General features: G+C 46.1%; 1 protein-coding gene and 1 pseudogene across 1 annotated transcript; both read left to right on the forward strand.

Moving 5' to 3' along the window:
• Window positions 1–29,173: 29,173 nt before the first annotated feature.
• Window positions 29,174–37,974, forward strand: LOC132251915 (olfactory receptor 10A4-like). Its single transcript, XM_059731842.1, has 3 exons — window positions 29,174–30,082; window positions 35,864–35,958; window positions 37,932–37,974. The coding sequence occupies exons 1-3, from the start codon at window positions 29,174–29,176 to the stop codon at window positions 37,972–37,974; spliced, it is 1,047 nt and encodes a 348-aa protein (XP_059587825.1).
• Window positions 37,975–49,099: 11,125 nt separating this feature from the next.
• LOC102576414 (olfactory receptor 10A7-like) lies at window positions 49,100–50,073 on the forward strand (annotated as a pseudogene).
• Window positions 50,074–72,089: the final 22,016 nt, after the last annotated feature.

Below are 72,089 nucleotides of genomic sequence, written 5' to 3' on the forward strand. Positions count from 1 at the left end.
ATACCGACCCATCCACTACGACGCTCTGGGTACGACCCTCTAGCCAATTCGCCACCCACCAGACTGTGTAGTCATCCAAGTCACAGCCTCTTAACTTGTTCACCACTATGGGGTGGGATACCGTATCGAAGGCCTTCCTGAAATCTAAGTAAACGACGTCAACCCCTACTCCTGCATCCAGGTGTTTTGTAACCTGGTCATAAAAAGAGACTAGATTAGTCAGGCATGATCTACCTGCTATGAACCTGTGCTGGTTTCCCCTCAGCGTAATTTTTCCTGCTGGCTCTCGCAAATGTGAGCCTTGATAATTTTTTCAAAGACTTTGCCTAGGATGGAGGTGAGACTAACTGAACTACAGTTGCCTGGGTCCTCCTTCCTCCCCTTCTTGGAAATGGGGACCACATTGGCCCTTTTCCAGTCCTCTGGGACCTGGTCTGTGTGCCACGAGTGTTCAAATATTCCCGCCAGTGGCTGCGCAATGACGCCAGCCAGTGCCTTCAGTACCCTCTGATAGATCTCATCCGGGCCTGCCGACTTAAAAGCATCAAGTTTCTCCGAGTACTTCTGCACCGTCTCAGGGTCTATGCCTGGTAGTCTGGCATCCTGCTGCTGCCTTTCTACAATTCCAGTGAGAGCCTTGCCTTGCCCCTTGCTTAGGAACACTGAAGCAAAGAACTCACTGAGGAGTTCAGCCTTGTCCCCCCTGTCCATCACCAATTGCTTCTATGTAATCTAGATATCTGTGTATGGAAATCTGCTCCCTCAGCCTACGTGACTGGAATCACAAACCTGGGTGAGGGGCTTGGGCTCACAGATGAGCTACAGACTGCCAGTCTGACCAGCAACTAGTGATGCATTTCAAATTGGTTGGCTGACAGCCAACAGGTGCTGGCCTCCATTGGACCAGGTAAATGAGGTCCTAAGGGCTATATAAATTAAGGGCTGCCCAGGAGGAGGGGGTAGCATCCATGAGGAAAACTCAGAGAGAGAGAGGAGCTGGACCATCTGAAACTTGCTCTCTCTCTCAAAACTCATGACCAAGGAACTGCCTGCCTTCAGAGGGAATCTCCACCTGCCTCTGGATGATACTTTTGAGTAAGCTACCTGAGATCTAACTAGATATATAGCTTGCAGTAACTCAGATGCGTGATCAAAGGCTCCTCCAACCACCCTGTTTGCTCTATGGGATTTCTCTGATACTACTCAACTCTGTACCCTATTCCAAATCTACCCCTTGTAACCAATAAAGTTCTTCTTTGTACCTGGCATAGAAGACATGGCGGGAATGATCCAGGCCATGATTCCGCCCACCAGTTACTACCCCATGGTCCTAGTCCATGTGGGTACTAATGTTGCGGCCAGGAGAAGCCCCGATCACCTAATGACGGACTACCATGCTCTGGGCTGCGTGCTGATGGAAAGAGGTGCACAGGTGGTATTATTTTCTGTCCTACCAGTGAGTGGACGTGGAAGACTGTGGAACTGCATTGGAGAGACCAACAGGCGGCTTTGGCAATGGTGTCTTGAGGCAGGCTTCGGCTTGCTTGACAATGACCCGCACATCACAATGAGAGACATGCTCAGTTGGGGTGGGCTTTACCTGTCCCCCAAAGGTAAACATGTGTTCTCTTCTAGGTTGGTGGATCTCCTCCAGCGGGCTTTAAACTAGGCTCATCGGAGGTAGGGGATGATGAGGGTGGGGGAAGCCATGGACCACCAAACCATGTGCCACCCACAAGGACAGCCCAGCCTGAAGAAGGAGAACATCGGGAACCTGCAATCCATGGGGTAGCCAGCAGTACACCACAGCAATAAGCAGGTAAGCAATAAGGGGCTTTTTGGGCATCAGAGCCGGGGAGCAGCAAAGGCGCCAGTCACAGGGTTCAAGTGCCTATACACTAACACTAGGAGCATGGGGAGCAAGCAGGATGAACTAGCACTCCTGCTTGCAGAAAACACCTACGACTTAGTAGGGCTAACAGAAACCTGGTGGGATTCTTCCCACGACTGGGCGGTACACATTGAGGGTTATAAGCTGTACAGAAAGGATAGAGTGGGAAAGAGGGGGAGGGCTGGCGCTCTATGTCAATGAGCAATATACATAGACCCTTATCAAAATGGAATCGGAGGAGGAGAAAGTAGAAGGATTGTGGGTTAGGTTACATAGAGGTCAAGGAGAAAGGGATTTGGTGGTAGGGGTCTGCTACAGACCCCCACACCAAGGGGAAGAACTAGATTTGGGGCTCCTGAGGCAGCTCACGGAGACCATAAAAACCAGGGAGGTGGTAGTCATAGGGGACCTAAACTACCCAGACATGTGCTGGGAGACGCAGACAGCAAAGTCCCACTGTTCATGCAGGTTCCTATCCTGTGTACAGGACCTCCATCTGACACAGGAGGTACATGGTCCCACTAGGGGGAATGGCATACTGAACCTGGTATTGGCAACGGGGGATAACATGGTAGGAGACCTACAGATCGGTGGTCACCTGGGGGACAGTGATCACCAAATAATAGAATTCATCATAAGACGTTGAGTGGGTAAGGTAACTAGTAGGGTGAAAGTGCTAGACTTTAGGAAAGCTGATTTCAATGAACTCAGGCTTTTAGTCAAGGATGCACTGCAGAGTAGGAGTTTTAAAGAGTTGGGAGCCCAGGAAGTGTGGCTGTGCCTTAAGGAAATGATCCTTCAGGCACAGAGGGAGATGATCCCGATGCGGGGAAAAAGGGGGAAAGGGGCCAAGAGGCTTCCTTGGCTGACCAGAGAAATCCAGAGCAGTCTACAGGCTAAAAGGGGGGCATATAAAAAGTGGAAACGGGGAGAGATTACTAAAGAAGAGTATACCTCCTCTGCTCACGCTTGTAGGGAGGCAGTTAGACAGGCCAAAGCTACCATGGAGCTGAGGATGGCATCCCAAGTTAAGGATAACAAGAAATTGTTTTTTAGATATATAGGGAGTAAAAGGAAGGCCCAGGGAGGAATAGGACCCCTACTAAATGGGCATAAGCAATTGGTGATGGACAAGGGGGACAAGGCTGAACTCCTCAATGAGTTCTTTGCCTCAGTGTTCCTAAGTGAGGGGCAAGACAAGTCTCTCAATGGGATTGTAGAGAGGCAGTAGCAGGGTGCCAGGCTACCAAGTGTAGACCCTGAGATGGTGAAGAGGCACTTGGAGAAACTGGATGCCTTTAAGTCAGCAGGCCCGGATGAACTCCATCCGAGGGTACTGAAGGCACTGGCTGAAGTCATTGCGCAGCCACTGGCAGGAATATTTGAACACTCGTGGCACACGGGCCAGGTCCCAGAGGACTGGAAAAGGGCCAATGTGGTCTCCATTTTCAAGAAGGGGAGGAAGGAGGACCCAGGCAACTATAGTTCAGACAGTCTCACCTCCATCCTAGGAAAAGTCTTTGAAAAAATTATGAAGGCTCACATGTGTGACAGCCTGGCTGGAAAAATTATGCTGAGGGGAAACCAACACAGGTTCGTAGCAGGCAGACGTCATTTACTTAGACTTCAGGACGGCCTTCGATACAGTATCCCACCCCATACTGGTGAACAATTTAAGAGGCTGTGACTTGGATGACTACACAGTCTGGTGGGTGGTGAATTGGCTAGAGGGTCATACCCAGAGAATCATAGTGGATGGGTTGGTATTGACCTGGAAGGGTGTGGGGTCCTGCAGGGCTTGGTCCTTGGACCAATACTCTTCAATGTCTTCATCAGCGACTTGGACGAGGGAGTGAAGTGTACTCTGTCCAAGTTTGTGGATGACACAAAACTGTGGGGAGAAGTGGACACACCAGAGGGCAGGGAACAACTACAAGCAGACATGGACAGGTTGGACATATGGGCGAAAACCAACAGAATGCAATTCAACAACGAGAAATGCAAAGTGCTGCACCTAGGGAGGAAAAATGTCCAGCATACCTACTGCCTAGGAAATGACCTGCTTGGTGGCACGGAAGCGGAAATAGATCTTGAAGTCCTAGTGGTCTCCCAGATGAACATGAGTCGGCAGTGTGACGAAGTCATCAGAAAAGCTAATGGCACTTTATCGTGCATCAGCAGATGCATGACGAACAGAACCAAGGAGGTGATAATTCCCCTCTATCGGGCACTGGTCAGACCGCAGTTGGAATACTGCATGCAATTTTGGGTGCTGCACTTCAAGAGGGATGTGGATAACCTGGAGACGGTCCAGAGAAAGGCCACACGTATCGTTAAGACTGATATGAGGAGAGACTAGGGCACCTGGACCTCTTCAGCCTCTGCAAGAGAAGGTTGAGATGCGACATTGTGGCTGCCTATAAGTTCGTCATGGGGGCACAGAAGGGAATTGGTGAGGCTTTACTCACCAAGGCGCCCCCGGGGGTTACACGAAATAATGGCCATAAACTAGCAGAGAGCAGATTTAGACTGGACATTAGGAAGAACTTCTTCACAGTTAGAGTAGCCAAAGTCTGGAATGGGCTCCCAAGGGAGGTGGTGCTCTCCCCTACCCTGGGGGTCTTCAAGAGGAGGTTAGATATGCATCTAGCTGGTGTCATCTAGACCCAGCACTCTTTCCTGCCATGCAGGGGTCGGACTCGATGCTCTATTGAGGTCCCTTCCGGCCCTAACATCTATGAATCTATGAATCTATGAAAGACTTATTGGGAGCAGGGCCAGAGTATGCCTTGTGGTCCCCTGGGTTTGATTGACTAACGGAAACTACTACTTGTGCTTCCGACTGAGGGAAGCATCCCAAATTCTTGAAGTAAGTCAAGTACCCTTGAAGGCTACTAGGCCTGTGTTTCCCAGGGGGTGCAGTGCCAGAATCAAGCCCATCCCTGGGTGGTGGCAGTTCTACCCCCAGTTCTACCCCCAGCCCCCTAGGCTGCAGGGAGAGGTTCGGCCAGTCGTGTCAGTCTTAAGAGTAAGGGTTTACTGAAGGGGAAAAGGGAAGTATACACAAGCTTTAGGGGAAAAAATAGTAGTTAATTATTATATCAATCCAACTAACTATTAGCAGTTTGTCCATATAAACACTATCAGGGTTCTATCCAGTTCCACATAAGATGACTCAGTGAGACTAATATAGCTCCTAGCCCTGACATCTTACCTGTTCTCTTTGGATTGCACAGCTAACCTCTTAGGATAGGGACAGAAATTCATAAAGCCAAAGTCTGACTATATTCTATCCTTGCAGGTTAGTCTAACCTTCAGAGAGTAAATGAATTTGCAAGTGGATAGTAATTCTCTTTTCATTCCAGAAATGCAGACAAATGCCTGCAGTGCCTCAGGCTAGAAGTCCGGGGGTGCTAGTGTTGTCCCCAAAGGACAGTGAGTTCGTGCCCGGTGCGCTTGTGCCAATAAACACACAGGGGTGAAGGATCCAACTTAATCTTTATTTCTGCACAGAAAGTGGTGCTTGGCAATCGTTCGCAAAGCAAGCACACCCACCCCAGTGGGCGTCTGCCTTATATAGCTACGTAACAGGTTAAACTTGCTGATGTGATGAAATGTATAGCAAGCCCAGCAAGTAACCCCCCTTCCAGCTCCGGAACTTTGTTGATACAGCTTTTCCTTCTAGCGAGGCCAGCAATCAGCAACTACGCAACAAGCAATCTCTCCCAGCCTAAACAACCTACTCTATGCCCTTGGTTAGATAAAATACTTTTTCAAAACATACAAAGCTGTTCCCCGGTTAAAATGCAGTGAAAGTTCAGGGGTGCTTCATCAAATCCCCCCTTCGAGGCTATGGCCTTTATGGAAAAAGCCCATAGTCCTCGACTATCTTTCTCATCTCCAGAAATCTCTTCGCTTCCTCCTGATTATTTTGGATCGGGTTTGTAACTGATGATTTTACAAACATCACGCGGTGAGTGGGGGAAGAAATTGATTTCTTGAGTACCTCACAACACATTGGCGCACACTGTATCTCACAACAGATTATCAAGAAAATACATATACTTGCCACAATGAATAGGAAAATTTGCTTAAGCCATGAAAAATTAGGAAGCCAAGAAGTAAGCCATGAGAAGTCGAACCTTTCCCCTTGCTTAATGTGGGACAGAAACTATTTTAACTTCTGCACTTTTGACTCTATCAACTCGGAGTTAACTGTCAAATTAAAACAACACATTCCCTCGAACTCTTCACATCCGTGGTTATGCCTCAGCAACAGGTAATCTATGGCTGCTCTGTTTTGCAGAGTAGCTCCTCTTAGTTCTTTCATTTCAATATTGAGGGCAGCTAGGGCCTGTGAAGTTGTATTTAGGCCCTTTGCCAGGGCACAGGCCACCTTGCTAAGCTGCCTCTCAGCATCCACTACTAGGCCTGGCACCCCTACTAGGAAAACTGCTAAGGACACTACCTCGGCCTCACTCAGGAGGTTTATGTCACTATCACAGGATTCATCTAGCACCTTCGAACCTCTCCGGTGACGCTTACTAAAGGTCTTAGGCATACCTGGTAGCCAGACAGTCAACCGGCCTAGAGCACAAGGGCCTCCTGTGGCATTGGCTGGGATATATGAATAGGCAGTCTTCCCACAAAGGAGGAACCACCCCCGGGGTAATATAACATGAACGTAGTTGCATGATACATTAGTCATGTCTGAGAAATTGAAAATTTTCGTTTCTTTGGTTAGGCTTTTGCAAGCTTAGGTATAGTTCACAAAATTGGTACAGCTGGTGTTACCAGGGGAGGTGACTGTCAACAAATCTATTTCAAAGGTACTAGCGTTTCTTTCTGTGGTAATGGTTCCCCACATGGAGTTGTTAGTGTAATTGATTGGACCTCCTATTCCCCCAGATGTGAACCAAGTCTGATTCCGGAGTGCTTCCATTGGAGTGGGCACCCCTATAAGGCATGACGTGAAAATATCATCAACCGATATTCCACCTGCCAAACAAAAATGAGTGACATTTAATACGTCCTTTGCCAAATGAACCCACACATTTTGACTCTTATCGAACCTTTGATGCACCAACCCCTTAGACTCTAGAAACATTACACCTATGTAAAGAACTACTTTCCACATGGTTGACGTTTAAACAGAAATTTAAGTCCTTCTACTGGCTCTGCTGTCCAATGGTGTCCGTTTGTGTTGGCTTCCGGTGCGACACTCTCAGCCACTTCTCCTGCCAGTGGTACTTCTGGTGCGGCCTTCACCCGGGTGTAGTGTATCCACGGCTTTACCCCCTGAACTTTTACTGCAGCGTGAGTGGTGAGAATCACAGGATACGATCCCTTCCACCTGGGCTGAAGCGGCTCGTCTTTCCACGTCCGGACCAGCACTTCGTCTCCGATCTGGAACTTGTGGACTGGTGTATCTAGAGGGAGTGGAAGTTGTTCCTGGACATACCTGTGGAGAGAAGACAATACAGCAGACAAAGAATACAAATAATCTTTTACCCAACCTTCCCCTTTTACATGCATTTGACTCCCATGCGTCACCACTGGATTCTTAGGATATGACTTGCCATACATTAATTCAAATGGACTAACTCCCAATTTAGCTCTAGGAGCTATGTGCACTCTAAGCAAGGCAAGAGGCAGTGCTTCGGGCCATTTCAGCTGAGTCTCTTGGCAGAGTTTAGCCAGCTGTCTTTTTTAGAGTCTGATTAATTTGTTCCACCTGTCCACTTGACTGCGGTCTCCATGCTGTGTGAAGGTCCCATTGTATCCCCAGAGCCCGGGAAACTGCCTGGGTCACTTCTGACACAGTGTGGCCCTTGGTCCGAGGCTAATCCCTCTGGGATTCTGAATCATGGAATCATTTCTTTTAGCATCACCCGGACCACTTCTCTTGCTTGGTTGGTTCGCCACGGGAAGGCCTCAGTCCATCCAGTCAGAGTGTCCACGAGCACTAACAGGTATTTGTAGTGTCCCTTCCTGGGAACTTCAGAGAAATCTATCTGCCAACATTCTCCTGCTAATAGTCCTTGCCTTCCTGCTCCTGGCGGAGGTTTGGGGGAAATCTTGGGATTGTTGGTACAACAGACAGGGCATCTACGCACTATTTGTTCTGCTGTTTTTCTCATCTTAGGCCCCACTACAATTCTTTGGAGACCTTGGGTCATGGTGTCAGCTCCCATATGGGTGCTCTGGTGGTACTCCTGGAGCACTTTGCTAAGAATCAGTTTTGGCATCAGGACTTGTCCTTCAGGCAAAACCCACCATCCATCTTGTTGTTCTTTGCTTCCCAATTTCTCTGCGAGTTGGTTCTCTTTTTCAGTATATTTGGGAGGTTCCTCAGGTAACACTGAGGCATCAATGCCAACATTTGAGTCTCCTGAACTTGTCCTCTAGCTGCCTTTTTCGCCGCAGCATCTGCTCGTCGATTTCCTTTAATAACGTCAGCATCTCCCTTTTGATGGGCCTTACAGTGCACCACAGCTACCTCTAGTGGTTCCATCAAGGCTTCAAGTAATTTCAGGATCTCTGTTCCATGCTTTACTGGGCTTTTACTTGCCGTTAAGAGTCCTCTCTCTTTCCATATAGCTCCGTGGGCGTGTAAGACTCCAAAGGCGTACTTTGAATCCGTGTATATAGTGGCTATCTTTCCTTTTGCCAAATGGAGAGCTCGGGTCAGCGCAATTAGCTCAGCTCTCTGTGCAGAGATATTTGGAGGCAAGGCGTTTGCTTCCACGGTATCCCATGATGTAACCACGGCGTATCCCTCCTTTCAGGTTCCATTGTCCATGAAGCTGCTTCCATCTGTGTAGAATTCAAGGTCTGCATTAGGTAGAGGGGCATCTTTAAGATCCGGCCAGCTAGCATACACACTCTCAATAGTTTCAATGCAATCATGCTGTAATCCTTCGTCCTGTTCCAATGGCATCAACGTAGCTGGGTTCAGGGTATTAGAGGTTTGCAACTGGATGTCTCCTTGATCCAGGAGAGTTGCCTGGTACTTAGCCATTCATCCAGGGGAAAGCCAGGTTCCCCCCTTCGCATTCATCACCGTCAGCACTGAATGTGGGGTATATACAGTCATTGGTTGTCCTAAAGTAAGTTTCTTAGATTCCTTTACCAGCATAGCGGTAGCTGCCACTGCTCGCAGGCAGGCCAGCCATCCCAAACTAGTGGGATCCAATTGTTTGGAGAAGTAGGCCACTGCTCTTTTCCAGCTACCTAAGTACTGGGTCAGCACTCCTGATGCTACTCCTTGGCGTTCATGTACATAAAGTTGAAATGGTTTACTCAGATCGGGTAGGCCCAGGGCCGGCGCTGTCATAAGGGCCTGTTTGATAGTGTCAAAGCTCTTTCGGCATTCTGCCGTCCATTGCAAATCTCCCTCACTACCAGTAGTGGCCTCATAAAGAGCCTTGGCTATTAGTCCAAAATTGGGTATCCAGATCCGGCAGAATCCTGCCATACCTAAAAAGCCTCGCAACTGTCTCTTGGTCTTTGGGACTGCCATCCGACAGATGGCCTCTTTTCTTTCAGGGCCCAACATCTTCTGGCCTTGTGAGATGTCAAATCCCAAATATCGTACCCTTTTTTCTATTATCTGGGCTTTCTTTCGAGATACTCAGTATCCAACTTGTCCCAGGAAGTTTAGTAAACTTACGGTCAGCAGGTGGCACTCTTCCCTCGTTTTTGATGCAATTAACAAATCGTCCACATACTGTAACAGGGTTCCTGATGTCCCTTTGTCCCACTTCTGAAGGTCAGTACTTAAGGCAGTGCTGAAAATAGTGGGACTGTTCTTAAAACCCTGAGGCAAAACTGTCCAGCACAATTGGGTTTTTCTCCTAGTATTCGGGTCTTCCCACTCGAATGCAAAAATCTCTTGTCTGTCTCTTTCAAGTGGGATGCAAAACAAGGCATCTTTTAGGTCCAGGACTGTAAACCACTGTTCCTCTGCAGACAAAGTAGTCAGCAAAGTATAAGGGTCCTTTACCACCGGATGAAGGGTCACCGTGACCTTGTTCACGGCTCTGAGGTCTTGCACAAAACGATACTCATTACTGTGGGGTTTTTTTACAGGCAAAATGGGGGAATTGAAAGATGATTGACACTCCCGAAGTAAACCATATTTAAGGAATCTCTTTATCAATGGTTCTAGGCCTTTCCAAGCTTCTATTTTCAATCGATACTGTGGCACCCTGGGCGAGGTAATTCTCAGCTTTAAATCAATGCTTACAGGGGTGGCCAGTTTGGCTCTTCCTGGCTTCTCTCCCGCCCATACCCATGGTACTACAGCGTCTTCTACTTCTGGGGGAATTCTCCCTTCCTCCCCCTCCTGCAATAGGAGACACACCTGAGCCTTCCAGGCTTCCTCAGTTGGTATCTTCATAGTAATTTTTCCCCTCCAAAAAGATCAATTGGGCCTGCAATTTGCACAGCAAATCCCTCCCAAACAAAGGTATGGGGCATTCAGGCATATACAGGAACTGATGAGACACTTTCTTTCCTCCCAATTTGCATTCCATGGGTGGCACAAAAGGACGATATGTCCACTGGCCAGTGGCTCCAATTGTGGGGATCTTGGTTTTTGATAAGGGTCCTTTAAAATTGGTTACAACTGAATGCGTGGCTCCACTATCTACTAGAAAGTCAATAAGTTCTCCCCCACTTGCATTTTAACCAGGGGCTCATCGGGGGAGACAGAGATTACTTCAGTGTTAGCCCCCGGTCCCCGTCACTCCTGGTCAGAACCATCCAACATCAACAATCTTTCTTCCTCCTCTCGTCTCTTCTTCTCCCTCTTGGGGCACTCATTTTTCCAATGCCCTTCCTGCTTGCAAATAGCACACTGATTAGGTCCCAGCCTGGGACCCTGGCCGTAGCCTCCCGGAGCATAGCCCATGCCTCCTCTATGCCCTCTACTTCCCCTGCCTCGTCCCCGACTCCTCTGATCTACAATTGACGCTGCCAACAACGATGCTTGTAATGACGCCTATGCCTTTATTCTCTTATCTTCCTTTTTCTCCTTAACCTGATCTCTGCTGGAGTATACTTTATAAGCAATCTCACTCATTTGGCTGATGCTCATTCCAGCTGCTCCTTCAGTCTTCTGTAGTTTTTTTTTTTTCTACTATCTGGGGCTGACTGTTCTATAAACAGTGTGTTAAACATCTTGGCATTTTCTGGCAGCTCTGGATCTAAATCCCTCCACTGACTGGCTACCTCGCATAACCTCCCATAAAAACTGGATGGATCCTCCTTCGGACCCTGCTGCACTTCATACAATTTAGACAATTTTTTCTGCTTGGGGATAGCCTCCCGGAGAGCAGCCAGCACAAACTCCCGATACAGCTCTAACTCCTTCCAGCCCCCTCGGGTGTTGGGATCCCAGTCTTGATTTTTCTTAGGGCAAAGTTCATCTACATCACCGGCTGGGTGACGCTGCTGTGCTATCGTGCGTGGTTTCTCTAAGACCAACCTCTTTTCTTCTGGAGTCAGAAGAGCGGCCAGTAAGGCCTGAATATCTATCCAGTTTGGTTGGTGGGTGAGGAAAATAGTAGAGAACAACTGGGTCATTGCCTCTGGATTCTGGCAATATTGGCCCACGGACTGTTTCCAATTTATCAAGTCTGCCATGCTGAATGGCACATGGACAAAAACTGGTTCACCCTCAGGACCCACCGCTTGTCGTAAAGGGGCCTGAACTACTGGTTGGGCCCCTGATCGTAAGCGACTCGCCACAGGGCTAAACGCCCCATCTCCTACAGTCCCTTCTACCACCAGATTGCTACCACCCGCATCCGCTGGACCCAGGGACGGCAACCCAAGGCTGTCAGGGGAGGTGGGGGACGACGGACTGGATGAGCCAGCCGGGAGTCCCTGACAAGCCGTTACAGATGCAGTGAAAGTCCCCTGTGGTGACGCCTGGCTCACAGGATGAGACGGGGGAGCCATGGGAGCAATTAGCAACTGCACGTCTTCCTCCTCCGGCTCCTTTGGACATACTGTGGTGACCCCCCGTAAAGCCATTACCCCATTTCCCCTAAATATCCCACACAACTTCTGTGTAACCTCATCCCTATACAAAGTCATATATGCCTCTACATAAAGCATCTCATCCCACTTCCCTTGGTGCCTACAAAACAACTGTAACTGCAAGATTGTGTTATAATCCAAAGACCCATTCTCTGGCCAGGCTGCACCATCCGCAAGTTGGTACTGTGGCCAACATGTATTGCAATACCGAATCATCTGTTGTTTTGTCATAGGGTCACTTCCAAACTTTGGCCAATTTCTCAAAATGCATCCTAAGGGACTGCAGGGTGGAATCTTAGACTGGTTACTTCCCATTATCCAACTACCGGACGGTGACCGCCGCTCAGCCTCAGAACCAAACTGATTAAAGGGAGTTCACGGGGCTGCCACCCGATCTCACTCGCCTAGGGCATCTACACAGTAGGAACTTTCAAAGCCATCTCTTTCCCAACCTGCCCAAAATATGGAAAGAAGTACTCACCAGTCCGTTGAAACCTCCCTCGCCCCACCTGATTAAGTTGGTCCTTCGAGCGTTGTGCCGTTGTGCCCCTCCCCGACTCCGTCAGGCAACCAGGAGACGGTCAGACCTCTGAGGAATAAGGTGGGTGGCGCCTGGCCCTCGTGCCGTCCACAGTTGTTGCCGGAGCCGAAGAGGCGGACCTGAAAAGGCAGTCAGCTACAGTCCCATCTGGGTCGCCAGAAATTGTTGTCCCCAAAGGACAGTGAGTTCGTGCCCGGTGCGCTTGTGCCAATAAACACACAGGGGTGAAGGATCCAACTTAATCTTTATTTCTGCGCAGAAAGTGATGCTTGGCAATCGTTCGCAAAGCAAGCACACCCACCCCAGTGGGCGTCTGCCTTATATAGCTACGTAACAGGTTAAACTTGCTGATGTGATGAAATGTGTAGCAAGCCCAGCAAGTAATCCCCGCTCCAGCTCCCCCCCCAAGTAACCCCCCTTCCAGCTCCGGAACTTTGTTGATACAGCTTTTCCTTCTAGCGAGGCCAGCAATCAGCAACTACGCAACAAGCAATCTCCCCCAGCCTAAACAACCTACTCTATGCCCTTGGTTAGATAAAATACTTTTTCAAAACATACAAAGCCCAGCCTGAAGAAGGAGAACATTGGAAACCTGAAAGCCATGGGGAGACCAGCACTATAGAACAGGTAAGAAACAAGAAGGTAAGAAACAATGGGCCCCTTGGGACTTGGAGCGGGGGGGGGGGGCAGCAAAGGCACCAGTTGCAGGGCTCAAGTGCCTATATACTAATGCTAGGAGCATGGGGAACAAGCAGGATGAACTAGCGCTCCTGCTTGCACTAAACACCTATGACTTAGTGGGGCTAACAGAGACCTGGTGGGATTCATCCCATGACTGGGCGGTACATATTGAGGGCTATAGATTGTATAGAAAGGACAGGTCGGGGAAGAAAGGGGGGGGGGGCTGCACTTTATGTCAGTGAGCAATATACATCAACCCTCATCAAGACAGAATCCAAGGTTGAGGAAGTAGAAGGATTGTGGGTTAGGCTACATGGGGGGCAAGGAGAAAGGGATTTGGTGGTAGGGGTCTGCTACAGACCCCCACACCAAGGGGAAGAAATAGATGCGGGGCTCCTGAGGCAACTCTCGGAGACCATAAAAGCTAAAGAGGCGGTAGTCATGGGGGACCTAAACTACCCGGACATCTGCTGGGAGACGCAGACAGCAAGGTCCCATTGCTCACTCAGGTTTCTAACCTGTGTACAGGACCTCCACCTGACACAGGAGGTGCATGGTCCCACTAGGGGGAATGCTATACTGGATATGATATTGGAAACAGGGGATGACATGATAGGGGACCTCCAGATCGGTAGCCATTTGGGAGACAGTGATCACCTAATAATAGAATTCAACATAAGACGTCGAGTGGGTAAGGTAACTAGTAGGGTGAAAGTGCTAGACTTTAGGAAAGCTGATCTCAATGCACTCAGGCGATTAGTCAAGAACACACTGCAGAGTAGGAGTTTTGAAGGGATGGGAGCCCAAGAAGGGTGGCTGTGCCTTAAGGAAACGATCCTTCGGGCACAAAGCAAGACGATCCCCGAGCGAGGCAAAAAAGGGAAAGGGGCCAGGAGGCTTCCATGCCTGACCAGAGAAATCCAGGGCAGCCTAAGGGCCAAAAGGGGAGCACATAAAAAGTGGAAACAGGGTGAGATCACTAAAGATAAATATACCTCCTCTGCTCGTGCTTGAAGGGAGGCAGTTAGGCGGGCCAAAGCTACCATGGAGCTGAGAATGGCAACCCAAGTAAAAGACAACAAGAAATTGTTTTTTAGATATATTGGGAGTAAAAGGAAGGCCCAGGGAGGAATAGGACCCCTGCTAAATGGGCAGAAACAATTGGTGACAGACAGGGGGGACAAGGCTGAACTCCTCAACGAGTTCTTTGCCTCAGTGTTCCTAAGTGAGGGGCACGACAAGTCTCTCACTGGGGTTGTAGAGAGGCAGCAGCAAGACGCCAGACTTCCATTCGTAGATCCAGAGGTGGTGCAGAGTCACTTGGAAGAACTGGATGCCTTTAAGTCGGCAGGCCCGGATGAGCTCCATCCGAAGGTGCTGAAGGCACTGGCCAACATCATTGCAGAGCCACTGGTGGGAATATTCGAACGCTCGTGGCGCACGGGCCAAGTCCCAGAGGATTGGAAAAGGGCTAACGTAGTCCCCATTTTCAAGAAGGGGAGGAAGGAGGACCCGGGCAACTATAGGCCAGTCAGTCTCACCTCCATCCTTGGTAAATTCTTTGAAAAAATTATCAAGGCTCACATTTGTGAGAGCCCAGCAGGGCAAATTATGCTGAGGGGAAACCAGCACGGGTTTGTGGCAGGCAGATCGTGCCTGACCAATCAGGTCTCCTTCTATGACCAGGTTACGAAACGCCTGGACACAGGAGGAGGGGTGGATGTCGTATACTTAGACTTCAGGAAGGCCTTCGATATGGTATCCCACCCCATACTGGTGAACAAGTTAAGAGGCTGTGATGTGGATGACTACACAGTCTGGTGGGTGGCGAATTGGCTGAAGGGTCGCACCCAAAGAGTCGTGGTGGATGGGTCGGTCTCGACCTGGAAGGGTGTGGGCAGTGGGGTCCCGCAGGGCTCGGTCCTTGGACCGATACTCTTTAATGTCTTCATCAGTGACTTGGACAAGGGAGTCAAATGAACTCTGTCCAAGTTTGCAGATGACACAAAGCTATGGGGAGAAGTGGACACGCCGGAGGGCAGGGAACAGCTGCAGGCAGACCTGGATAGGTTGGACAAGTGGGCAGAAAACAACAGGATGCAGTTCAACAAGGAGAAATGCAAAGTGCTGCACCTAGGGAGGAAAAATGTCCAGCACACCTACAGCCTAGGGAATGACCTGCTGGGTGGCACAGAGGTGGAAAGGGATCTCGGAGTCCTAGTGGACTCCAAGATGAACATGAGCCGGCAGTGTGACGAAGCCATCAGAAAAGCCAATGGCACTTTATCGTGCATCAGCAGATGCATGACGAATAGGTCCAGGGAGGTGATACTTCCCCTCTATAGGGCGCTGGTCAGACCGCAATTGGAGTACTGCGTGCAATTCTGGGCGCCACACTTCAAGAAGGATTTGGATAACCTGGAGAGGGACCAGAGAAGGGCAACTCGTATGGTCAAGGGCCTGCAGATCAAGCCCTATGAGGAGAGACTAGAGAAACTGGACCTTTTCAGCCTCTGCAAGAGAAGGTTGAGAGGCGACCTTGTGGCTGCCTTTAAGTTCGTCACGGGGGCACAGAAGGGAATTAGTGAGTATTTATTCACCAAGGCGCCCCCGGGGGTCACAAGAAACAATGGCCACAAGGTAGCAGAGAGCAGATTTAGATTGGACATTAGGAAGAACTTCTTCACAGTTCGAGTGGCCAAGGTCTGGAACGGGCTCCCAAGGGAGGTGGTGCTCTCCCCTACCCTGGGGGTCTTCAAGAGTAGGTAGATGAGTATCTAGCTGGGATCATCTAGACCCAGCACTCTTTCCTGCTTATGCAGGGGGTCGGACTCAATGATCTATTGAGGTCCCTTCTGACCCTAACATCTATGAATCTATGAAAGCTGTTCCCTGGTTAAAATGCAGTGAAAGTCCAGGGGTGTTTCATCACTAGAGCAGCCCTCCCGTTCCCCAGGGAATGTAACAGTGCGGCATGGCCAAGTCTGTACATGCCTAAGTAAGATTGAAGAGTGGTTTAAACCCTAACCTTGGCCTGAAGGGTTCAGAGGGTGGAGGAAGAGGGAGCATGCCCAGGCTGTTGTGGCAGAGGAGCAGGAGGAGGGGAGAGCTCTGCCTGCCCCAGCACCTCCCTGAAAGCCAGAAGCAATCCTGGCACACAGCACTGCCCAGCTCCTCTTCCCCTTTTTCCAACTCCCCGACCACCACAGGGAAGGGAGGGGGACTCTGTTTGGTGCTGGGTGAGCTCTACCTCCTCTTCCCTGCCCCCCACCACTGTGGGGTTGGTAGGGGGGCTCTGCAGGGCTGCCCAGCCCTGGAGGGGGTCTCTTCCCCCTGCTCCTTCTGCCCTGCCACAGGCTGAGGAAGGGGGCTCTTTGTGAGGCTGCCACAGCTTGTGGGGGAGGTTCTGTTCAGTTCTGAGGGAGGACTCTTCCCCTTCCTCCTTTTCCCCCCACCCTTGACCGCTATGGGGTAGGGAGGGGGACTCTGTGCGGCAGTGCTCAGCACAGGCTGGGGCACAGGGTGTGGTTGTAACAGAACCACAGCTCTTGGGGGTGGCTCCACCCCTGCAGCCAAGGCCAGCCTTACTCAGCCCTGACTGAGGCAGCTGCATGGTGGGGCTGGGCTGCGAAGGCAGGGCCACCCCCAGCAGGTGCAGCTCAGTGGCAGCGACGCTGAGCAAGCACATCCCGGGCAAGCCTGGTGTGTGTGACCGGCAGCTGGCCAGCAAGAGGGCTACCTGGGTTTGCTCAGAGGTTCCAGACCCTGATAGCCACCCACCACAGGGGCTGGATGTGGACCCATCAGTCCCCATGGCTTGGAGGTGCTGGCTAGCCCTCTCCCCAGCCTGCTGGCAGCCACATACACCAGGCCAGGCTGTGCTGCTGATAGGGTTCAGCATCCCTCTCACTGAGCTGCAGCTGTGGGAGCTGGCCCTACCCCCATGACCCAGCCCCACTATGTGGCTACTGAGCAAGGCCAGTCCAGGCTGTAGGGGTGGGGCCACCCCGGCAGCTGCAGCTCTGTTACAGCTTCCTCCTGTGTCCTTGTGAGGCTTGGCAGTGCTGCATAGAGGCTACCCCCCTCCCTGCCCCACAACAGCAGCGGGTGGGGAGGAAAAGTACTCCCCCAGCACTTCACAAAGTCCCTCCCCTACTAGTTTCACGAGAGGAAGAGGAAGGGGAAGAGTCCCCCAGCATGGAACAAAGTCCCTCCATGGAGGTGAAAGTGTCAGGGAGAAGGGTTACTTCCTGCCTACACCGCTTCTTCCCTGCAGGACGGGGTCTGCCATCCACAGGGGGCACTCCCACATCCCGCTCCCCTCTGCTCTCCAACAGAAAGGCCAAGCCTGGCTGCAGTGGAGAAGGAGGAAAGAATTAACCCTCTCCCAGCCCACTTTACCTTAACGGGGCCATGCTGGCTGGTGTCTCACCACTTCCTGTCCCTGCTTGGGCTGGAGAGCAGAAGGGTGGGGCGAACCCTGCTCTAGGGCAGACAATGGAGCCCCAGACAGAGTGCATGCTGGGATAGTGGAGGACTCTGATTTAACTTAAACCAGGAAGGAGACTGGGACAGGCATTGTATAAATCGGTTTGACCCAAATCAGTTCAGTCTGATACTACATTCAACCAGGCTTATCTCAAACCAGTTTTGGCCATTTTGAAACTGGTCAGTGTGTACTGAATGTCTGTTCTGTTACAGGTTTAGATCAGTTTCTGATCACTTAAACTGATTTATGTGTAATGTTTGTCCCTATCCCTAGAGAAAGGAGTTAGTGCTACAGCAGGGGAATCTTTTGGTCTATAACAAAGCAAATTCTGGGGAGCCCAGCTGCTGGGAAGGCAGATGCATCAGGGCCTGTCATCTCAGGGCTCTACTACCTATGCTAGGCAACATCTCAGGTGGTGGTGTGGAGGGAAGGCACATTGCTCCTTATTACTGGGGTTCTTCACCGCCACCCCTCCTTGTTGTCTCTCCTCGACTCCACTGGGAGTTGCTGCTGCTGCTCCTCACCACCATCATCACTTGCTGCTGCCAGGTCACCATTACTGTCTCTGCTCCTCACCCCCACTTGGAATTCAGTGTTGCTCCTGCTTACACATTACCATGGGTGACTGGTGCTGCCTTAGTCAGGTGGGGTACGTACCCCCTCTGTGACCAGAACCATGGCTGATCTCATTGCTGGGGTGGGGGGAGGGCAGGCATGACTGGTCTCACTGCCTGGGGGCCAAGGGACCCCTGTGGTTGATCCCACAATGGGCAATTGCTGCAGCCTATTGCTGCAGGTGCTTCTGGGAGTGGCTGCAGCAATCAGCCGGGACTTGCAGGAGTGGCACCGGCACTCCTGCCTGCCCACCCTGTCCATCACTGACACGGCGAGCGCGGCCAGTCAGGGGGTGCACTGGTGCTCTCAGGGGATGCACCTGCACCCCTGTGCACCCTCTATACATTGCCAGTGCACATTACTTTCACTCTGGATCCTAGGGCCACTCTGATACAGAACTCCCCAAGTTCACAGTGATTGCTCTCCTTTCAGCTACCTTGTGCAACTTTTGCCTGTAACACCTGTGCTGTTATATAGATTAAAAAATTGAAAGGCAGGGCCTGTGGACACAAAGGGCATCTTTACATGTGCTCCTGGGGCTGAGGGGAGGACACTTTAATTAGAGGAGCTCTTGGAGCCACTCTAATTAAAATGCCCACAGAATCTTTGGTATTCAGTATCCCGTTTCAAAATAGCAGCAGGGATACTTTAACTAAATCTTCTTGAATGAGTTTTAGTTAAAGCACCCTCACCACCATTTGGAAGCACAGGGACACTGAATACATGAGACACAGAGGCTGCTGGAGCTCACTAATTATAACAATCCAGATGACTGGATTAATCCAGTTTGTTCTAATGCACTGTAATTACAGTAAATTGGAACAACATCCACACACATCTACAAGCACCCAAAAGTCTACTTCATTTGGTTAATTTTAAAGACTAATATTAAAAAAAAATGCCTAGAAGAGTCATAAAACCCCCCAACTTGCCAAACATGCATGAGAGTGAGTATGTGCAGATAAAGGATATATAAAATTTGTCACAAGAGAACAGACAGAGTAGATGCAGCGTTACATATACAAATATTTACACTGTTGAACAGAGGACACAGGAACTTTTTGAGGCCAAGAACTTAACCAGATGAAAAAAGGAATGAGGTGTCTAAAAGGAAATGAAGAAAAAGAGTAGTAACAATACGCATAAAGGGTTTTGGCAGAGAAGGTTCTCAGGCTTAGGTTTCAAGACTATAAGTAATTATTACAGATGAAAGGAAAACTTAATTTGCATAAATATTCTAGATCTACCTCCTGTGAGGTTTTTACACTTTGCTCTCAAATTACTGATGCTGGCCATCATTCATGAAATGACTTGAATCTAATAAAGACCCAGCTAGTCCACAGTCCTTTCATCAATGATGAAATCGATGCCAATGACTAGTAAATCTAGTCAAGGCATTCTCTGAATGTCTATAGTTATGCTCCTGTGTCCCTGTCTTCCTCTTTGGAGAAATTTGACAACATATATTGGAAAAGAAGCATGTTGGGTACATCAGTTATATAAACAACACTTAAATAAGAATGCAGGCACCAAAATCCTGAAGAAAGATTCAGACAGGCTTGATAAGCATTTGACATTTAGAACTCATTTAGAAATACCTGCATTTAGGCTTCTAGAAACCATCAGAAGTTATCTAATTTAATCACATAAGTGCCTAATTTTTGCCTAAATTCAGTTGAATTCCACCTTGTTCCTGGAAAGTCATGTAAACTCTCGCTAAATCCTTGGATTGCCCATATCCATTGACTGCCCTTGGAATATCCCAGACTTACTGTGCATGACAGCACTGACTCCATCTGTACACCATGATTCCTGGTTATGGTGGTGAAGGTTAACTTTGCCTAATAGCCTCATGGTCAAAGTATTCATCCCGGAAATGGGAAATGTAACCTCTTTGCCCTGAAAGTATTACAGACACCACCACCTCCGCCCCAAAAGAATGCTCTAGCCACAAGGCAAGAGAACAGCTTGTGAAGATAATTCGTTAGGCAGCCATGAGTGAAAATATTATAGAGTCACTAGAGGAAGAACCTGTCTTCACTTGGTATTCCTAAATAGCAGTTATGCAGCTGAACAACTACTTTGTTGGCACTTATGAACAGTTTGCAATTCAGACATCAGTGCCCAGGCCAACTAAGCATGATTACAAAAGCTGTGCAGTGACCAGGTAAGTGATGCCATACTGTAAAATTTCCCTTACATGGATTTTAATATGCATGGACAGGATGAGTCTGTTCTCTTGTAGGATGCCCAAACTACTTTTAGGTGCCAGAAACACAGCTGTATAACTGCCATTTGGGAGCATAAAAATTCTGTGCTAGGATAACAAACAAGAGAAAATATGCCTCTATATCCCAGGAAGAAAGGCATTTCCCTGGGTGAAAGTAGTCCTAGTTTCCAGTACTTGCTAGCAGAATTTTTGATGTTTTTAACATTCCTACTCAGCAGATATGTCATGGTAACTGAAAGCCCTCCTGAGAATGAGGTCCTGTGACTCAGAAGCTTCAATTAGCTCTTTAAGGAAAGCCTCATTCACCTTTCCTTCCTGGTTTGATCATCTATAGCAGACATCCACCCTTGGTGTTCTCCTTTCTGAGCTTGACCCGGAGACTTCCAATAGGCCTATCTCCCACTTTGTGCTGAACCTGAAAACAACAGTACATTTATTTTATATATAAAATTACATGCTCTCCTCTTTCCCCCATCTATCCTTTTTTAACAATTTATACCTGTTCATGATGGTACTCCTCCAGCCATGTGAAATATCCCACCAAGTCTCAATTTCACCAAACGAATCATAATCCCTTGATTGTACTTCCATTTTTTTCTTGCTTGCTCCCCATGCTTCAGGAAATGTTCTATAAATATTTCAAGTAACTAATTGCCCTAATTCACATCGCCATAGTTTCCGGACATGTAAGCAGGATGTTCATGGCATATTGCATCCTGCACCATGCAGCCATTAGACATGGAGTGTCTCTGCCTGAGCAGATGACAATGACCAAAGTGCTTCAGAGGAGGTTCTTATATGAGGAGCTAAAAATGGAGGGTGGCTTAAAGGTTGGGGCTTCTGGAGATAAGAATCTAGGGAACATGCATGGAGGAGACAGATGTTGAGGCAAAGGGTGCTGTCCCACTGGGGTCTTCTTGCCAGACCTGGTGTAGGAGTTCACAGTCACAGCACAGGGAGAAGCAGTGAGAAAGGAGATTCCTAGTGTGTCTGATCTAGGAACTCTTCCAGTAGATATGAGGGTGGCTAGTGTAGAGTCCATATAGGGTCCTGGAATGACTCGTGCATCCTGAGGCTGGAGGAAATGGCGACTGCCCTCAGGCATGGGCGTTGGCGAGGACATGGCAGCCGTGAGCAGGGACTGTCCTCAGGTGGCTGCAGTGGTGTTGGCAGCGAGGGCGGGCCAGGTGGGGACCACCCGCAGGCAGCCACACGGTGTCACTGATGAGGGTGGGGTGGTGAGCAGCAACCACATGCAGACACCAGCAGTAGCATCGGCAGCAGCCAATCTCATGTGGGGCACCTGCCCCCCTACCCCCGTACCCTGCCTATGCATCACCTACGTTCCTGGTTATTCAGGTGTGCTGAACAGGAACACACAGAGAGTCTTACAGATGATCTCTATTGTGGAAGCAACAGCTTGCTCCGTAGATATTTGGCCAGAAGCCAGGTGATATTCTATGCATGGTGCATTGGTCCTACATGCTGGGATGAATGGAAGAGTCTTCCCACTAAATGGGCACTGTACAGGAATTTCCTCTGTCCTGTGTGGTAGTTCTCAGGAGTGAGGGTAGTAGAGAGCAAGCCCCTCAGTGCTCTTGGTGCTTTTTAGCAGGTATATTGTTACCAGCTTCTCTTCATGGACACTCATGCCACAGCCATTCTAAAGTGCAGGAAGAGCACTGAAAGCCACCTGGCTGGGGATTCAGTAGGGGCACAGGTAGGGACTTCTGCTCATGATGACACTGGCTGAAGGAGTGTTCCAGGGTTGGTAGGTTGGAGTGGCATAAGGATTTTTACTGTCCTAGGAAAACAACATTTTGCTACCCTCCTTTGAAACAGACCTGGGGCCTAATGAGAGTGGGCAGAGCTCTGGAGCAGTGGTTCAGCAGTGCTGGAACTGCCCTGCTCATTTCTGCTTGTGCCCAGACTCCTAGGGTGGCTCTCAGCGAGCATGTGCAAGGTGCATGTGTGCTGTTTTTGCTATCCCTTCCAATTTGCCACCCTTGGTGGCTGCCTGTGCTTCCTGGCCAGTTATGCTGGCCCAGAGGGCAGGCACCAGAGATTCACTTTTGTAAGAAGCCAATGGACTTGGCTCTGGTGGACAGCGATTACCAGCTGTCAGCATTCCCCATGCCAGGGCATGCCTGGGCTCCTTCCATAGACTGCAGGTAAGTTGCAGCCATGAATGATAGTACCCTTGCTATATCATGGAGTGAGGCTGACTTCTCAGTGATGGCCTGGTTTAACCTCTACTACTTGGCTTCTCTGGACCACATAACCTCAAACAATTTTGAGATAATGCTGCCTCCACTCTGACCTCCATCACAGGGCTGTCACCTTCTGTGCTCTGTCCATATTGTGTATAATCTGATGTTTGATCTCCTCCTCCTTTACCTACTGCGCATATGCAACATTGTTCAAGGTGTGGGATGATGCAGAAGAAGCTTGGGCAGCTACCCTAAGGGAAAGATTACTATGTGACCCTTAGAGGGCCAAGGCTGTGGACTGAAGCACTAAGGAGGCATAGACAACTCTGAGGGCACATGGCAAAGCTAGCTGCTCTGCTTGAAGCACTCCCTTGCAGACTATGTTGCAGGGTAAAGGCCCCAGATTCTTATGTTCCCTGAAGCCAGTGGTGCAGTCTGGGGTACAATGTCCCTCAGGGTTTCAACTGCTTCTATTATAAATATAACTTGGGCCCCTGCTGTGCCAGGGACACCCCTGTAATCAGAGTCATCATTTGCAGAGGTCCTCTCCAACTCTCACCAGTCATCATATCTCGGATAAGGGGACACACAAGGCAGTGGGGTCCTATCTTCAGGGGCGATCCTGAGGGCACAGTGGGCTCTGGAGTCTTTACATTGCCCCCAGATAAGAAGACTGGACCCTAGAGTCTTCTTTCAGATGAACCCTAGAGGACATGGTCTTCCAAGCTGGGCTGAGTAGCTGTGAATAAAAATATCTTTTTTTATTTTCTTTCTGGGCTCCTGAGGGATATTTCAGCAGATTTGGATGGAACTTAATAGGGGTGTGCAAAATGGGCCCTATTTGATTTGGATTTGCATTCAACCTGAATTGGGGACAGTGATTCAATTAGGGATTTGGATCATTGTCCCCGATTCGATTTGGCCAAATCCAAATCTGAAGATTTGATGCTGATTCGGAGAATCAGTGATTCGGACATAGACAGAGCTTTAAATGTTTTTTTTTCTACAGACCTTGAGGTAGTAGGCAAGGCTCAGGATTGCTGCAATGCTGGGACGGATGAAGCATCCCACAGGAGCACAGGGCGGAGGGGGCGGACAGCAGCACATGCTTGGTGGCAAATCTGGAATTGGGCTGGAAGTGCTTCTGGTCTACTTCCAGTTTTGCGGCCAAGTGCACTGGGGAGCCCCCCATGCTTCTGTGGGACACTCCATGCACCCCAGCACTGCAGCATTCATAAACCCCTGTTACCTAGTGTGTGTAGAAAAAACATTCAAAGCTGTGTCTATGTTTGAATCGCCAAATCTTTCCAAATCCCTCAATTTGGAAGGTTCCAATTTGATTCAAAGAGATTAAAGGGTCCTCTGATTTGATTCAGATTCGGAGATTTCACCACTGAATCTGGCTGAATCTCCACCGAATCAAATTAGGGACTGAAACTTCACACAGTCCTATTAATTAACCAATTTTCTGGTGAGTTAAATAAAAATATGCTTCAAAGAGTTGGTCATTTTAAAGGCATTTTAATCTGTCCAAAATGGGCTAAGTAGTTAAATGTGTCACATAGTAACACATTAGAAGCCTGAAATGTATTCTTATGATGAAAAACAGAATAACCAGTTATTCACTGCTATTAAGAGAGCCTCACTCTCACTTCAAGAGAGATTCAGACCTCTCACTCACAATTTTTCTCTTTCATTTTGGACTGTAAAACGCTTGTGACGTTGTATCCCAAGGGTTCATCTATTATTATATATTTCCCCATACATGTTGGGGCTGTGTGTACACCATGAAGATATCGATCTATGTTCCAAGAACAGGTAAGAGATTTTGCATTTTAGGGATGCCAAATCAAGTGTTAGTCATAAGTGACCTTTCCAAAATTAACTGAGTTAAGCACCCAACTCCATTGATTATTAACAGATACAAAATATTCTATGTATTTCAATGATTTATTTATTTACTGTCATGCTTTGTGCATTTTGTTTTAGTCACTGTATTGCTGACAATCTATTGCTTTTTTTGAATGTCATTCATTGTTTTAGTGTACATTTGCCCTGTAGTCACAGAAATGACCACAATGTAGTTTAGAGATATGCAAGCTAACTTTAAGTAAATCAGTGTGGATATTGGTAGTAAACTAACAAATAGAGGTCATCAGGTCTGAAAAGCAATCTTAGGTATCTCTACAATGCAGTCACAAAATGTAGGTTTACAATTCTTTTTTCCTCGCTTTGCTTTCTGTCATCTACTTTTGAAATGAAAAGGGAAAGAGAAGGATAATGTAATCAAACTGAGTAATTAAGTGAAAGAATATTTCAAAGCTGTAATATCTCTATTCTATTCTACGTTAATTATTATGAGAATCTGTGTTAGAAATCTGAATATTTCTCTAATCTTGGAAACATTCTCGCAAAGGCTAGTGATTAGAATTGCAAAGGTTGCAAGAAGGCATTTCCATTTCCATCAAGAAACATCATGATGGAGGTATTTTCCTTATGTATTTCCTTGTGTGTCTCCACATAAAAATTCGAAAAATATTTTACACCAGAAAACTGCCAAAAAGCAAGGAATTTTAAGGTAAATTCTGCAGAATATGGAAGGTGATTTCAGTTTGTCCAGTAAATGGTTAGTTGTTAGCTTTTCTGATGAAAAAAAGGCAGGAGGAGATGTGGAAATCACAGTCCGTATATTCAGCTTTTTATGTATTGGAAAACCAAGTTTGGCCTCAAAATGCACCAGCAGAATTTCTGTGAGCAGCACATAATCATCACTATCAACAACAGGAACAACACAGGTCTGTGTTTGTTTTAATAAACATTTGTTTGAGAATTTACCTGTCTGTCTATCTAACCAACTTTTACAATGTCTATCACTTCAGGGTCTGGTGTGAAAAATGTCTTCTACAGCTAGCCGATGAATTTCCTTTCCACACACCGGAGTCAAGCAGGAGAACGTATTTCATTCTGCAGACATTTGACCTTGTACAAGGTAAAGTAATGAGTAGAGAGCTCACAGTGCATTTACTCCATTGCAAGATGAGATTTCCACCCGTCCTGCCCATTTATCATGGGGAAAACAAAGCCTCATTTTAGAATTGAGTATGATACTGTTCCAGCTAAGAGCTTTGGGAGTGGCTTTGCTGGAAGCCACACATGGCCAGGGACAGCATAAGTGGCACACAGGTTCCTGTTCTCTTCTCTGTCTGGTTTGCCATCCCGTATCTCCCTTGCTAGCAGGGAGCCAGGCACAGAAGGAAGAACTAAGTGTGTTCCTGTCCCCAGCAGTGTGAACCAGTTGTGGATCTCAGGCTTTTCCTATTCCAGGCTCAGCTGGGAAAAGCAATGGAAGGTGGAGACAGGCAGTGGGAGGAAAGGCGAGGAGGCAAGTGGTTTGGGAAGAGGCACCAGGGCAGCAAGGGGTGGGTGTTAGGATACCTGCTTTCCCATGTTGCCTGTCTGCCCACTCTTGGTTTTGCCACCTCTTGCCCCACTGCCTCTGCTTTCTCCTTGACTGCTTCCTTATACTTCTACTTTCCCCAGACTTCCCCCCACAACATGGGTTCCCCACTGCCTGCCCCTGTTTTCCCCACCTTCTGCCCCCTGTCTTTGCTTTCCTGCCACAGTGGTAGGGGAAACAATTTTAAGAAATATATTCTAGAGATGGAAAATCATAACACATGTATCATTTTCTAAATCTAGGGTCTATTCTTGGGCATGGGGAGTATATCTTAAATTTGAAATCATCTTAGATTGGGGTAAATATAGTAATATATAAAACACCTTTAGCCTTGCTTACTCCTTTAGAAATATCATTGAGTAGACCATAACATTGAGTAGACTGAGACAAATTGGAGGATTGGGCCAAAAGAAATCTCATGAGGTTCAACAAGGACAAGTAGAAAGTCCTGCACTTAGGTACAGAATAATCCCATGCACTAGGACAGGCCGGGGGATGACTGGTTGGGCAGCAGCTCTGCAGAAAAGGACCTGAGGGTTACAGTGGACAATGAGCTGAATATGAACCAGCAGTGTGCCCTTGTTGCAAAGAAGGCTAACAGCATACTGGGCTGCATCCGTAGGACTGTAGCCGACAGGCCAAAGGAAGTAATTATTCCTTTCTATTCAGCACTGGTTCAGTTGTGGGGTCCTGTGTTCAGTTTAGGGCCCCCCACTAGAGAAAGGATGTAAACAAATTGGAGAGGGTCCACCAGAGGACAACAAAATGGTGAAGGGGCTTGGGGATTTGACTTACACAGAGAGGTTGAGGGAACTGGGATTTTTTAGTCTAGAGAAGAGGAGACTGAGAGGGGATTAACAAGCAGCCTTCAAATACTGAAAAGGGATTCGTAAGAGGATGGAGCTAGGCTATTCTCAGTGATGGCAGACAACAGAACAAGGAACAATGGTCTCCAGTTACAGGAAGAGAAGCTTAGGTTAGATATTAGGAAGAATTTTCTTAGTAGGAGGGTAGCAAAACACTGGAACAGGTTACCCAGAGAGGTGGTGGAAGCTCTCTCCTTGGAGGTTTTCAAGACCCAGCTAGACAAAGCTTTGGCTGGAATGATCTGGTTGGGGCTGGTCCTGCTTTGAGCAGGGGGTTGAGCTACATGTGACCTCCTGAGATGTGACCCTTCCAATACACATTTCTATGATTCTCCTTTGTCTGGGGGCCCAATTCCCTTCTCTGTTTGGGGAGTATTTGTACTCACATTTTTAATCTACTGGGGAAAATGATTTATCCTAAAATACTGTTAATAGGTTGTTCTCAATCAGTCTTATTGAAAGCTGTTTCACTTTGTCTAACATAATTAAATATTCATGGTACTAAGATAATATGAATAACTCTAGAGCTGGTAGGTAGGCTACTCATCTGGGTCATCTATTTTTTTCAGATCCAGCTTCAAGGATGTCTAAATTTTGCATACAAAATGGGCATCTCTTAGGAATTCTATCAAAGGTCATCAGTTGCCAGCTACTGCATAGAACGGTGGTTCGGGTACTTCTCCTGCGGGTAGAAGATACGATTTCCAACTCTATCAGATGGAGAAGAGAAGTGAATCTGGGTCGCAGACAGGCTAACTGAATTGTCTAATGTCTGAGATTCTGGTAAACAGATGTCCTGTACGTCTCCCTGTTTTTCTTCTTTTTTGTTTCTTGTTTACTTCCTTTTTTAGTATTTGCACCTAGGACAAACAACATTTGTCTACAGCTTCCTGAAGGAATTTGAATCTGAACTGACACCCCCCCCCATGACTTTTTTTGTTTCTTTGTTTCAGTTTAGCCTGTCCCACTTGGGGAAAATGCTATTCTATCATGATCTATCCATTTTATTTAATGAGTAAAAATTCAAGGTACCAAAAAACGTTGGAGAGCAGGGACTATCTAACCCCTTCTTACGCCCCACTCCTTCAGTGTAGGACAGTGTTCATTCTATCTGGCTCACTCTTTTAGCTCTAAATATTGTTAATATTTGGCTACTTTGCTTTGTCTCAAGAAGATCTCTGCACAATGTTCTACAAAATGTTTAGCCCAGGACCCAGTGATTTGGGTCCTGATGATAGGTTAGGCACAAACTTCCTCTGGATAAGGTGTGGGAAGAGCCAATATCCCTTACTTCCTAGACATGGTGGAAGTGCTGTCCGCATTCTTCAGCATCAAACTGTCACAAGCTATTTCTTTCCTTCTGTGAACATGCTGTCTGGATTTACACCCAGTTACACACCTCCCCAGGTAGAAGAAGATCACTTCTCACCAGAATCCTTCTCAGGTTTAGCAGAAATGTACAGGCAACAAAAAGCTATAGAGTATGCAAATGTGCCAAAAAGGCTCTGTATACAGTTGCATTTGGGAATCTATATTAAGTTTAGGGTCTAAAGATGAATAAGAACCTGGCCTTCAGAGTCAGATTATATTGCTTTGATTATCACAATGGAATTAATTGTTTAAGTGGGACTCTAGTCCACCCTAATTCCTAAAAATCACTTAAGATATCTATTTTTTATAATAAACTATCACCTGATCCTTAAGAGTAAGTTACCTAAAAAAAACATCAGAAAAGTGCAGGACCCACAGAACTCTGTTAATATATGTCATCTTACCTTCCTGACAGGGGGAAAGAATCTAGCCCTATTGATTTCCAAGCTGGTTGTTGCATGTAATTGTGAATTTTACTGCCTCTGATTTCAATCTACTCATTCAAAATATTGATTATTTTTAACTCATACTTCAGTATGATTTCATATATATATGATTAATATATGCCCATCCCTGGAAAGGAAGGGGACAGGAGGGGGCATAGGGATTAGGAAGGAAATGGAAAAAATGGCATCTTTTGAAAATCTGGGTGCTTAAAAAAGGTCAGTCTGAGCAGCTTTGTCTCATAATTGCTACCTAATATCAGAAAATTTATGTTGCTCTGGTTTACCCCTTTTCTTAGGAATAAACTTTGTCGTGAGAAGAAGAAAACCACATGGAAAGAAACAATCAGACTGTTATCACAGAATTTGTTCTCCTGGCAGTGTCTGGCCTTCCAGAACTACAGGCCTTACTGTTCCTTGTATTCCTAATGATCTACATTACTGCACTGACAGGAAACCTTCTCATCTTTACCTTGACATTGGCAGACACTGCTCTCCACACACCCATGTATTTTTTCCTCAGGAATTTGTCCTTCCTGGAGATCTCTTACACCTCGGTAACCCTCCCAAAGATGCTGGCCAACCTCATCTTGGAGGATAAAACCATCTCATTCACTGGCTGTGCCACACAGATGTATTTCCTTCTATTTCTTGGGGGCACAGAATGCTTCCTCTTGGGCGTCATGGCATATGACCGCTACGCTGCGATATGCCATCCCTTACACTACACATGTATCATGAATAACACAAGGTGCACAGTAATGGCTGCTGTGTCATGGCTCAGTGGTATATTCATGTCCTTTGTCCACATCTCAGTCATTTTTATCTTGGGTTTTTGTGGCTCCCATGAAATCAATCATTTTTTCTGTGACATCCCCCCAGTCCTGAAGCTGGCCTGTGGAGACACTTTCTTGAATGAAATTGTGGTCTTTATGTCTGCCCTGATATTCATAACATTTCCCTTTGTCTTGATTCTGGTGTCATACCTTCTTATCATCATTGCTATCATGAACATGCCCTCAGCTGAGGGTAGGCAAAAGGCCTTCTCCACCTGCTCCTCACACTTGGTGGTGATGACATTGTTTTTTGGGACTGGCACTGTTATGTATCTGTGCCCTAATTCTGCATATGCCCCAGATATGGACAAACTGCTCTCTCTCTTCTACACAATCATAACCCCCATGTTAAATCCTATCATATACAGCCTGAGGAACAAGGAAGTGAAGGGGGCTTTGAGAAGGGTGATAGCCAGAAACTGCTTTCTGAAAACAAGGTCATAAAAATACAGGTGACCCTTGCCATTCGTGGGGGATATGTTCTTGTATCCCCTGTGAATGGGGAAATCTGTGAATAAGGCACTGCATTCCTGATTGCAGTCTGCGTTCATGAACGCAGTGCCCCTGGCAGCTGGGGGGGGCATGGCTCCGGCTGCGACAGTGGGAGCACGGCGGCAGGAGCCCAGTGGCAGCAAGTGCAGAGCTCCTGAGGAGCTCCTGTAAGTGTATAAAGTGTATTTAAAATGTGGGTTCAGCATTCACAAATATTTCAAACCGCGAATGCCAAACCCTTGAATAGCGAGGGTTTCCTGTAGTACAATGAGGCAATGATGGAACCATGTAAAACGTTTGAGATATGGGTTTATCTGGAGTGAGGTTGTAGTTGAGTTAGATACAGAAATGTTGGTTAATCTATAGGATCATTCCTTTTCTGCTCTGTCCAAGCAAATTTGCAGTTTAAGAGGCATCTGAGAAGATCACATCTAGGAAGTTATATGTTTGTGTTTCTATTGCTTGGTTTTCTTTTCAATGGAAAAATATACTTAAAGTGGTTTCATTTTCTCTAGAAACTTAAGTGGGAAATTCATCTAAATGCTTAAGGTGTTATCAAGAAATCTAAAATTTGAAGATGTTTCTTTATTCATTACACAAGTCACCCCATTTACCTAACAGACATATATAGTTGACTAAAACCTTCCAAAATGTGTCTTTAGGTTTACAGTTTTTCACTTACCCTACCACCTCTCAAATTAAAAGGACATCTTCCATGAGAATGAAATAAAAGTTTTTGCCCCTGATGTTTTAATTGTATAATTAAAACAAAAATTCTTGACTACGTCTTTAGATCTGATGGGTGGGTTAAATCTAAGAAGCAGGGAGACATATCCTGCCTAACAGGATACTAATGTGCATGGGGCATTCAGGATTATCTTTCTATTCTGTATACACAAGGTCTATCTTTCTACCTTTGTGAGTAGTAGAGTGGTTAGAATAAGATTTGGGAAAACTAGGGGATGCATGACATGGAATCATTTTGTAACAGGTCATGGCTATTATATGTACATCTTTCTGTGACTGATTTTGTTATGTTTGTTTAATAAGTATGTAAAGAAAGATCAATTGGGAAATTTTAGACATGAGCTTTCCTTTGATACCTGGAAATACGTTGGAAACATTAAAGAAGGATGTGTAAGTACCCTGAAGATAATAAAAGGATAGCTTTGTTCATCATATCAAACCAATCTCATCTTTCTTGATAGAGCAGGTTGCCTAGAGGGTGAGGGGGAAACAGTAGATATGAGGTAGGCACTACTGATGTATAACACATCCATGGGTATGTGTGGTGTCTGACACTAACACGTGGGCATCCTGAATGGGTTTCTTGAGCATACCAGATATCCTGCCCATGATGCCCAGTGTTTGGCTCAGGCTTGGTTACGGAACTGCTGCTGCAGCTGGGCCTGGCTGCATGGCCTGTGCTGGTATCAGGGCTTGGGTACCTCTTGGGCCAGGGCTGGATCCTAGGGCTCCCCCTGGTTAGTGAACTGCTAAAACCTGAGATGCAGGCACATGTCCTTGACTGCTCTCTGGCCTTTAGTCAGTTCTCCCTTTAGACTCACACCACACGTAGACCAGGCCCAGTCACCCACTGTCCCTCTTGGTGGTCTCTCCAGGCATCCCATCTCTGTCTCATTTTCATACCCTGTTCTCCAAATCTGAATACCTTCCGTTTTTGTTCTTAGCCTGTCCCTGTCCCCTTGATATGGACTCCTTTAATTCCTAGTCAGCTTTCTTGCACTCCCTACAGCTATTCTACCTGTTCTGTACCTCTCTCTCTGCTCTCCCTGGGTCCCCTTCAGTTACTTCTTTCATATTTCAGGGATCACAGTCTCTCTCCTTGTTGCTGATACGATGGATCTGACACACCTTTGGGCCTCAGTCCAGCTTCAGATTGGCTGAACAGCAGTAAAGAATCAGTGTTTCCTACATCTAAGGGACAAATGTAAATGCAAACACTGAAACAGTCCCAAGTGTCACCAGTTTGGAAACATATTTAAAAAGTAGCAGTTCCAGGGCAAACAGAAGTATTTGGTCTGAGCATTCTAGGCTGAGTGGCAACCTGTAGTGCTATTTCTCCACCACCTGGATGAGAGGGGAGGAAGGGAGAGGGGGAAGAGAGAGACAAGGAGAGAGATCATCTCAACATGTCCTGTGATGGCCCAGTCTCTGAAGGCCCTGAGGACTGCTGAGCACAGAGGAAGATTCTGAGCACCTCTTCCCAGCTCCAGTTACTGGTGTCTTTGTGGATGCACTGGATAATGGTGGAACAGACAGAGTTGTGGGTTCAAATGGGTGTTCCTTGAGCCAGTATTGTCTTCCAAGTTGTTGCTGGGTAATGTGGCCTTCATGGACATGTGCCTTCATGTTCAGCAGTTGCTACAAAACATGGCCTGAAATAGATGGCATGCCTTTGTGATCAACTGTAAGTAGTGGGGATAAGGCCACATGTGACCTGTGACAGTAAAGTTCAGCCTGCATTACAGAATGTGTTTTCAGTTGTTTGTGTATGTGCCTCTGTGCCTCTGTGCGTGTGTGTGTGTGTGTGTGTGTGGTTGGGTTCAGGGAGGGACTGTGGCTGGCTCCCTGGAGGGCTGACCAAATGCTTGTTGTGTAACATTTAGCATGCACACATAACACAGAACATTAGAAAATCCAACAGAATAAAACTGTATCTCAATCATATAGGTACATTTTCAAACTGTTGTAGCCAGTTGTATTACAATGTAATGTGCATGTATGTCTGTTTAAACTGCATTTGGAAGTCTGATCTTTACATGTATCCACACCCAAAGTCCTCCTAGGTGGGCTTTTTGCATGACTACTTTTGTGCCTCCTAAATGCAACTTTTCATTTTCACATTTTACTTAACTAGTAGTTCCTTGGTCAGGGATTATACTTTATATTTTATTTTTACAGCACTTTAAACAAAGGTGTTCTGTAGTGAATGTTTTCATAATTTTAATTGGTGAAGGTGATATTTTTCCAATAGAAGAAGGATAAAATAAATAAATAACTTCATAAAATTCTCTTTTAACTTCTTATGTCTTTCCTTTTAAAAAAAATGTTCCATCCGCCAGTGGAGCCAAAATTATCCAATTGCCATTTATTCATTTTACATCATACATATTAGATTCCTGGACATAGTTTCTGTATATGTTCAAAAGTGCTAGAGACAGGATGTTGGTGTCCAGACCTGAAAATAAGTTGGGGGTGGAATGGAGTCAAAGGCAGACCTGGAGAGGACAAGCAGGATCCAGAGGCAAGCTGTGTTAAGAAACCAAGAGGGCTACAGGAGAGTGGAGTCCACAGCTAAGTCAGAGAACCAGGAAATCAAGAGTTAAGTAGAGAGAGTCCTCAGGGTACAGCTTAGGATCAGGAAAAGCCCTGTTACCCAGGTATTCCCTGTTCTTCTTCATGATCTTAAATAAGAGATGTGGGAAGTCAGCTGGTAGGTGCCAAGCCACTTGGGTACAACAGAGTTGGCATAGTCTTGGGCACTGACCGTGGTCTTACAGAAGCCCTATATGGACTCTGGAAACAGCAGCAAAAGTAGGCTACTGTGTTGGTCAGGCCAAGGCCCTGGGTTCAGTGTCGCAGACCTGACATTTCAGCCACCTCCCCACTTAAGATAAGCCCCTAGATGGTGGTTCTGATTTATTGAGGTGGTTCTTATGGAATGCTTTCAATTAAAGGGAATGGGCCTTTTCTTCAGGTTAAGATGTGTGATCTTCAGGTCCATCCCTCCCAACCACTGAGGTACCAGAGCTTCCCCTGTCTCCACTTTGGGGCCAAGACTTTCACAAGAGGTTGGGGAGACTGGGTCTGATGCAGCAAAACATTTTCTATATATCATCTAAGATGGGATACATGGAATACTTGATGGGCCTTTAGGGTTAAAGGTTAGTTTGGGTCATGGGGTTGATCTGCTGGCTAACACAGTAGGCTCCTAGGACACAATGGTCCATTTTTTTACAAAGGTCAGTCTGTATGGAGCTGTTCAGCAGAGAGTTACACTTTCTGGTCAATGGGGTGGGAAAGCCCTGGACATCAGTTTAGGCCAACCTGTGTTTTATAATCTTCCTAGGCCTTTTCAAAATGCTGTGTCAGTTGTTCTTGGATGTGGTGCATGTGCTGTACCCAGTATGCAGATGTGGGGTTGGTGGATCTGTTAGTGCCAGGTGACACTGGGATGTAGGGGCAAGGGCAGAGAGACTAGAACTATAATTTGCAAAGAACAAACTTTGCCTTGTGAAGTAACAAAAGGGAGGACCAGTTATCTTGTCAGAAGTTAAGGTAGCAATGGAAGTACCTGCAATGGAAGGATCTGATTAGTCCTTTCAGTTTGGCCATTAGTTTGACGATAAGAGGGAGATGAGTGTTGGGTATAGACTTCCAACAGCTGTAAGGCTTCCTGCCAGAAATGAGGGATGAATTGGCAGCTTGGTCAGATGGGTTGTATCTTGGGAGTCTGTTGATCCAAATCACGTGGTCTACCCACAGCCAGGCTTTGTCTTTAGCAGAGGAACAGCCAGCACATGGGAAGAAAGTGGGACAGGTTTGTCATGGGAAGTTCATGAAAAAAGCTTGAGATATGAATCTCTATAGTAAAATCTAAGTCAATAGCTGCCCATGGCTGAGGAGAGGTAGGAAGGCATTTGAGGAGTCTGCTAAGTTCCTGATGAGGCCTGTTGGTACGCTCGCATACACCACAGGAGTACACAAAAGCCTGTACTGTCTTCTGCCTCTGTGGCCAGCAAAAGTAGTGAGAGGTGAGTTGGTACATTGGTGCCATCTTAGGGTGTCGCAACAGTGGAGAATCATGGCTGAGATAAAGGACAGTCAACCTGACAGGGCCAGGGGCACACTGAACTTTCTCCTCATAATGATAATTCCCTTTTTATGTGATGTGGGTCTTTCATGATGGCTTACTTGTCCTCTGGAGGTACTTTTAAATATCTTTCCATAGGTTGTAGGTAGGCTGTAGCCATTCAGTAATGGCCTGAATTAGTGCTTGCTGATGGGTCTGTCTGGACCACGTGAACTTTAACAATTCTGAGAGTACGCTACCTCAACCTACTACCTGCATCACAGGGATATCACTTTCTCCACTCTGCCCACATCTGGGTAGTCGCTGTAATTCACTGAGTACTCAATGGGCACATCTATATGTCTCCATGTGGTGATGTTGCTATGCTACTGTGCTTTAGTACTTCCTTTTGGAAGTATTAGAACATGTCACAGTAACAACCCATACTGCTCCATACAGGCAACGCACCCTTAGATTTCCCAGCTATGCTGCCATAGTGACATGCTGTAAGCGGGGAGAGCATCATTATGAGAATGTAGCTAATGGTCCCGTGTAGACCCATGTGATTGTTACATTGCCCTAGCATGCCATACAGAAGTATAACACATTGCTACATCACCATAGGGTGATGTGTAACTATGCCTTCTCTGCCCGTATCTGGGTTGAGATGGATACCTTGAGGAAAGAAGTGCCATTCAAGCCCTGGAGGACCATGGCTATGGACTGGAGCACTTGGAAGGCATGAAGGACTCTGAAGTCACATGGCCAGGCCAACTGCCTTGCCTGGAGCGCTACCTTGAGGACTATGTACTAAGGTGAGGGCCCCAGATTGTGAAGTAAAAGGAGAACTTTTTTTGTTCTCCAAGAATCTGAGGTAGACCCTTGAGAAGACTGTACCATCATCGTACAAGAATTTGTACCCATCTTCAGACCATGGGATATTTAATATTGTTGCTGATCTGGAGATTCAGGGGTGGGAGACAGTTTGGTTACAATTTTAGGATTCATGCTCACTCGGGTACATTCATATGGGCTCACATACTTGTTCGGCCCAAAGGAATTACACCTTAATAAGCTTATTTAATTGTCACATGGACATTTATGTATCCACACTGGACGTAAGTAGCAATGTCACCTGTCCATAAGTACAAAAATTAACATGAATATACTTGGATAACTGCCATTGGGGATATAAAGTGAACAGTTTCTAAGAGCTAAAATTTTGCTCTTAGTATCTGGTCCACAAAAGGAGCAGCAAATTAAAACTTTATCTTGAATGGTGGAGGTCTGTGTGGAGGACTTGAAAGTCTAAGGTTCAAGCTCTGCTGAAGTGGTACTGAAATGGAACTTGGTTACCCTATGATTTTACTCAAAGAAAAAAAAAACCTCCTTCAAATAGTTGGATATTTTAAAGGAATTATAATCTATCCAGGATGGGCTTAATAGTAAAACCTCACACACTGACAGGTTGAAAGCCTGAAAGGTAATGCTGTGATGAAAAACAGAGTGACCAGTTATTCACTGTTACTGAGCAGATTTCATAGCGGTTTGCATGTGCTATCACATGTTGTGTTGTGTTGTGTTGTGTTGTGTTGTGTTTTGTTTTGTTTTGTTTTGTTTGGGGGGTAATTTTTTTTCTGGAAAATATGGAGTTTTAAAAACCCCTTTTGAAAACCACATTCTTTATATTCAGTGTGTTATTTATTTGGAAATCAAGCTTTCCTACAAAATATGTTAGCAGAATTTCTGTAGCAAGCCATCTTCACCACAATGCACTACAATAATAATATCTGGTTTTGTTTTAATAACCATTTGTTTGAAAATCTGTCTGTCTCTCTTTCTGACCTTTATAATTCTGTCTAAGGGCCCCTGACTAAAACCGTCTTCTAAAACTGACCTATGACCTTTCATCTGATATACCAGAATCAGTCAAACTAACAGAAGAATGGTTTTCATCCTCCAGACATTTGATACTGTACAAGGTAAGGTAATGTGGAGTGTTAATGACATAATGTATAAGAGGCAGACAAGATTCTTTGGGTAAATCTAATATCTTTTAGTTGATCAACTTAAACAGTTGGAAAAGTTCTTCTTAGTATGCTTGCAGGTATAAATACCCTTCATCACGCTGAGGAAGCATCTGCAGTTGGTGTGTGCTCACCAAATGGGTAACCCATCTTTCAGATCTACTTCAAAGAATATTTATGACTTGAATACAAAACAGACAGTTCTTATAAATGAGAGTGAAGGCCAGCAGTTGTTAAATACTCTGTAGCATGGTGGTATAGTTATATAATACATATATACTTTTTTTGGAGGGGGGGAGGCAGGATTATGGAGAGAAATATGGGAGTCTTGTACATCTTGGGGCTGATATTTTCCCACTTGTTTCACTTCAGCCTGCTCCAGTTGAGCAAAATGCTATCCCATCACTGTGTATCCATTTTATCCAAAGGTTATTAAATATAACTTACAGAAAAGCCTTTGGGAACAGGGGCCAAGCTAACTCCTTCCTCATGTTTCCTTTGGCTTCCTCTTCTTTTGGTCCTACATATTTTCCCACATTTCCTCCTCAGTGAGATAGTTTAAGAGGAGTCATGGAGATTACTCTGGGCAACATCTAGGCACAGACCCAATGATTAGGGCACCTCGCGGAGACTCTGACAGGTAGAGCAGAAATTGGCCCTTAAGGTCAACAAAGGCTTTAGCATATGATTGTGAGTTTAAATGATTACAAATATTACCCTTTTAGGGTATATTTAGGCAAGTATAAAATGTTTAAACATATCTTTCTTTCTTCCCAAATATTACATGTTATTTCTAATAACACTAAGCCTGTGGCCTGTTCCTGCTCATTTTGGCAACCAATAATTTCATTTTTTCCCCAAAAAATATGACCATAGTACATATGGCTGTTCTCTTGTATTAAATAATCTCTATATTCAGCTACATTGCCATCAAAGAAAAGGACAAGAAGGATCAAAAGTGATTCATGGCAGACAGAGACACTCATCAGAGTCAACAAAGACTAATGTATATCAACTGCTAAAGGGAAGGTAGCAGTAGAGGGCATGGGGATTGGAAAGAAAAGGAGAGAATGACATCTTTCTGAATCTGGGTCTTTAGAATAAGTCAGTCTGAGCAGCTTTCCCTGTTAATTTTTACTATATACAAGGAAGTGAAAGGGGCTCTGAGAAGGGTGATAGCCAAAATGTGCTTCCTGAACTCTGGGAGATAAGAATCGGAGAAATAAGAAGAGTTATCAAAAACCAGAAAAAATGGGCATTTTTATTTTTGTTGTCCTGTTGCTTTGTTTTGTTTTCTAGAAGGAGATTTCTTTTTCCCTCAATGCTAGGAAATGAGTCTGGATGTTTACTCTGTTAGTGAAAACCTTAAAATAAAATGTTTCTGTATTCAAGGAACAGGTCATCCAATAGGTCTTTTCATTAGCCAATGTATATAATTTCCCAAACCCTCCCAAAATGTGGCTTTAGGTTTGCAGTTTTTTGCTTATTTTCACTGCCCACCAAACTCCAAAACCAAACAACAATCTTCCATGAACAAGAAAGAAAAGTTAGATTTTTCTTTTCTGATTATTTTATTGGAAAAGTTCAAATAAAATTCTGATCAAATCTCTGAATATGATCATTTGGATAGGAATGTAGAGACTGGAGATACCAGCAATGGCTACCCACTAATCTCCATAATGAATTGTCTTTATAAATCCTACATACAAGTTTTGTCTCTTCTCTATTTTAAATATGGTGGAAGTTAAACATTTGGGAAAAAGAAGGAATGGAGGACGAGTCAGGTTTGTAATGTGCAATGGGTATTATAGGTGCATCTTTCTGTAATTGTTGTTATGCTGTTTGTTTAATATTTGTGTAGGAAGGAGAACTTGGTGAATATTTGACAAACTATGCCACCTGGAAATATTCAGGGAAAAATGTTAGTTGAAAAATTCATAAATGTGCAGAAAATAAGAAGATTGCAACTATATTGTGTCACACCAGTGTCATCTCCATGTTTGACAGGGTCCTCTAGGGAGGCATGATATAAATAGTAAATTTGATATACCCTGATTCTAATAGGCCTTTTGATACTGTCCCAAAAAATATTATCATAAGCAAAGTGGAAAAATATATTCTGGAGAAAAACACTTCAAAATGGGCAGCAACTGAATGGCATGTTCTAACAATAGTTAACCATGGCTCATGCTCAAATTGGGGGGAGTTTCATGTGTGGCCGTCAAAGGATTTGTCCTATGTGTGATATTTCCTTTGATGACATGCATGCTAAAAGAAAGAATAAATGTATAACATTATATCACACTGCTTATCCAATGGTACATCTCAGATTAATGCTTTATTCCTTTTGGAAAAGTAGATACCTTTAGGTAACTAACCGGCATAATAAAGCTGGCATTTCGCTTTATGATCACTCCCCTAATTATTGGATTGTTTCCCTCCCCTCCCCATTTCTTAATCTCCAGCATTCTTCCCAGAGAGACAAGTTCGGTAGTTATTCGGTAGTTATTCGGTAGTTAGTGCCGAAGAGACTTTAAACAGAGTACTGTATGAGGTTTAAAGCAATTTACTTTAAAGAAGACTTTTAGTGGAGGATTTTGAATAGAAGTTAGTTCAGGGGTGGGCAAAATCCTGTCTGTGGGCCTGATTCATCCCACAGTAGGTCACTTGTCCTCACCCCAGCCCAGGCAAAGAGGAAGCAGGGGTTATAGCATGTGTGGCTGGTCCCACTGCCTCTGGGCATGCAGCACAGCTTAAGCAGGACAGCTGCTGGACAGCCAAACTCCATTTCCCAGCAGCCCCAGTGTTGGCTCCTTCTAGCTGCTGCTGCCGGACCCATCCCTTCTGCCTGGGCACTCCAACCCACCCACCCTGCACCCACTGACATGGCCAGGACCCACATAGGCAAGGCACATACCTGGGCAGTGGGGATGGGACTGTAGGCAGGCAGGGAACCATGTCCGGGAGCAAGATGGGCAGGCAGGCTAGGTCCCAGATACAGCTTCCCATCTGCTCAGACACTCTTCCTGTCTGCCTGGCTGTGTGCTCTGCCTGCACGGGTCCCAACTGGTGTCCATGGGTACCGAAGGATCTCTGGGCACTGACAGGGTGGGCCCCGGCCCAGGGCTGGGGTCAGGACCGGGGCAGAGCTGCTATCCACTCCTTGAATGCCCCTGCCCATGGTACTGGCACCCATGACATAGGCATGAAGGCAGCAGTTCATGGCTCTGCCCCAGCACCTGCCTTGCATTATCATTAGGGCTGTGCAAAATTTTGCCACCAGTTTTGTTTCGAGGTCAAAACAGCAAAATCGAAACAGAATAGATACGGTCAAAACAGCCTCAAAACAAAATGAGGCAAGTCAAAACATTTCACCATTTTGATGCTGTTTTGACATCTTGCTCATAAGCTATAATGGGGAAGTTTGAAAAAGCCTGTAACTTTGTCATTTCTAGCCATATTTGGAGGACACTTGCAGGTAGCCCCTTCTGAGGGCATGCAGTGTTCAAGATTTCAAGAAGATAGGTGCAGAGGGTTCAGAGAAACTGCACCCAAAATTCTTGAGAGCCAAACTTGTGTCACGTGTATGTGTTAAGCCACAGCAGGGTCAAAACTTCAGGCGTGCTAGCCTCTGCTGAGGCCATGAAGCCTGCCAGCCATTGAGGATATAGGTGCAGGGGTTCTGGGCTCTGGGTTTCTGAACCTCTAGCTGCTGACAGGCAAAATTCATGATATGGGTGCTTGTACAACTGCTGCCTCTCATCAGGGAGCAGGGCTGAATATCCCCCATCACTTGCCACCACAGACCTGGGAGTAATAATTGACCACAATATGAACATGAGCCGGCAGTGTGACATTGTAGCCTGCACGGCTAAAATACACTGGCATGCATCAATTGATGCATCTTCAGCAAAACCATTGCAAAGAAGTGATTCTCCTGCTCTATTTGGCTCTTCTCGGCTTAACACATACACGTGACACAAGTTTTTGCATTCAGGATTTTGGGGTGCAGTTTCTCTGAACCCCATGCACTTATCTCCTTGAAACGTGGCAGGCTTTGTTGCCTCAGCAGGGACTACCATGGCTTAACATATACGTGTGACATGAGCTTTGCTTGCAAGAACTTGGGGTGCAGTTTCTCTGAAACCCCTGCATCTATCTTCTTGACACTTGGCATGATTCATTCCCTCAGAAGGGGCTACCATTCCTGCAAGTTTCAACCAAATCAGGCTGGAAAATAAAAGATACAGCCTGTTTCGTCCTTCCCCGCTATATCCTATGGAGGGAAGGTTGAAACAGGGTCAAAACAGCAAAACATTTCAACAAACAGAACAGAACAGCTGTTTTGACTTGAAACAAAAGTTGAAACAGAACACTGTTTTGTCAAAATGTTGACGAAACACTGGTCAAAATAGAATGCTTCTGTTTCACACAGCCCTAATTGTCATCACCCCACATTCACTATCACGATCCCAGTCCCCGGCCCTGGACCCGCCAATCCATCCTGCTTCCAGATGCTCCCTGTCTGCCTGTGGCCCCACCCAAGCCACTTAATCATGTGTAGGGGCCACTTAGGGAGTTTGAATGAGTTGGGGGCGGGAATGTGGTGGGGGCTGAGTCAACCCACTAAAGCTCACTGAAGCTCGCTAAGTGACCCTCTGATCAAACTAATTGTCTAGTCCCTTGTCAGGGATGGCTTAATCCTATCTCAGAGTACAGAGATAGAAGAGGTGACCTACTGAATTCTCTCAGCTCTCTTAATTGACTGAATAATGTGGTTTGACCAGGTTCAAGAGACACGGAAAGTATTGGGAGATAAGTAAATCCTCATTTCAGAAGTAGGGGTTTCAGGACAATTAGAATCTGCCTAAATTTCAGGTACAACATGTACCTGTGTCCTGTTTCTTAAGGCTGCCTTCCAGCTATGGTTAAACAATTCCTTGTTTTTAATAGACTAGTTTATGCCATATTATTAACAGATGTGGTAAAATAGACATATGTTGGTGGCTCAACAACTGCACAATTGGAGAAAAAAAATCAAATTGGGTCTGAGCTAAAACTAAAGATGCTTACGCAAGTTACATTTTTTGTGTATCTGGCCCCTAAATGCATTCTACAGCCTTGACTTAGTACACAGGCATGGCTGCAGAGCACTTTAAAAATAGCCAATTGCACAAAAATTAACCCTAGTCAAATGAAGCATTCGATTAAGGCGCTCTAAAGCAGAGTGCCTTAGGGAACTTGTGCTCCTGCCAACATTAATCTTTCACTCAGGGATGGGGCTGTTAGTTGGGGAGGAATGTCAAAAGGGAGGGAGCAGCCAACACAGAGCCAGCTGCTTTTGAATGGCCAGAGTTAAAGTGAGGGGAGTGGGGTTGGATGGAACTCCCTTACCTCACAGACCACCCCCCCCCCCCGGCCTCTCTAGGAGCTGGGGCAGCTCCAACAGTCACCTGGAGCCCGGCAGCACTCAGCTACAGTGGCCCCACCTCCCAGGCAGCATGGGGTGCCCTGCCACGCTGTGCTGCACCTCTGTCATGGGGCTGCTGCTGCATGGGTGCCAGGCAGGGTTGCAACCCCCGCTGCCCCCCACTACCCTGTGCTGCATGGGGGGACTCTGACATGAGAACCCAGAGGTCCCAATCCCCACTCCTGCATCCAGTGAGTGTGGGGCTTTATTCTTTTTTTTTTTTAAAGCTCTGCAGTCACCTGCTGCAGGAGAGGTGATTGGAGCCTCTGGATGCTCATGGCAGAGCCCCACCATGAAGTGCAGGGCAGTGGGGGGCAGTGGGGATCCCCCCCCCCCCGGAATCTGCCACCCATGCAGCAGCTGTCGCATTGTGCAGGTGAAGCATGGCTTGGCTTGGCGCCACGCGCTGTCTGGGGGCTGGGGTGGATCTAGCAGTCCTCTGGAGCCTGGCAGTACTCAGCCCCAGCAGCCCCAGCTCCCAGGCAGCTTGTGGAACCCTGCTGAGCTGCGCATCACGTGTGCCATGGGGCAGCTGCTGCATGAGTGCCAAGCAGGGGAGGCAATCCCCGCTTCCCCCCACTTCCTCAAACAGTGGGTGGCTCTTCCATGAACAGCGAACCCCAAAGAGAGGACCCCATTGCCACTCTTGCAGCCAGTGAGTTTGGAGGTTTGTTTTTTTGTCTGTTTTTTTAAGTGCTGGGACTAGGCTCAGGATGGGCTGGGGATGGGACCAAGCAGGACAGCCATGGGGGCTCCTCCCATGGCTCCCTGCCCAGGGAGAGGCAGGCACATCTGGATGAGCTGCCGGGCTGTACCTGCCTTTCCCCAGCTGATTCAAATCATAGAATCTGTCCGAATCAGCACCAAATCTTCCAAAGTTGATTTGGCTGAATCAATTCAGGACAATGATACAAATCTAAGAATTGAAACACTGCCCTCTGAATTGACCAAATCTGAATCTGAATTGAATAATTCTCTATTTGCACAGTCCTACTGTCCTGTCCTGTTCACATAGAGGCCGGTTACCAATTACTAGGATAACCATATAAACATTATTTAACTACTGCCTTAGCAACTGCCACATGGTCATGGATTGTATATTTGTGTGTCTTAAGGCTCACTGGAGACTGCTAAGGGTCCATCTGGATGCAGGTGAATGTTAAGCTTGTGCAAAGTGGCTAGTGTTCACTTACGATTCATATTCAGCCGATTCGGGGGACAGGGATTTGATTTGGTGATTTGAATCACTGTCCAGAACTGATTCAGCCAAATCTGATTTGGAGATTTGGCTGCTGCCAAATCTCTGAATCTCTGAATCAGGCAGCCCCCCCCCCCCCCCCCCCCCCCCCGCAGCCAAGCAATAGCTGCCCTGCCCACCCAAGCTCCCCGCACTTTGAAAAAAAAAAAGCCCCAACTCAGTGGATGATGCCAGGTGGGGGGTGATCCCTGCTGGCCCCAGCTGCATGGGGGGCTCTGCACAAGTCCCCCATCCCCCCACTCACTCCGCTATCCCCCCCACGGGTGCCTCACCCAGGCCAGATCTGGCCCTTAAAGAACCTCCCCCCCCCAAGAAAACCCCCACATTCACTGTTCTTGCTGGGGCAGGGGGTGCAATACTTGCTGCCCCCTGCTGCCTTGCACCATGTGAGGGGCTCTTTATGGGCCCCTGAATCCCTGAGGCCACTCCAGGAGGAATGAGTCCTAGGGCTTTTCTACATTTTATTTTCTTAAAGGGCCAGAGCTGGCCCTAGTCAGGCACCTGTGGGGGGGAACGGGGAACAAGGGGGGTCAGGGAGCTCATTCAGAACCCCCCTATGCAGTGTGGGCCAGTGGGGGCAGTGGGGATCATTCCCTGCCTGGCAGCATACGGTCAGCACCGGGGCTTTTCTTTAAAGGGCGGGGAGCTGGGGCAGGCAGGACACCCATGGGGGCCTGGTGGATCAGGGTTCCGGAGGGCTGGGGGAGTGGGGGGCCTGGCAGGGGTCCCCCCATGGTCCCCTCAACCAGCTGCCCTCCTCTGCCCCTATTACTTACCAGCTCAGAGTCCAGCTGCAGCTCTCTCCTGCAGCCACCGGGGACTGTCTGAATCATCAAAGCTCTCTGAATCTTTTCCGAATATTTGGAGAGCATTGAATCAATTCAGACCTTTTACTAGGTCCCCTGATTCGATTCAGAGTCGGAGATTCAGCCACCGAATCGGGCCAAATCTCCTCCGAATCGACTCACCACCCAAAGCTTTGCACAGCCCTAGTAACTGTTACATGCCCTGCTTCACAGTCTCTGCCTGCATCTGCAGGGTCAAAGGGGGAGACTATTGTTATGGTCTGGGCAGGGAAAGACAAGAGGCAAGCAGCCTGCCCCAATGCCTCAGAGGTCGAGCAGCTCAGAGTCAAACCACAGGGCAGTGTGTGAGTATTGAAAGGTCACTTTAAGAGATTCCAGGGGGAGGGCAGGGTTGCAGTACAAAGTAAGGAGAGGTTGGTGGGGTGGAAAGCCCCTGTGTTCATTTTGCCTTTTTGCATGCCTCCTATTAAACAGTGATGACACAAATCAAGCTTTCAACGAAAGTGCTGGCATGGCTGGGGAGTGGGAACATGGGAGTGGTAGCTTCACAGAGGTGTGGGGACTATGGTCTTATGCAGGATGGGAAGGGTGGCAAAGGGCCGTCAGATTGGTGGGGGGAAGGGAGGCAGAAACATGGGGATCAGGTGTTAAGCATGACATAGTGAGATGAATGGGAGGGATTGTGGGTTGGCCTGAACCCCCTCCTACATGGTCCTGACTAGAACCTTACCTCAAGGTTCAGGTCTCTGGCCAGGCCAGACAGGCAGGAGGTGTATGCCTGCACTCCATATGTTAGCCTGTGAACTCAGAGGCTGAATGAGGTGTGAAGCAGGGAATTAGCTTAAGCACTCCTCAGCTGAAGGGAAGTTGAAAGGGACACACAGGACAATAGCAACAACATCTCCCCATACAGATGTGCCTTCATGAAAGTACCTTAATCAATAATCACCCAATTCAGTTGAACTTCCCTACCCTACACACCCCCAGTGGGATGTAGGTGCAGGATACACTTCTTGGCCTGCCAGAGGTAAATTGTGTCTGCCTTACTCAGAACCTAGGCATGCACCCCGAGAGCATGCACCCTGCAGCGGTACCTGCTGGGGACTGACTGGCTGGGGAGCAGCTCTTCCAAAAACTATCTGGGGGTTATAGTGGACAGTAATCTGAATATGAGCTAGCAGTGTGCCCTTGTTGCCAAGCAGGCTAATGGCATACTGGGCTGGACTGAGTTCAAACTTACTGGGGGCAGGCAGAGCAAAATGTCTACAAGTTTCATCATGCTGGCTAGGTTCCTGGGACAGGAAGGAGGGAAGCCTCGCTGACATTGTTGTGGGCAGTGACTGGGAGACTGTGTGGGCAGCTGTGGGCTAGAAGTCTGAGGGTTTAGGAGGCTGAGTCCTAAAGAGGCAGGCAGGAAATAAAGGCAAGAAATCAAGGACATAGGCTACCTAGAAGCCTGGGAATGGTTGCTGTGTTGTATTGTTGTAGCTATAATTGCTGTAATTGCTTTATATTGCTTTTTTATAATGAACCTTGTTATGATTTATTTTTCATAATATTTTAATCAGTCATTAGTGTTCTAGAATTAACCATCTATTTTAAATTTCCTATTGCTTAGCATAAATATATTTGACCTATTGGTCTCACGAGTTTAGAACTTAAATTTAGTATAAGAAAAATACTTTTGTAAGGTCTGTGTTATGTCTGGCATGTTTGAAAAGAGGTAATGAAAGAATGAATTACGAATGTATGTAACAATGTGAAGGAAGACAGTCCTCTCACAGCAAGTGAATATAGCCTTGTGTGGTTTAACAGTTAAAGTGTGCAGCGATGTCAACTCAGCAGTTAAAGATTACCAAACACTAAATCATGCCTTCACCCTGATGGTTAAAGACTACAAGAAACAACCCCGCTAAAGATGCAGGCCACAAAGCCAGAAGATCACATCCTGCTGATCCCAGCCTGCCAATGGCTAAAGGAGGATGACCTTCACGCCTGACTCAGCAGAATCCATAGGCTTGTATGGACAGCTATCGGTATAAAGAATGAACACAAAGAAAAGGCTTTGGGTCTGCCCACCTGCAAGAAGGAGTTTTGGGCGCATCCAACAAGATCTGACTCCATTCCTCATGGAGCAACTTTAGAACTTGGTAAAACCTTAACCTTTGCAAGACTATCTAACTATTTGTGTGTGTGATAGTTTCTTTTGTATAAATGAATGAATAAAAGAGTATGTATGGGAACCAGTGAAGCAGAAAACCTTACTGTTCTTTATTCTTTTCATGTTGCATGTTTTATGTTCCAATAAATATGGCATTGTGCCTTGCCCCCTGATAAGATTCCTGCTTGTTTTTAATTCACACTGTTTGCCATGAGCGGACAACAACTGTTCACCCTCATATCTGTCTATATGTCCATAGCAGAGAGGATATAAGAACACCACTTAATTGTAGCTCAGGAGAGCCATGGAGTCCTTGCCCTGGTCATTTCCTGGGTAGGCATGGCAATTGGCAGTGATGACTGTGTAGTCCACACATTGTGTTACCTGCAACATAACTTGTACCTTGGCCATGAAACATGCAGGGACATTTAGATAATCCTGGGACAATCTTCCTTCATGTCTCAGCTGAGATTTACATGTTAAAAGCCCCCCAACACATTCCGGAAAAGTTATGAAGTTGTCCATGTAGGATAAGAAGGCAGTGTCTTCCTCTAATACACCTCAGGGTAAGTCTTATGTTCTTATTTCTCATGCATAAATAAAAACAAGTTAAATATGTTTACTCCCAAATGATAAATAATAATTAACGAAGAACTAAACTATGTATCTAGTTCATAGTTTCACCCATTGCTTTTAGAAAAATAGAACTGTTTTTGAACTCTATACTTGTTTAGGAATGATTGACAATAAGAAATGCTAATAAGATCGTTCCCCGAGGGAGATGCCCATAAACACTGCCACCTCGACAAATGAACAAAGGCTCCACTCAGAGTCTGCAAAGATTTTCATATGCAAGAGTGGATTCTCTGCTTCATGAGGAAGTTTGAAGAAATTAAAGCTGTAGAAGACAATATCCCTAAACATCCGTAAGTACAATTACATTCTGTCTAGTGCTGTTTTCATTTCCAATTCTTGATCCTGCGATTGCATTTCTATGGATTTTTAAAGGTTCTGAAATGGCAAAAAACAAGGCATGTCTCATTATTTTTGGAAAAGTCACACATGCTATACTGGTTTGTAGTAGAGGTATGCAGAAGGTGACATTTCTACTGCACAAATATATTTTGCCATCCCCTGAACTGTTTTCTGATCTGCAGTTCACAAAAATATACGAAAACTGATGCAAAATTAACTTATCTCTGAACATTTTTTTTTTTTTTGGAAGTAATCTCCATATTCTAAATTCAATGTTCTACTTCTTTTCAGGTAGAGGTATGTTCACTGCAGCCCCTGACATGACTGCAGCTAGTGATGCATGTGTAACCTAGCTTCAAAGTATGCAGTTCAAGCTGCAAAGCTACCTGAGAAGCTAAGTAAATATGCTTATGCTGAGATCTGTCCTGCCATGGGTATGCTGCTCCCAGGGACCAGACTAGTTTAGAGACACCCCGGGTCTCCGCATTGAGACTGAAGTGTACCCCTTCCTTTTTTCACTGATTCTCTTTCCTTTTCTGATCAGAAATCATCAAAACCCCTTAGAGTGAGCTCAGAACCATTTACATGACAACTTTACGAACTCCCTTAATTTCGCAAAATATCTTTTAAACAGAAATGTTCTGGCCTCTTCTGATTTTTAACAATAAGTGTCAGAGTCATGAAACTCCTCAAAATTACAAATGTGGTCCATATGCTGTGAGTGAACCATGATAATTCCATGTTATGTTTGCAGACATGTGTGTTCATGCCCTGTCTCAGTGACTGCCAATAGCTATCTCCAGTCCATACAACACAAAGTGGGTACCTGCTCCTGTTAGCGTCGGGGTGGCTGGGGGGAATCTGAGATGGCCAAGTGCATTGTCAATCATAGACTAGCTCAGTGTACTGTTATCTGTAATACAAGGGTGCCTTTAATAACACTATCTCAAAAGGATACCAGGCTTGGGTGCACTTTTGATGATAGTATAAGGGTTTCTATTTAAAAAATGAGGAAAGCCAAAGGACTTGTTAGGGTGCTATCTTTTGCTGGATCAACTACATAGTTTGGAGAGAGTTAGACAAGCTTTTGAATGCAACATATTCTTCATAACCTCTGACCTGACATATTTGCATTTTTCATGTTCTTTTTAGGGAACAGAAAAAAGTTAAAAAAAAAAAGTGGGAGAGAAAAAATGAGAAAAGGGAGACTAGAGGTACAAGAGAGATTTTTGAGCAAAATGAAATTGTTAATTTTCCTACCTATTTATTTAGATGCTACTTATACTGATACGATATCTTATCAACAGTTAAGGGAAAAGAAAAGCTATGGAAAGAAAAGAACTCTCACTGGTGTTTCCAACTTTGCTTTTTCTTTCATCCTGAAGTCTGTGTTTGATTCTTGCTTCCTTTATTCTAGATGAAAAAGGAAAGAATGCCAGAAGGAAACTTTTCTGCATTGAGTGAATTCATTTTACTGGGGTTCTCCAACTTTCCACATCTTCAGCACTTACTTTTTTCCCTGTTCCTTTCTACTTATTTGTTCACCTTAGCTGGAAACCTTCTAATCATTTTCCTTACCGGTATGGATGCTGCCCTGCAGACCCCCATGTATTTCTTCCTTGGGAACCTGTCCTTTCTGGAGATCTGTTACACAACTGTGAACATCCCTAAAATGTTGGCCAGTCTTCTCATGGAGGATAGAAGCATTTCTTTCCTTGGTTGTGCTACACAAAACTATTTCTTTTTTACCTTCGGAGGGTCAGAGTGTTTTCTCCTGGCCTCAATGGTTTATGATCGTTATATTGCTATCTGCAGTCCCCTGCATTATCCTGTACTTTTGAACAAGAAGACATGCAATGTGCTGGCAGCAGGGTCCTGGCTCAGTGGGATACTAATATCCTTTGTTCTCACAAGCATGGTATTCACTTTACCCTTCTGCAGATCAACCATTACTTCTGTGACATCCTCCCACTGCTGAAGCTGGCCTGTGTGGACACTTCCCTCATCGAGATGTGTATCTTCATGTTGGCTTTGATCTATATTGCCTTCCCCTTTGTGCTGATCTTCCTGTCATACATACAGATTGTCTCCACTATCCTGAAGATTGCCTCCATTGGGGGCAGAAAGAAAGCCTTCTCCACCTGCTCTTCACACCTCATTGTGGTAATATTTTTCTATGTCTCTGCCTGTATTATATATCTGAAGCCCAAGGCAGACTCCTTTCCAGATACAAACAAGTTTCTTTCTTTATTATATACATTCCTCACACCCATACTAAACCCTATTATTTATACTTTGGGAAATAAAGAGGTGAAAGGTGCTTTTTGGAGACTTCTTGGGAAAAGGAGGCTTGCTTGCATAAAGAAAGTGATTTCTTGTAACTGCCTCTAGCCCAGTTCTTCCTCTCTAGGTTAGACATTCCTTCTATTCCAGCCTTTGATTTGATGCAGATGATGATGATTCTGCATTAGGATTATCATCATTCCCAAATTAGTGGATTTATAGTGGTGTAACCTTGCAATGACAGTAGCATCTGCTGGAAAAGGGTGGAGTCCTTTCAGAAAAAAATCAATGCTATTGTCCATCTTGAACTCCAACAAACAATAACAGCCACTAGAGGATGTTTGTGGATAGTCTTGGAAAGGTTATTTTTAAGTTTCTGCTTGCAAGACCCACTGTCTGGCTCTGATAAATACTAATGTAATCTACAGCTAGGTCCCATTGCTATGTCTGTACAATATCGATGGTAATAATAATAAGAAGAAGAAATTAAGGAAGTGAGAATACATTTTTGTTTTACTAATTATTGTTTATATTTATTTTCCCTGCACCGTCTGTTCTTCCTTCCTTACATGCTGCTTATATTTATCTTTTTATTCCGCCATCTTTAATATCTTCCCAGAGAGTTTACCCAGGTACAGGATGCAGCTATTAAGAAGAAAGTTTTAGTTTGGTGTAAAGTATTAATGCTACAGACCAAATTCTGTTCTTAAATACATATATGTAACATTGGATCACTTCCAATCATTTCAGTAACAATGAGATGTAAATGTGAGACCCGTTTCCCTAAAACAGCTCGGGGTAGAATGTGATATACAGACCCTTGGAAGTTTCTTTGAGTGTGAAAGGATTATGCAATATTAAGTGCACAACCTCTCTAGGTTGACTAAAGATCAATCTCTATAAACATAAACCAACCACATCTAGTGTGAGGTACTTGGCATTAAACTTGTCTCAAATTCATAAAAAATGGGGGAAAAAAACAACAAATGTCCAAATGTGCCTTTTTACTAAAATAAAAAATGTAATGAATGGATACCAAAAATTAAATGAAATTCTTACAGAGAAAATATCAGAAGTCACTACATGTCATATTATTTCTGCAAGCTGTTCTTAGCTCAGATTGAAACCACCTCTGCTGGAGCTCCAGGATGGATCCAATGTGCTTGTGCTATGTTTCTTCTTCCCAGCAGAACAGGACACACATCTCACTAGCTGAGAAGGAAGTCATCCATGTTCCCCTGAATTTACTTGAGTTGCCGACACTTTGTCAGCAGCAGCCAAAGCCCACCCAGCATGATCAGTCAGTGTTTTCAATTACACAGTTGGTTTCAGTCAAATAGACCCTGTCCCTGTTCACAGAGGTCTCACAGCTCATTCCCCTCACGGCCCCAGCTACCACTCACACTCCAACCTAGTTTCTCCAATAGGGTTTTACTCCCCTCGACATCAGGTAGGGCTGTGCAAAATTTCACCAGCTGTTTTGTTTAGACACTGTTTTGACTCATTTTAAGCTTGAAATAGGAAAACTGAAATGAAACAGAGGGCTTTGAAACAGTCTTGAAATGAAATAAGGCCAGTCAAAATGTTTCAAAAGTTTCTAAACATTCGAGTTTTGAAGCTCATACTGGGCTTGCCTGCAGGGAAACAGAAGGTAAGAAGAGGGAAGGGGAAGAGGGGGAAGAGGAGGGGTAGGACAGCTCTCATTATTGACTGTGTAGCTGGCCAGTGAGTGTCATCCTTCCCTGAGGTCTCTTCCAATCCCAGTGCTCTGGGGGGGAGATGGAAAAACATCATAAAAGGCAGCATTGTTTGAACTGCCCTGCTTTCTTCCTTGGTGTCACTTACTGAGGTGTGTGGTCCAGCAGCTCAGTGTCAGACAACTATGGCTAGCAGCACTGATCTTCTAAAGGATTCCCTTCTTGCTAACAAGAGGGATTTCAGTTTTAGAATACCTTTTTCTTTGAGGCTTTTATTTTATTATATTCATTGATTAATTCTTTTGAATTTTATAATTATATTGGATAGGATTACTATAGAATTTAATTTATATAGGGAGGCAAATACATTTATATTTTATTTCTATACATGTAAAGCTTTGCAGCATACATTCATACATAATAGAAATTGTATAGGAAGAAAGATATATTTATATTTGTTTTTATAAATATTTATTCTGTGCACCACACCTACATTTTTTAATTTATATAGGGAGAAAGATCTATTTCTATCAGTTTCATACATTTCTTCATTGCAACACACCTATGTTATTGAATTCATACAGGGGGAAAGACCTATTTCTAGTCGTTTGTATACATTTTTCCTTTGCAGCACACACCTACTTTTTTGAATTTATATAGGGAGAAAGATCTTTTTCTATCAGTTTCATACATTTCTTCATTGCACCTACATTTTTAAATTTATATAGGAACGCAAATAAATTGATATATTTGTAGAAAAGAAAGATATGAAGCACACCATGAAGTGTGGTAGAAAGGCAGCCTTCAAGATGGAAGAGTGGGTAGAGGGCGAGCTGTAAGTTCCACCCCCCACGAACCTGAGATGCAGCCTCTTTCCTCCAGTTAGGAGGGATTAGTCTGCTACAAGGAACAAGGAGAGGGGAGCAGTGCTGGTGCCAATGCCTATGCCCAAGACTGAATCCCCTCCATGAGCACCGGCCATATCTCCCTCCCCCCCCCGGACAACTGAACAAGGACCCCTTTCCAGCCTGGATAGGTAGATATCACCTCCCACCCCATCTTCAACCAAGGACTTATACTCTGCTTATCTTCCCAACCTGGACTCCAGTCCTTCCACTGAGTCTTTCTCCTGCTGCCATTGTGAGTGTGTGTGTGTGTGTGTGTGTGTGTGTGTGGAAACCAATAACTTCATGGTGCTATGTGGTGTGTTGTCTGTTATATAAAACTGTTATTTGGACCACTTAGTTGGGCTTTGCTTTACTATGGTTTGGCCCTGCTCCAATTTCTGCTCCTCACCCCTCTAACTTCTGTCTCATTTTTCCCTCTCCTGCTTCAGGCTCACTGCCATCTCTAAAACCTGTCCTGAACTCCTCTCTACCTCCAACCCCCCTGTTTCTTTGCCACTGTCTTATCCACACTGTTTTTTCCTTTTTCCCTGGGCAACCAGGTTTCTGCCTCAGTTTCTTTCCTGGCTGTATCCTCCTTGCCACCACTTATCTGCCCCTCCCCCCTCCAATATCTCAGCTGTCTGCCTCAGTTTCCATCCCCAGTCTACCTTAAGTAAACCCAAGCCTAAATTCCTCAGCCAGATTTGCTGTTATCCACCAGTTCTAATCCTGGTTCTGGCAACTTTCACTCCCTACACTTTAAGACTCTCTTTCACCTGAACCTTCCCCCAAGTATCCCAGGTACCCCAAGCACACACATACACAATGTACCATCCAAATTAGGAGCTTACCTATGTGGATGTATAGGTGGGTTGTATGTGTGTGAACTGGTGAGTGTGTAGCAAAACCAAGGAAAGAAATGCTTCTATTCTCCATGAGGAGACTAGCCAACATTTTATGGATGTTCACCATTGTGTAGCAGATTCATAGATTCATAGATGAGAATTCATAGATGTGATTCATAGATTCCAGATCTTCAGGAAGGACAGGCTCCCAAGGAAGAAATACATGGGGGTCTGCATCCACACGGGTAAGGAAACTGATGAGAAAGTTTCCAGGTAAGGTGAATATGTAAGTAGAAAAGAACACAGAAAAAATTAAGTGTTGAAGATGTGGAAAGTTGGAAAACCCCAATAGAATGAATTCACTCAATGCAGAGAGGTTTTCTTCTGGCATTCTTTCCTTTTTCATCTAGAATAAAGGAAGTAGGAATCAAACAAAGACATCAGGATGAAAGAAAAAGCAAATGTGGGGAACACCAGTGAGAGTTCTTTTCTTTTCATAGCATTTCTTTTCCCTTAACTGTTGGTAAAGATATCATTTCAGTATAAGTAGCATCCAAATAAATAGGGAGGAAAATTAACAATTTCATTTTGCTCAAAAGTATCTCATACCTCTAGTCTTCCTTTTCTCATTCTTTCTCCCCCTCTTTTTTTTCTTTTACTTTTTTCTTTTCCTAAAAAATAACATGAAAATGTAAATATTTCATGTCAGAGGTTATGAAGAATATCTTGCATTCAAAAGCTTGTCTAACTCTCTCCAAACTAGGTAGTTGATCCAGCAAAAGCTAGCACCTTAACAAGTCCTTTGCCTTTCCCCATTTTTAAAAGAGAAATCCTTATAATATCATCAAAAGTGCACCCAAGCCTGGTATCCTTTTGAGATAGTGTTATTAAAGGCACCCTTGTATTACAGATAACAGTACACTGACTAGTCTATGATTGACAATGCATTTGGCCACCTTAGATTCCCCCCCCCCTTGCCACCCCAACAGTAACAGGAGCAGGTACCCACTTTGTGTTGTATGGACTGGAGGCAGCTATTGATAGCCACTGAGACAGGGCATGAGCACCACATGTCTGATAACATAACAAGGAATAATCATGGTTCACTCGCAGCATATGGACCACATTTGAAATTCTGAGGAATTTTATGACTCTGACACTTACTGTTAAATGTATCAGCACTAAAATTGGACCCACCTGAACGAATGGGAAGGGCTGCCCTGCAGAGAGAGAGAGTTTGTCCCAGATGGAACACTGTAGGCTCTGAGGGCAAGTGAAGCTGTTTGGAGGCAACCCTGTTGGAAGTGGGAGGGGTGATATAACCCCAGCAAATTTTGAAATAGAGCCATTAGCAAAAGCCCAGAAAGGGCCCTGGTCCGGGATTGGATGAAAGACTTGGATAAAAGGGGGGAGCAGTTTTCCTGCCAGGGGGAACAAGAGAGAGAGTGAGACAGAAGCACAGGCTGGAGACCAGAGAGAGAGTTTCAACACAGTGGTCCCTCAGAGAGCCCATGGCAGAGCCCTGCAGAAGCAGCAGCAGAGGCTGAATTGGGAGTGATACAGTATACAGTTCTCTCTGGCCTGGGAGCGCTGAGGCGGCAGGACCAGAGAGGGTCTTCTTGTGTGGAGACTCAAAGCCTGGGAAGACCTGCCTGCAGCCCAGTGTGGCTGGTTGAGCACAGCTGAGCCAGGGAGAGACTGCTGGAAGACTGCCCTGTTTTCCCTGGTGGGTGAGCGGCCCCGGGGCAGGCAAGGCCCAAGAAGGGGCTGCGTTTCATAGTTTCATAGTTCCATAGTAGCTGGGGTCAGGAGGGACCTGAACAGATCATGTATCCTGACCCCCTGCCACAGGCAGGAATGAATGCTGGGTTCACAAGACCCCGGACAGGTGATTGTCCAACCTTCTCTTGAATTTGCCCAAGGTAGGGATGAGGACCGCTTCCCTGGGAAGTTGGTTTCAGATTTTGGCCACCCTAACTGTAAAATATTGCCTTCTGATCTCTAACCTAAACCTATTCTCCACAAGCTTATTACCATGGTCCTTGTCACCCGAGGTGGTGCTGGGAAAAGGGCTTTGTCTATTTGCTGTTGATCCCCCCAGATGAGTTTGTAGGCAGCCACCAGGCCCCCCCTCAGCCTCCATTTGCTGAGGCTGAACGGGTTCAGGTCCTTCAGTCTCTCCTCGTAGGGCCTGTCCTCCTGTCCTCTCACCAAGTGGATGGCCCTCCTCTGAACCCTCTCCAGGCTGGCCACATCCCTTTCCAAGTGTGGCGCCAAGTTCTGGACGCAGTACTCCATCTGCGGCCTGACCAAAGTCACATAGCACCCTAACCCAAAGTCGACGTATATATATATATATATATATATATATATATATATACACACACACACATAGATAGATATACACACACACACACACACACACACACACACACTATATATATACACACACATATACACACACATACATACACACACACACACACATATATGTGTTTGTGTGTGTATATATGTGTGTGTGTGTATGTGTGTGTATATATATAATATATGTATATATATGTGTGTGTGTATATATAGTGTGTGTGTATGTGTGCGTATATATATGTATATATGTGTGTATGTGTGTGTGTGTATGTATGTATGCATGTGTGTATGTATATGTATGTATGTGTATATATATATGTATGTATGTGTGTGCATATATATATGTGTGTGTGTGTATATATATGTGTATATATGTGAATATATGTATACAAATTAGTGATCTGTGTCTAACTTTTGGGGGTGTATAGTGTATGTGCTTGAATTGGTGATAGGTATGCATGTGCCTAGGCTGGTTTGAATGTGCATGTGCCTGAGCTGGTAGTGTGCATCTGTATGCACCTAATTGATTTGTGTGTTTGTATATGTGCAATTGTGTCACACCCTCCTGTCTAACAGCACAATATTAAAATCCTGACAGTTGGCCCACCCCCCAACAATGTCACCCTCTGCATACCTCTACTACAAACCAGTATAGCATGTGTAACTTTTCCAAAAATAATGTGACCTGCCTGATTTTTTGCCATTTCAGATCCTTTAAAAACACATAGAAATGCAATTACAGGATCAAGAAGTGGAAATGAAAACAGCACTAGACAGAATGTAATTGTACTTATGGGAATTTTGGGATATTGTCTCCTACAGCTTTAATTTCTTCAAACTTCCCCATGAAGCAGAGAATCCACTCTTGTATATGAAAATCTTTGCAGACTCTGAGTGGAGCCTTTGTTCATTTGTCGAGGTGGCAGTGTTTATGCGTATCTCCCTAGGGGAATGATCTTATTAATATTTCTTATTGTCAATCATTCCTAAACAAGTATAGAGCTCAAAAAAAATTCTATTTTTCTAAAAGCAATGGGTGAAACTATGAACTAGATACATAGTTTAGTTCTTCATTAATTATTATTTATCATTTGGGAGTAAACATATTTAACTTGTTTTTATTTATGCATGAGAAATAAGAACATAAGACTTACCCTGAGGTGTATTAGAGGAAGACACTGCCTTCTTATCCTACATGGACAACTTCATAACTTTTCCGGAATGTGTTGGGGGGCTTTTAACATGTAAATCTCAGCTGAGACATGAAGGAAGATTGTCCCAGGATTATCTAAATGTCCCTGCATGTTTCATGGCCAAGGTACAAGTTATGTTGCAGGTAACACAATGTGTGGACTACACAGTCATCACTGCCAATTGCCATGCCTACCCAGGAAATGACCAGGGCAAGGACTCCATGGCTCTCCTGAGCTACAATTAAGTGGTGTTCTTATATCCTCTCTGCTATGGACATATAGACAGATATGAGGGTGAACAGTTGTTGTCCGCTCATGGCAAACAGTGTGAATTAAAAACAAGCAGGAATCTTATCAGGGGGCAAGGCACAATGCCATATTTATTGGAACATAAAACATGCAACATGAAAAGAATAAAGAACAGTAAGGTTTTCTGCTTCACTGGTTCCCATACATACTCTTTTATTCATTCATTTATACAAAAGAAACTATCACACACACAAATAGTTAGATAGTCTTGCAAAGGTTAAGGTTTTACCAAGTTCTAAAGTTGCTCCATGAGGAATGGAGTCAGATCTTGTTGGATGCGCCCAAAACTCCTTCTTGCAGGTGGGCAGACCCAAAGCCTTTTCTTTGTGTTCATTCTTTATACCGATAGCTGTCCATACAAGCCTATGGATTCTGCTGAGTCAGGCGTGAAGGTCATCCTCCTTTAGCCATTGGCAGGCTGGGATCAGCAGGATGTGATCTTCTGGCTTTGTGGCCTGCATCTTTAGCGGGGTTGTTTCTTGTAGTCTTTAACCATCAGGGTGAAGGCATGATTTAGTGTTTGGTAATCTTTAACTGCTGAGTTGACATCGCTGCACACTTTAACTGTTAAACCACACAAGGCTATATTCACTTGCTGTGAGAGGACTGTCTTCCTTCACATTGTTACATACATTCGTAATTCATTCTTTCATTACCTCTTTTCAAACATGCCAGACATAACACAGACCTTACAAAAGTATTTTTCTTATACTAAATTTAAGTTCTAAACTCGTGAGACCAATAGGTCAAATATATTTATGCTAAGCAATAGGAAATTTAAAATAGATGGTTAATTCTAGAACACTAATGACTGATTAAAATATTATGAAAAATAAATCATAACAAGGTTCATTATAAAAAAGCAATATAAAGCAATTACAGCAATTATAGCTACAACAATACAACACAGCAACCATTCCCAGGCTTCTAGGTAGCCTATGTCCTTGATTTCTTGCCTTTATTTCCTGCCTGCCTCTTTAGGACTCAGCCTCCTAAACCCTCAGACTTCTAGCCCACAGCTGCCCACACAGTCTCCCAGTCACTGCCCACAACAATGTCAGCGAGGCTTCCCTCCTTCCTGTCCCAGGAACCTAGCCAGCATGATGAAACTTGTAGACATTTTGCTCTGCCTGCCCCCAGTAAGTTTGAACTCAGTCCAGCCCAGTATGCCATTAGCCTGCTTGGCAACAAGGGCACACTGCTAGCTCATATTCAGATTACTGTCCACTATAACCCCCAGATAGTTTTTGGAAGAGCTGCTCCCCAGCCAGTCAGTCCCCAGCAGGTACCGCTGCAGGGTGCATGCTCTCGGGGTGCATGCCTAGGTTCTGAGTAAGGCAGACACAATTTACCTCTGGCAGGCCAAGAAGTGTATCCTGCACCTACATCCCACTGGGGGTGTGTAGGGTAGGGAAGTTCAACTGAATTGGGTGATTATTGATTAAGGTACTTTCATGAAGGCACATCTGTATGGGGAGATGTTGTTGCTATTGTCCTGTGTGTCCCTTTCAACTTCCCTTCAGCTGAGGAGTGCTTAAGCTAATTCCCTGCTTCACACCTCATTCAGCCTCTGAGTTCACAGGCTAACATATGGAGTGCAGGCATACACCTCCTGCCTGTCTGGCCTGGCCAGAGACCTGAACCTTGAGGTAAGGTTCTAGTCAGGACCATGTAGGAGGGGGTTCAGGCCAACCCACAATCCCTCCCATTCATCTCACTATGTCATGCTTAACACCTGATCCCCATGTTTCTGCCTCCCTTCCCCCCACCAATCTGACGGCCCTTTGCCACCCTTCCCATCCTGCATAAGACCATAGTCCCCACACCTCTGTGAAGCTACCACTCCCATGTTCCCACTCCCCAGCCATGCCAGCACTTTCGTTGAAAGCTTGATTTGTGTCATCACTGTTTAATAGGAGGCATGCAAAAAGGCAAAATGAACACAGGGGCTTTCCACCCCACCAACCTCTCCTTACTTTGTACTGCAACCCTGCCCTCCCCCTGGAATCTCTTAAAGTGACCTTTCAATACTCACACACTGCCCTGTGGTTTGACTCTGAGCTGCTCGACCTCTGAGGCATTGGGGCAGGCTGCTTGCCTCTTGTCTTTCCCTGCCCAGACCATAACAATAGTCTCCCCCTTTGACCCTGCAGATGCAGGCAGAGACTGTGAAGCAGGGCATGTAACAGTTACTAGGGCTGTGCAAAGCTTTGGGTGGTGAGTCGATTCGGAGGAGATTTGGCCCGATTCGGTGGCTGAATCTCCGACTCTGAATCGAATCAGGGGACCTAGTAAAAGGTCTGAATTGATTCAATGCTCTCCAAATATTCGGAAAAGATTCAGAGAGCTTTGATGATTCAGACAGTCCCCGGTGGCTGCAGGAGAGAGCTGCAGCTGGACTCTGAGCTGGTAAGTAATAGGGGCAGAGGAGGGCAGCTGGTTGAGGGGACCATGGGGGGACCCCTGCCAGGCCCCCCACTCCCCCAGCCCTCCGGAACCCTGATCCACCAGGCCCCCATGGGTGTCCTGCCTGCCCCAGCTCCCCGCCCTTTAAAGAAAAGCCCCGGTGCTGACCGTATGCTGCCAGGCAGGGAATGATCCCCACTGCCCCCACTGGCCCACACTGCATAGGGGGGTTCTGAATGAGCTCCCTGACCCCCCTTGTTCCCCGTTCCCCCCCACAGGTGCCTGACTAGGGCCAGCTCTGGCCCTTTAAGAAAATAAAATGGAGAAAAGCCCTGGGACTCACTCCTCCTGCAGTGGCCTTGGAGTTTTGGGGGCCCATGCAGAGCCCCCCAGACGGTTCAGGGAAGCAAGGGGAAGTGGGGATTGCACCCCCCGAACACACAGGAACAGTGAGTATGGGGGTTTTCTCGGGGGAGTTCTTTAAGGTCCAGAGATGGCCTGGGTGGGGTACCCATGGAGGGGATAGTGGAGTGAGTGGGGGGATGAGGGGCTTGTGCAGAGCCCCCCCATGCAGCATGGGTCTGTGGGGGGCAGCAGGGATCATCCCGCACCTGGCAGCATCCGCTGAGTCGGGGCTTCTTTTTCCCAAAGTTTGGGGAGCTGCGGTGGGCAGGGCAGCTATTGCTTGGCTGTGGGGGATGGGCCTGACTGATTCAGAGATTTGGCAGCAGCTGAATCCCCAAATCAGATTCAGCCGAATCAGTTCTGGAGCTGGCATTGGGGACTCTGGGTGCTCATGGCAGAGTCCCCCCATGCAGCACAGGGCAGTGGCAGGCATCAGGGATTGAAACCCTGCCTGGTACCCACATAGCAGGAGCCCCATAGCACAGGTGCAGCACACCTTGGCAGGGCACCCCGTGCTGCCTGCGCACTGGAGTCACTGTGGGGTTACTTGGTCTCACAATTCTGTTTGGATTTGGAGATTCAGTCCCCGAATAGGGCCAAATCTCCTCCAAACTGAATCAGCTAATGAAGCTTTGCACAGCCCTACAGGACAGAGACTTCTGCACTGGAGCTGGTGGCATAGCTGAGGAACACCCTTCCCCACTGGGAGTGTCCCGGTCTACATGGTTGGTCTGGTCTATCTGCATCTCTTGTCAAAAGTGAAATTTAAACCCTCCTTGTTCAGCAGCTCAAAGCAAGTTGCTTGCTTTACTTAGTCCTGGTATCTGTTCAATCTGATGAGACTTTCAATGCCAGCCACACAACCCACAGTGGGTAGTAGTTCAGGAGGGGAAAGGCTTAGTTTGTCTACTTGGTTCCTCACTAGGCCTGAGTGTGGACTTTCCCTTCATGGATTGGGTTGTTACTTTATCAGTCTCCCTTCTCAATGGACACTGACTAACTAGATAAATAGGACCACCAAGGTACAAACAGGTAGTCTTTTCTATAGATAGACTGATCACATACTGATGCTCACCTAGAATAGATTGTCGGGTGGTTCTTAAGGACTTGGCCCCATTCTTCAGGATCATAAAGACTTGCCTTTTGAAAGACACTGCCCGGAATGAAACGTGACCCCACAAGCATGATCCCTTGCAGAATACCCTACCATCACCCTCACATATGCCAGGCCATCCCCAGCCCTTGAACATACTCAGCTTCCCCCTGGCCCTGGGCACTTCCAGCCCTGCTCCTTCCCATCCCAGCTTGGGTGAGTTTCTCTGCATGGTGGCCACCTGACTGGAAGTCACCACATCCCCAGGGGCCCAGGCCCCATTCTGCCACCATCAAAGGCTTCAGATCCTGTGCACAAACCTGCTCACACACCTCACACACATAGACATAGGCACACAGACATACATGCATAGCTTTTGGATTCTCATGTCAAATACACTTTTATTTATACTTATAAAATATTTTAGGGGGTAAAACAAAACAAATTGACTAACCAAAAACATTTTTTCCATATTTTTCCTTCATTTTTAAATCTCCAAAGTATTTAATGGTGCCTACTGATGGCGGTGACCCTGCCATCGGGGAGAGGGGGAGCCCCCTCGCCTGTCCCTCATGTGCCCACCTTCAGACCTTGGAGGAGCAGGTGAGGGAACTCCAGGAGGCAGTGAGCAGGCTGAGGGGGATCAGGGATGAGGAGGCTGTGATTGATGGGTATTTCCATTCCTTACAGCTCCAGATGCCCATGGGAGAAACTCCACATGAAGAGTCTGCAGAAGGGGAGTGGAGGACAGTCACCTCTGGATCCAGGCAGCGGGGCCCGGTGTCTGCTTCCCCATTGGGTGTGGGGAAAGGATACGGGGCCCTGACAACCATGGAGGGGACAGAGAAGGAACATTCTCCTGCAGAGGAGATGATCCCTATAGCCCCTACCAGATAGGCTGGAGGATCATTGCCCAGTCAGAAGAAGAAGAAGAAATGCCAAACAATTGTGGTGGGTGACTCAATCCTGAGAAGCATGGAGGGGCCAATCTGTCAACTGGATCCTATGGTGAGGAAAGTCTCCTGCATGCCTGGAGCTAAGATCAGGGACATCACTGAGGCAATTCCTGCTCTCATCAAGCTGTCTGACTACTACCCCATGGTCCTCGTCCATGTGGGAACCAACGATGCGGGTAGGACAAGCCGTGACCACATCATGAAGGACTTCCATGAACTGTGAGTCAGCCTCAAGAAGACTGGACCACAGGTTGTATTCTCTTCCATCCTTCCAGTTGGTAGCAGCCAGAGATGCCAGGGTGCCCGCATCAAGGAAGTCAACCGGCGGCTCCAGAGTTGGTGTCTGTAGGAGAACTTTGGATTCTACAGCCACAACCAGCATTTCCAGGGAGGAGGCTTCCTGGGAGATGATGATCTTCATCTGTCTCCCAGAGGTAAGTATCTGTTCACCCACAGGTTGGCTGATCTCCTCCGAAGAGCTTTAAACTAGGCTTGACAGAGGTCGGGGAATTGGTGGTCAGAGAGAGCTCAGGTTTGGTAAACCACAAACAAGAGGCCAGATCACACCAAGTAAGTATTAAGGGGTTGTTAAGCCATAAACAAGGCACCAGACCACACCAGGTAAGTAATAAAGGGAACACACACCATCAAGGCACAGGGGTACCAAGGGCCCCCATTGAAGGACTTAAATGTTTTTATACAAATGCCAGGAGTATGGGGAACAAGCAAGAAGAGGTCACATTCTTGCTAGCTAGCACCCAGTATGACCAAGTCGGACTAACCAAAACATGGTGGGCTTCTACACACAACTGGGCGGTAGGCATTGAGGGGTATAGGTTGTGTAGGCGTGACGGAGTGGAGAAAATAGGTAGGGGGGGTAGCACTCTATGTTAAGGAGCAGTATATGTCTTCCACCATCAAAGTGGGGGTGAACGAGGGGAACATCAAGGCATTGTGGGTCAGGATCCAGGGGGCACCAGGGGAAAAGGACTTGTTTGAGGGAGTCTACTACAGACCTCTTCAACAGTATCAAGAACTAGACGATATATTCTCTAGACAGCTAGCAGACACCACACAGGCAAAGAAGGCGGTGGTCATGGGAGATCTGAACTACCCAGATATCTGCTGGGAGGAGCAGACAGACAAAACAAGCAACTCATGGAGGTTCTTACACTGTGTGCAGGACCTCCACCTAACCCAGGTGGTGTCTAGTCCCACCAGGGGTAGCACCTTGCTTGACCTGGTCTTAGCAACAGGGGATGATCTCATGGGGAACATGCAAGTTCATGGTAGCCTGAGAGATAGTGACCATCACTTGGTCGAGTTCACTATCCAGCAAAGGGTGGGTAAAGTAATTAGTTGGGCGAAGGTGTTGGACTTCATAAGGGCCAAATTTAGCAAGCTTAGAAGGCTAATTAGTGAGGGGATGCAATTCAAGAACATAGAGCAAATGGAGGTCCAGGAAGGTTGGAGGCATCTCAAGGGAGTGATCCTTGGGGCTCAAAAGGAGTCTATCCCATTACATAGTAAGGGAGGTAAGGGGGCAAAAAAGCCTCCTTGGCTGAACAGGGAACTCCAGGAGAGTCTGGGGGCAAAGAAAGAGATGTATAGGCAATGGAAGCAGGGAGCAGCCACCAAGGAGGAATATATTTCCCTGGCGTGCTATTGCAGGGAATTAGTTAGACAGGCCAAGGTGGGGCTTGAGCTCAGGCTGGCTTCAGCAATCAAGGACAATAAAAAGTCCTTCTTCAGGTATATAGTGGGCAAAAGGAAAGCTCAGAGCAACATAGGGCCCCTGCAGGACAAATCAGGACAGTTGGTGGTTGACTCAGGGGGAAAAAGCGGAGCTTTTCAATGAGTTCTTTGCTTCAGTATTTCTAAGTACTGACCAAGTCAATTCCCCCACCTCAATCATTGATGGATGTCCACATGGCACCAGTCCACCTACGGTTAGTTCTGAAATAGTTAAGGAACTCCTGGAGGAGCTGGATGGGTACAAGTCAGCAGGTCCGGATGACCTCCATCCATTTTTGCTAAAAGAATTGGCCAGTGTTATAGCTGAGCCTCTGGCACAGCTGTTTGAACCCTCATGGTGCTCTGGCCACGTCCCTGGGGACTGGAGAAGGGCCAATGTGGTGCCCATTTTCAAGAAAGGGAGAAGGGATGAGCCAGGTAACTTCAGGCCAGTCAGTCTTACCTCTATCCCTGGGAAAATGCTAGAGAAAATAATCAAAGAAAATGTTTGTGAAGGCCCAGCAGGAGAAACAATGCTGAGGGGAAAACAGCATGGGTTTGTCACAGGTAGATCCTGTCTGACAAACCTTGTAGCCTTCTATGACCAGGTCGCATACTGCCTGGACGCAGAAGCTGAGGCTGATGTCATCTTCCTGGACTTTAGGAAGGCCTTCAACACAGTCTCACACCCCATCCTAATTGGGAAGCTAGCAGTCTGTGGAGTGGACACCTATATGGTCAGGTGAGTGGCCAGCTGGCTTAGGGACCACACCCAGAGAGTGGTGGTGGATGGTTCCTTCTCGGCCTGGAGAAAGGTGGGCAGTGGGGTCCCGCAGGGTTCAGTCCTCAGACCGATATTATGTAATATCTTCATCAGTGATTTGAACAAGGACGTGGAGAGCACCCTCTCCCAGTTCGCTGATGATACCAAGTGATGGGGCAAAGTTAGTACACTGGAGGGCAGGGAGCAGATTCAGGCTGATCTGGACAGGTTGGATCAATGGGTAGAGAGAAATAGGATGTAATTTAATAAAGATAAATGTAAGGTACTCCACCTGGGAAGGAGGAACCCTCAGCACATCTATAGGTTGGAGAGTGCCCTTCTCAGCAGCTCGGAGGCAGAAAGGGATCTTGGAGTCATAATTGACTCCAAGATGAACATGAGCCAGCAGTGTAACGAGGCCATCAACAAGGCCAATCACACCTTGTCATGCTTTAACAGGTGCATGACTAATAGATCAAAGGAGGTGATGCTCCCCCTCTATGCGGCACTGGTCAGGCCACAGTTTGAGTACTGTGTCCAGTTTTGGGCGCCGCACTTCAAGAGGGATGCAGAGAATGTGGAGAGGGTCTAGAGGAGGGCCACTCACATGATTAGTGGCCTTCGGAAAAGACCCTACGGGGGAGGTTGAGAGAGCTGAATTTCTTCAGCCTTCACAAGAGACGGCTGAGGGGAGATCTTGTGGCCACCTATAAATTTATTAGGGGAGGTCAACGGGGAATAGGTGATGCACTGTTTACTAGGGCACCCCAGGGAGTGACTAGGAATAACTGGTGTAAACTAGTTGAGAGTGGATTTAGGTTAGATATTAGGAAGAAATTTCTCACAGTAAGGGTGGCCAGGATCTGGAATGGGCTTCCAAGAGAGGTGGTGCTATCACCTGGCTTGGAGGTCTTCAAGAAGAGGCTAGATAGTCACCTGGCTGGGGTCATCTGACCTCGGTCCTCTTTCCTGCCAGGGGCGGGGGGTCAGACACGATGATCCATTGTGGTCCCTTCCGACTCTACAGTCTATGAACCTATGAATCTACAGGTGTTCAGGACCCTGCTCTCTCTCATGTCACTTCACATAAAGTGCCACAAATAATAGCCGCCCCCAACCAAACAGAAGCTCATCCTGGCTGGGGTATTGCGGGGAGCTGGACAAGGCCTGTGAGTGAGGATGGAGGGCTCCATTCCTACACCTACCACCCGTGCCTCTTGATGGTGCCAGCACAGAGCTGCCAGCTGCTTTCGCATAGCCAGAGCTGAGCAGTGGTGGGGAATGGGGTGGAATGGAAGCCCCTCACCTATTGGGCCTGGCCTGGCTCTCCCCAATACACCAGATGCGGTAGCTGGCACGGGGTGGAGGGGGCTGTGAGGTAAGGGGGTTCCATCTAACCCCATTCCCCTCACCTTAACTCTGGCCATTCAAAAGCAGCCAGCTCTGTGTCGGCTGCTCCCTCCCTTTTGCCCTCCTCCCCCCCCCCCCCCGACCTCCCCATCGCTGAGTGAAAGATTAATGTTGAAGGGAGCCCAAGTTCCCTAAGGCACTCTGCTTTAGAGCACCTTAATCGAATGCTTCATTTGACTAGGGTTAATATTTGTGCAATCAACTATTTTTAAAGTGCTCTGCAGCTATGCCTGTGTACTAAGTCAAGGCTGTAGAATGCATTTAGGGGCCAGATACACAAAAAATGTAACTTGCGTAAGCATCTTTAGTTTTAGCTCAGACCCAATTTGATTTTTTTCTCCAATTGTGCAGTTGTTGAGCCACCGACATATGTTTATTTTACCCCATCTGTTAATAATATGGCATAAACTAGTCTATTAAAAGCAAGGAATTGTTTAACCTCAGCTGGAAGGCAGCCTTGAGAAACAGGACACAGGTACATGTTGTACTTGAAATTTAGGCAGATTCAAATTGTCCTGAAACCCCTACTTCTGAAATGAGGATTTACTTATCTCCCAATACTTTCCGTGTCTCTTGAACCTGGTCAAACCAGGTTATTCAGCCAATTAAGAGAGCAGAGAGAACTCAGTAGGTTGCCTCTTTTATCTCTATACTCTGAGACAGGATTAAGCCATCCCTGACAAATGGTTAATCTAACCCAAGACTGGACAATTAGTTTGGCAAGAAGGTCACTTAGGGAGTTTCAGTGAGCTTTAGTGGGTTGACTCAGCCCCCACCATATTCTCCCCCAACTCACCCAAACTCCTTAAGCGGACCCTACAAACGATCAAGTGTCTGGGGTGGGGCCACAAACAGGCAGGGAGCATCTGGAAGCAGGATGGATTGGCGGGTCCAGGGCTGGGGATTGGGATCGTGATAATGAACGTGGGGCGATGACAATTAGAGCCGAGTGAAACAGAAGTGTTCCATATCGACCAGTGTTTCAACTTTTTGACGAAACAGCGTTCTGTTTCAACTTTTGTTTCCCGTCAAAAGTTACAGGAATGGTAGCCCTTTCTCAGGGCATGAAGCATGCCAAGTTTCAAGAAGATAGGTGCAGGGCATTCAGAGAAATTGCACCCCAAGGTCTTGAGAGCAAAGCTCATGCCACGTGTATATGTTAAGCCATGGTAGTCCCTGCTGAGGCAACAAAGCCTGCCATGTTTCAAGGAGATAAGTGCATGGGGTTCAGAGAAACTGCACCCCAAAATCCTGAATGCAAAACTTGTGTCACGTGTATATGTTAAGCCGAGAAGAGCCGAGTAGAGCAGGAGAATCACTTCTTTGCAATGGTTTTGCTGAAGATGCATCAATTGATGCATGCCAGTGTATTTTAGCCGTGCAGGCTACAATGTCACACTGCCGGCTCATGTTCATACTGTGGTCAATTATTACCCCCAGTTCTGTGGTGGCAAGTGATGGGGGATATTCAGCCCTGCTCCCTGATGAGAGGCAGCAGTTGCACAAGCACCCATGTCACGAGTTTTGCCTGTCAGCAGCTAGAGGTGCAGGGCCCTAGAACCCAGAACCCCTGCACATCTCTCCTCAATGGCTGGCAGGCTTCATGGCCTCAGCAGGGGCTAGCAGGCCTGCAGCTTTCACCCTGCTGCGCCTTAACACACACAGTGTCACCCATGTCACGAGTTTTGCTTGTCCGCAGCTTGAGGTGCAGTTCCCCCCAAGCCCCTGCACCTATCTCCTTGAAACTTGGCAGGCTTTGTGGCCTCCAGAGGGGCTAGCAAACCTAAAGTATTGACCCTACTGTGGCTTAACACGTACACGTGACACAAGTTTGGCTCTCAAGAATTTGGGGTGCAGTTCCTCTTAACCCTCTATACCTATCTTCTAGAAACCTGGCATACTGCATGCCCACAGATGGTGCTACCACTCCTGCAAGTTTCATCCATATATGGCTAGAAATGACAAAGTTATAGGCTCTTTCAACCTTCCCCATTATAGCTTATGGGCAAAACGTCGAAACAGCGTCAAACTGGCGATATGTTTCAACTTGCCTCGTTCTGTTTTGACTATATCTGTTCTGTTTTGATTTTGCTGCTTTGACCTTGAAACAAAAATGGTGGCAAAATTTTGCTCAGCCTTAATGATAATGAAAGTAGGGTGCTGGGGCAGAGCCGCAATCTCCTGCCTTCATGCCTCTGTCATGGGTGCCAGTACCATGGGCAGGGTCATTCAGGGAGTGGATAGCAGCTTTGCGCCAGTCCTGACCCCAGCCTTGGGCTGGGGCCCACACTGTCAGTGCCTGAAGATCTGGGGTACCCATGGACAACAGTTGGGACCCGGGCAGGCAGAGCACACAGCCAGGCAGACAGGAAGGGTGTCCGAGCAGACGAGGAGCTCCATCTGGGGCCTAGCCTACCTGCCCATCTTGCTCCCGGACATGGCTCCCTGCCTGCCTACAGTCCCATCCCAGCTACCCAGGTGTGTGCTGGCCCTGGCAGTGGATGCAGGGTAGGTGCGCTGGGGTGCCCAGGAAGCAGGGCTGGGTCTGGCAGCGGCAGCTGGAAGGAGTCAACACTAGGGCTGCTGGGAAGTCTAGTATGGCTGTGCAGCAGCTGTCCTGCCTAAGTTGTGCTGCATGCCCAGAAGCAGTGGGACCAGCCACACGTGCTATAACCCCTGCTTCCCCTTTGCCTGGGCTGGGGTGGGGTCAAGTGACCTACTGTGGGATGAATCAGGCCCACAGACAGGATTTTGCCCACCCCTGAACTAACCTCTATTCAAAATCCTCCACTAAAAGTCTTCTTTAAAGTAAATTGCTTTAAACCTCATACAGTACTCTTTTTAAAGTCTCTAAAGCACTGAGTAAAACAGAATAACTACTGGACTTGTCTTTCTGGGAAGAATGCTGGAGATTAAGAAACGGGGAGGGGAGGGAAACAATTCAATAATTAGGGCAATGACTGGGCAAAGCGAAATGCCAGCTTTATTATGCCAGTTAGTTACCTAAGGGTATTTACTTTTCCAAAAGGTATAAAGCATTAATCTGAGATGTCCCATTGGATAAGCAGTGTGATATAATGTTATACATTTATTCTCTCTTTTAGCATGCATGTCATCAAAGGAAATATCACACATAGGACAAATCCTTTGATGGCCACACATGAAACTCCCCCCAATTTGAGCATGAACCATGGTTAACTATTCTTAGAACATGGCATTCAGTTGCATGCCCATTTTAAAGTGTTTTTATCCAGAATATATTTTTCCACTTTGCTTATGATAATACATTTTGGGACAGTATCAAAAGGCCTATTAGAGAGAGGGTATACCAAATTTACTATTTATATCTTGCCTCCCTAGAGGACCCTGTCAAACAAGGAGATGACACTGGTTTGACATGATATAGCTGCAATCTTCTTCTTATTTCTGTACATTTACAAATTCTTCAACTAATATTTTTTCCTGAATATTTCCAGGTGGCATAGTGTGTCAAATATTCACCAAGGTCTCCTTCCTACACAAATATAAAACAAACAGCATAACAATAATTACAGAAAGACGCACATATAATACCCATTGCACATTACAAATCTACCTCTTGTCCTCCATTCCTTCTTTTCCCAAATCTTTTGCTTTCACCATATTTAAAATAGAGAAGACACAGAACTTGTATGTAGGGAGTATAAAGACAATTCATTATGGAGATTAGTGGGTAGCCATTGCTGGTATCTCCAGTCTCTACAGTCCTGTCCAAATGATCATATTTGAAGTTTTGATCAGAATCTTATTTGAACTTTTCCAATAAAATAATCAGAAAAGAAAAATCTAACTTTTTTTTCATGTTCACAGAAGATTGTTGTTTGGTTTTGGAGTTCATTGGGCAGTGAAAATAAGCAAAAAACTGCAAACCTAAAGCCACATTTTTGGGAGGGTTTGGGAAATTATATACATTGGATAATGAAAAGACCTATTGAATGACCTGTTCCTCGAATACAGAACCATTTTCAGATTTTAAGGTTTTCACTAACAGAGTAAACATCTAGACTCATTTCCTAGCATTGGGGGAAAAAGAAATCTCCTTCTAGAAAACAAAACAAAGCAACAGCCATTTTTTTCTGGCTTTTGATCACTCTCCTTATTTCTCCAATTCTTATCTCCCTGAGTTCAGAAAGAAGTTTCTGGCTATCACCCTTCTCAGACTGAGATGTGGACAAAGGACATGACTATACCACTCAGACATGACACAGCAGCCAACACTGTGCACCTCACATTATTCGTGATACATGTTTAGTGTAAGGGATGGCATATTGCAGCGTAGCAGTCATATGCCATGGTGCCCAGGAGGAAATATGCTGTGCCCCCAAGAAATAGAAGGAAATACATCTGTGTGGCACAGCCAGTGAATGAGATGGTACTAGCCTCCGATATGAGGCTGGCCAGCATATTTGGGAGGGTTACCGAGGTGTAAGAGATCTCCAGGAAGGACAAATTGCTGAGGAAAAAAAATACATGGGTGTGTGGAGAGCAGGGTCTGCCAATGTCAAGGTAAAGATGAGAAGGTTTCCTGTCAGTGCAGTAATGTAGATCATTAGGAATACAAGGAACAGTAAGGCCTGTAGTTCTGGAAGGCCAGACACTGCCAGGAGAACAAATTCTGTGATAACAGTCTGATTGTTTCTTTCCATGTGGTTTTGTTCTCCTCACAACACAGTTTATTCCTAAGAAAAGAGGCAAACCAGCGCAACATAAATTTTCTCATATTAAGTAGCAATTTATGAGACAAAGCTGCTCAGACTGACCTTATCCAAGCCGCCGGAGTTTCAAAAGATGACATCCGTTTCCTTCCTAATCCCTATGCCCCCTCCTGTCCCCTTCCCTGCCAGGGATGGGCGTATATTAATCATACATATATGAAATCGTACTGAAGTATGAAATGGAAAGAATCAGTATTTTGAATGAGTAGATTGAAATCAGAGGCAGTAAAATTCACAATTACATGCAACAACCAGCTTGGAAATCAATAGAGCTAGATTCTTTCCCCCTGTCAGGAAGGTAAGATGACATATATTAACAGAGTTCTGTGAGTCCTGCACTTTTCTGATTTTTTTTTAGGTAACTTACTCTTAAGGATCAGGTGATGGTTTATTATAAAAAATAGATATCTTAAGTGATTTTTAGGAATTAGGGTGGACTAGAGTCCCACTTAAATACTTAATTCCATTGTGATAATCAAAGGAATATAATCTGACTCTGAAGGCCAGATTCTTATTCATCTTTAGACCCTAAACTTAATATAGATTCCCAAATGCAACTGTATACAGAGCCTTTATGGCACATTTGCATACTCTATAGCTTTTTGTTGCCTGTACACTTCTGATAAACCTGAGAAGGATTCTGGTGAGAAGTGATCTTCTTCTACCTGGGGAGGTGTGTAACTGGGTATAAATCCCAGAGAGCATGTTCACAGAAGGAAAGAAATAGCTTGTGACAGTTTGATGCTGAAGAATGCGGACAGCACTTCCACCATGTCTAGGAAGTAAGGGATATTGGCTCTTCCCACACCTTATCCAGAGGAAGTTTGTGCCTAACCTATCATCAGGACCCAAATCACTGGGTCCTGGGCTAAACATTTTGTAGAACATTGTGCAGAGATCTTCTTGAGACAAAGCAAAGTAGCCAAATATTAACAATATTTAGAGCTAAAAGAGTGAGCCAGATAGAATGAACACTGTCCTACACTGAAGGAGTGGGGCGTAAGAAGGGGTTAGATAGTCCCTGCTCTCCAACGTTTTTTGGTACCTTGAATTTTTACTCATTAAATAAAATGGATAGATCATGATAGAATAGCATTTTCCCCAAGTGGGACAGGCTAAACTGAAACAAAGAAACAAAAAAAGTCATGGGGGGGGGGTGTCAGTTCAGATTCAAATTCCTTCAGGAAGCTGTAGACAAATGTTGTTTGTCCTAGGTGCAAATAATAAAAAAGGAAGTAAACAAGAAACAAAAAAGAAGAAAAACAGGGAGACGTACAGGACATCTGTTTACCAGAATCTCAGACATTA

Source organism: Alligator mississippiensis, chromosome 7 (genome assembly GCF_030867095.1).
Source record: "Alligator mississippiensis isolate rAllMis1 chromosome 7, rAllMis1, whole genome shotgun sequence".
In the NCBI taxonomy this organism is placed as follows: Eukaryota; Metazoa; Chordata; order Crocodylia; family Alligatoridae; genus Alligator; species Alligator mississippiensis.

What these genes read in the sequence shown, in the direction of transcription:
- LOC132251915 (XM_059731842.1), top strand. Translation starts at nt 29,174, where the DNA reads ATGGAAAGAAACAATCAGACTGTTATCACAGAATTTGTTCTCCTGGCA. An exon ending in TGAAGGGGGCTTTGAGAAGG is followed by an intron (nt 30,083 to 35,863) that starts GTGATAGCCAGA and finishes AATCTGAGGTAG; the next exon opens with ACCCTTGAGAAGACTGTACC. An exon ending in GCTGATCTGGAGATTCAGGG is followed by an intron (nt 35,959 to 37,931) that starts GTGGGAGACAGT and finishes CTCTATATTCAG; the next exon opens with CTACATTGCCATCAAAGAAA.